The sequence below is a fragment of the Seriola aureovittata genome, chromosome 14 (assembly GCF_021018895.1).
Source record: "Seriola aureovittata isolate HTS-2021-v1 ecotype China chromosome 14, ASM2101889v1, whole genome shotgun sequence".
Lineage (NCBI taxonomy): Eukaryota > Metazoa > Chordata > Actinopteri > Carangiformes > Carangidae > Seriola > Seriola aureovittata.
The window spans coordinates 25,293,575-25,365,663 of record NC_079377.1 but is presented as its reverse complement, the minus strand read 5'-3'; the positions used below and the strand labels follow the sequence as shown (position 1 = coordinate 25,365,663).

General features: G+C 39.9%; 6 protein-coding genes across 7 annotated transcripts; all 6 read right to left on the bottom strand.

The window, feature by feature from the left end:
• Positions 1-12,781: 12,781 nt before the first annotated feature.
• On the bottom strand, positions 12,782-37,459 carry LOC130181460 (TBC1 domain family member 12-like). The gene is made up of 13 exons (XM_056395697.1): positions 35,646-37,459; positions 27,202-27,340; positions 23,066-23,199; positions 22,218-22,300; positions 21,651-21,768; positions 21,457-21,563; positions 20,788-20,871; positions 20,592-20,686; positions 20,078-20,149; positions 19,638-19,766; positions 19,400-19,509; positions 17,970-18,228; positions 12,782-17,666 (listed from the first exon to the last, which is right to left on the bottom strand). The coding sequence occupies exons 1-13, from the start codon at positions 37,109-37,111 to the stop codon at positions 17,595-17,597; spliced, it is 2,868 nt and encodes a 955-aa protein (XP_056251672.1). The 5' UTR covers positions 37,112-37,459; the 3' UTR covers positions 12,782-17,594.
• A 478-nt stretch (positions 37,460-37,937) lies between these two features.
• On the bottom strand, positions 37,938-39,376 carry LOC130181473 (uncharacterized). The gene has a single exon (XM_056395717.1). It carries the CDS (start codon positions 39,172-39,174, stop codon positions 38,482-38,484), a length of 693 nt encoding a protein of 230 aa, XP_056251692.1. The 5' UTR covers positions 39,175-39,376; the 3' UTR covers positions 37,938-38,481.
• A 120-nt stretch (positions 39,377-39,496) lies between these two features.
• Positions 39,497-40,691, bottom strand: LOC130181474 (uncharacterized). Its single transcript, XM_056395719.1, has one exon. The coding sequence runs from the start codon at positions 40,588-40,590 to the stop codon at positions 39,976-39,978; it is 615 nt and encodes a 204-aa protein (XP_056251694.1). The 5' UTR covers positions 40,591-40,691; the 3' UTR covers positions 39,497-39,975.
• Positions 40,692-41,228: 537 nt separating this feature from the next.
• slc22a15 (solute carrier family 22 member 15) lies at positions 41,229-53,247 on the bottom strand. Its single transcript, XM_056395702.1, has 13 exons — positions 53,090-53,247; positions 51,547-51,702; positions 51,294-51,426; positions 51,006-51,170; positions 50,681-50,810; positions 49,518-49,578; positions 48,406-48,572; positions 46,997-47,137; positions 46,703-46,788; positions 46,021-46,129; positions 45,755-45,827; positions 43,527-43,685; positions 41,229-43,344 (listed from the first exon to the last, which is right to left on the bottom strand). The coding sequence occupies exons 1-13, from the start codon at positions 53,171-53,173 to the stop codon at positions 43,300-43,302; spliced, it is 1,509 nt and encodes a 502-aa protein (XP_056251677.1). The 5' UTR covers positions 53,174-53,247; the 3' UTR covers positions 41,229-43,299.
• A 1,387-nt stretch (positions 53,248-54,634) lies between these two features.
• On the bottom strand, positions 54,635-55,637 carry LOC130181470 (uncharacterized). The gene has a single exon (XM_056395707.1). The coding sequence runs from the start codon at positions 55,583-55,585 to the stop codon at positions 54,683-54,685; it is 903 nt and encodes a 300-aa protein (XP_056251682.1). The 5' UTR covers positions 55,586-55,637; the 3' UTR covers positions 54,635-54,682.
• A 1,433-nt stretch (positions 55,638-57,070) lies between these two features.
• kif11 (kinesin family member 11) lies at positions 57,071-69,120 on the bottom strand. 2 transcript variants are annotated; one of them, XM_056395695.1, is made up of 26 exons: positions 68,979-69,120; positions 68,622-68,724; positions 67,366-67,495; positions 66,770-66,867; positions 66,495-66,573; positions 65,779-65,964; positions 65,572-65,696; positions 65,105-65,195; positions 64,868-65,013; positions 64,424-64,520; positions 64,234-64,329; positions 63,994-64,082; positions 63,751-63,838; positions 62,717-62,790; positions 62,518-62,632; positions 62,053-62,124; positions 60,907-61,042; positions 60,461-60,633; positions 60,177-60,302; positions 59,825-59,980; positions 58,913-59,052; positions 58,459-58,738; positions 58,014-58,236; positions 57,746-57,918; positions 57,543-57,653; positions 57,071-57,368 (listed from the first exon to the last, which is right to left on the bottom strand). In XM_056395695.1, the coding sequence occupies exons 2-26, from the start codon at positions 68,687-68,689 to the stop codon at positions 57,255-57,257; spliced, it is 3,186 nt and encodes a 1,061-aa protein (XP_056251670.1). In that variant the 5' UTR covers positions 68,690-68,724; positions 68,979-69,120; the 3' UTR covers positions 57,071-57,254. The 2 variants fall into 2 exon arrangements, with proteins under 2 accessions (XP_056251670.1, XP_056251671.1); XM_056395696.1 differs by having other exon boundaries at positions 57,071-57,365.
• Between the last annotated feature and the right edge of the window lie 2,969 nt (positions 69,121-72,089).

The following is a 72,089-nucleotide window of genomic DNA, read 5'->3' as shown; positions in this document are numbered from 1 at the left end:
TGTGCCATACTATACTTTGTCGTTTTTTTGTCTTTTTATGCCTTACTATACTATGACGTTTTTTTGTCTTTTTGTGCCTTACTATACTATGACGTTTTTTTGTCTTTTTGTGCCTTACTATACTATGGCGTTTTTATGCCTTACTATACAATGTCGTTTTAATGACTTTTTATGCCTTGCTATACTTTGTCATTTTTTTTGTCTTTTTATGCCTTACTATACTATGACATTTTTTTGTTTTTTTGTGCCATACTATACTTTGTAGTTTTTTTTTGTCTTTTTGTGCCTTACTATACTATGACGTTTTTTTTGTTTTTTTGTGCCTTACTATACTTTGTCGTTTTTTTTGTCTTTTTATGGCTTACTATACTATGACTTTTTTTGTCTTTTTGTGCCTTACTATACTATGTTGTTTTTATGCCTTACTATACGATGACATTTTTATGACTTTTTATGCCTTGCTATACTATGTCGTTTTTATCAATTTTTATGCCTTACTATACCATGGCATTTTTATGACTTTCTATGCCTTGCTATACTATGTCGTTTTTATGCCTTCCTATACTATGAAGGTTTTCTTTGTCTTTTTGTGCCTTACTATACTTTGTCGTTTTTTTTGTGTTTTTATGCCTACTATACTATGACGTTTTTTGTTTTTTTTTTGTGCCTTACTATACTTTGTCGTTTTTTTTGTCTTTTTATGCCTTACTATACTATGAGGTTTTTTACTATGACATTTTTATGACTTTTTATGCCTTACAATACTATGACATTTTTATGACTTTTTATGCCTTACTATAATATGACATTTTTTGCCTTACTATACTATGACATTTTTATGACTTTTTATGCCTTACTATACTATGACATTTTTTTTGTCTTTTTATGCCTCACTATACTTTGTCGTTTTTTTTGTCTTTTTATGCCTTACTATACTATGGTGTTTTTATGACTTTCTATGCCTTGCTATACTATGACGTTTTTATGCCTTGCTATACTATGACGTTTTTATGCCTTACTATACTATGTCGTTTTAATGACTTTTTATGCCTTGCTATACTTTGTCTTTTTTTTAAATCTTTTTATGCCTTACTATACTATGACGTTTTTTTTGTCTTTTTATGCCTCACTTTAATTTGTCGTTTTTTTTGTCTTTTTATGCCTTACTATACTATGGCGTTTTTATGACTTTCTATGCATTGCTATACTATGACGTTTTTATGACTTTTTGTGCCTTACTATACTATCTTTTTTTTTTTGTCTTTTTATGCCTTACTATACTATGGCGTTTTTATTACTTTCTATGCCTTATTATACTATGGCGTTTTTATGCCTTACTATACAATGTCGTTTTAATGACTTTTTATGCCTTGCTATACTTTGTCATTTTTTTTTGTCTTTTTATGCCTTACAATACTATGACATTTTTATGACTTTTTATGCCTTACTATAATATGACATTTTTATGACTTTCTATGCCTTACTATACTATGACATTTTTATGACTTTTTATGCCTTACTATACTATGACATTTTTATGACTTTTTATGCCTTACTATAATATGACATTTTTTGCCTTACTATACTATGACATTTTTATGACTTTTTATGCCTTACTATACTATGACATTTTTATGACATTTTATTCCTTACTATAATATGACATTTTTTGCCTTACTATACTATGACATTTTTATGACTTTTTATGCCTTACTATACTATGACATTTTTATGACTTTTTATGCCTTACTATAATATGACATTTTTTGCCTTACTATACTATGTTTTTTTTTTTGTCTTTTTATGCCTTACTATACTATGGCGTTTTTATTACTTCCTATGCCTTATTATACTATGGCGTTTTTATGCCTTACTATACAATGTCATTTTAATGACTTTTTATGCCTTGCTATACTTTGTCATTTTTTTTTGTCTTTTTATGCCTTATAATACTATGACATTTTTATGACTTTTTATGCCTTACTATAATATGACATTTTTTGCCTTACTATACTATGACATTTTTATGACTTTTTATGCCTTACTATACTATGACATTTTTATGACTTTTTATGCCTTACTATAATATGACATTTTTTTGCCTTACTATACTATGTTTTTTTTTTTGTCTTTTTATGCCTTACTATACTATGGCGTTTTTATTACTTCCTATGCCTTATTATACTATGGCGTTTTTATGCCTTACTATACAATGTCGTTTTAATGACTTTTTATGCCTTGCTATACTATGACATTTTTATGACTTTTTATGCCTTACTATAATATGACATGTTTTGCCTTACTATACTATGACATTTTTATGACTTTTTATGCCTTACTATACTATGACATTTTTATGACATTTTATTCCTTACTATAATATGACATTTTTTGCCTTACTATACTATGACATTTTTATGACTTTTTATGCCTTACTATACTATGACATTTTTATGACTTTTTATGCCTTACTATAATATGACATTTTTTGCCTTACTATACTATGTTTTTTTTTTTGTCTTTTTATGCCTTACTATACTATGGCGTTTTAATGACTTTTTATGCCTTGCTATACTTTGTCATTTTTTTTTGTCTTTTTATGCCTTATAATACTATGACATTTTTATGACTTTTTATGCCTTACAATACTATGACATTTTTATGACTTTTTATGCCTTACTATAATATGACATTTTTTGCCTTACTATACTATGACATTTTTATGACTTTTTATGCCTTACTATACTATGACATTTTTATGACATTTTATTCCTTACTATAATATGACATTTTTTGCCTTACTATACTATGACATTTTTATGACTTTTTATGCCTTACTATACTATGACATTTTTATGACTTTTTATGCCTTACTATAATATGACATTTTTTGCCTTACTATACTATGACATTTTTATGACTTTTTATGCCTTACTATACTATGACATTTTTATGACATTTTATTCCTTACTATAATATGACATTTTTTGCCTTGCTATACTATGTCGTTTTTATCAATTTTTATGCCTTACTATACTATGACGTTTTTATGCCTTACTATACAATGTCGTTTTAATGACTTTCTATGCATTGCTATACTATGACGTTTTTATGACTTTTTGTGCCTTACTATACTATGACGTTTTTTTTTGTTTTTTTTGTGCCTTACTATACTATGTTTTTTTTTTTGTCTTTTTATGCCTTACTATACTATGGCGTTTTTATTACTTTCTATGCCTTACTATACTATGGCGTTTTTATGCCTTACTATACAATGTCGTTTTAATGACTTTTTATGCCTTGCTATACTTTGTCATTTTTTTTTGTCTTTTTATGCCTTTTTATGCCTTATAATACTATGACATTTTTATGACTTTTTATTCCTTACAATACTATGACATTTTTATGACCTTTTATGCCTTACTATAATATGACATTTTTTGCCTTACTATACTATGACATTTTTATGACATTTTTATGACTTTCTATGCCTTACTATACGATGACATTTTTATGACATTTTATTCCTTACTATAATATGACATTTTTTGCCTTACTATACTATGACATTTTTATGACTTTTTATGCCTTACTATACTATGACATTTTTATGACTTTTTATGCCTTACTATACTATGACATTTTTATGACTTTTTATGCCTTACTGTAATATGACATTTTTTGCCTTACTATACTATGTTTTTTTTTTTGTCTTTTTATGCCTTACTATACTATGGCGTTTTTATTACTTTCTATGCCTTATTATACTATGACATTTTTATGACATTTTATTCCTTACTATAATATGACATTTTTTGCCTTAATATACTATGACATTTTTATGACTTTTTATGCCTTTCTATACTATGAAATTTTATGCCTTACTATACTATAACATTTTTTTTACTTTTTATGCCTTACTATACTATGACATTTTTATGCCTTTTTATGCCTTACTATACTATGACATTTTTATGACTTTTTATGCCTTACTATACTATGACATTTTTATGACTTTTTATGCCTTACTATACTATGACATTTTCGTGACTTTTTATGCCTCACTATACTATGACATTTTTTTGCCTTACAATACTATGACATTTTTATGACTTTTTATGCCTTACTATACTATGACATTTTCATGACTTTTTATGTCTTATAATACTATGACATTTTTATGACTTTTTATGCCTTACTATAATATGACATTTTTTGCCTTACTATACTATGACATTTTTATGACTTTTTATGCCTTACTATACTATGACATTTTTATGACCTTTTATGCCTTACTATAATATGACATTTTTTGCCTTACTATACTATGTTTTTTTTTTTTTGTCTTTTTATGCCTTACTATACTATGGCGTTTTTATTACTTTCTATGCCTTATTATACTATGACATTTTTATGACATTTTATTCCTTACAATAATATGACATTTTTTACCTTACTATACTATGACATTTTTTGCCTTAATATACTATGACATTTTTATGACTTTTTATGCCTTTCTATACTATGAAATTTTTTGCCTTACTATACTATAACATTTTTTTTACTTTTTATGCCTTACTATACTATGACATTTTTATGCCTTTTTATGCCTTACTATACTATGACATTTTTATGACTTTTTATGCCTTACTATACTCTAACATTTTATGCCTTACTATACTATGACATTTTCGTGACTTTTTATGCCTCACTATACTATGACATTTATTTGCCTTACAATACTATGACATTTTTATGTCTTTTTATGCCTTACTATACTATGGCGTTTTTATTACTTTCTATGCCTTATTATACTATGACATTTTTATGACATTTTATTCCTTACAATAATATGACATTTTTTACCTTACTATACTATGACATTTTTTGCCTTAATATACTATGACATTTTTATGACTTTTTATGCCTTTCTATACTATGAAATTTTTTGCCTTACTATACTATAACATTTTTTTTACTTTTTATGCCTTACTATACTATGACATTTTTATGCCTTTTTATGCCTTACTATACTATGACATTTTTATGACTTTTTATGCCTTACTATACTCTAACATTTTATGCCTTACTATACTATGACATTTTCGTGACTTTTTATGCCTCACTATACTATGACATTTATTTGCCTTACAATACTATGACATTTTTATGACTTTTTATGCCTTACTATACTATGACATTTTCATGACTTTTTATGTCTTATAATACTATGACATTTTTATGACTTTTTATGCCTTACTATAATATGACATTTTTTGCCTTACTATACTATGACATTTTTATGACTTTTTATGCCTTACTATACTATGACATTTTTATGACCTTTTATGCCTTACTATAATATGACATTTTTTGCCTTACTATACTATGTTTTTTTTTTGTCTTTTTATGCCTTACTATACTATGGCGTTTTTATTACTTCCTATGCCTTATTATACTATGGCGTTTTTATGCCTTACTATACAATGTCGTTTTAATGACTTTTTATGCCTTGCTATACTTTGTCATTTTTTTTTGTCTTTTTATGCCTTATAATACTATGACATTTTTATGACTTTTTATGCCTTACAATACTATGACATTTTTATGACTTTTTATGCCTTACTATAATATCACATTTTTATGACTTTTTATGCCTTACAATACTATGACATTTTTATGACTTTTTATGCCTTACTATACTATGACATTTTTATGACTTTTTATGCCTTACTATACTATGAAATTTTTTGCCTTACTATACTATAACATTTTTTTTACTTTTTATGCCTTACTATACTATGACATTTTTATGCCTTTTTATGCCTTACTATACTATGACATTTTTATGACTTTTTATGCCTTACTATAATATGACATTTTTTGCCTTACTATACTATGACATTTTTATGACTTTTTATGCCTTACTATACTATGACATTTTTATGACATTTTATTCCTTACTATAATATGACATTTTTTGGCTTACTATACTATGACATTTTTATGACTTTTTGTGCCTTACAATACTATGACATTTTCGTGACTTTTTATGCCTCACTATACTATGACATTTTTTTGCCTTACAATACTATGACATTTTTATGACTTTTTATGCCTTACTATACTATGACATTTTTATGACTTTTTATGCCTTACTATACTATGACATTTTTATGACTTTTTATGCCTTGCTATAATATGACATTTTTTGCCTTACTATACTATGACATTTTTATGACTTTTTATGCCTTACTATACTATGACATTTTTATGACTTTTTATGCCTTATAATACTATGACATTTTTATGACTTTTTATGCCTTACTATAATATGACATTTTTTGCCTTAATATACTATGACATTTTCATGACTTTTTATGTCTTATAATACTATGACATTTTTATGACTTTTTATGCCTTACTATAATATGACATTTTTTGCCTTACTATACTATGACATTTTTATGAATTTTTAAGCCTTACTATACTATGACATTTTTATGACTTTTTATGCCTTACTATAATATGACATTTTTTGACTTACTATACTATGACATTTTTATGAATTTTTATGCCTTACTATACTATGACATTTTTATGACTTTTTATGCCTTACTATAATATGACATTTTTTGCCTTACTATACTATGACATTTTTATGACTTTTTATGCCTTACTATACTATGACATTTTTATGACTTTTTATGCCTTACAATACAATGACATTTTTATGACTTTTTATGCCTTACTATAATATGACATTTTTTGCCTTACTATACTATGACATTTTCATGACTTTTTATGCCTTACTATAATATGACATTTTTTGCCTTACTATACTATGACATTTTCATGACTTTTTATGCCTTACAATACTATGACATTTTTATGACTTTTTATGCCTTACTATAATATGACATTTTTTGGCTTACTATACTATGACATTTTCATGACTTTTTATTCCTTACAATACTATGAATTTTTATGACTTTTTATGCCTTACTATAATATGACATTTTTTTCTTACTATACTATGACATTTTTATGACTTTTTATGCCTTACTATACTATGAAGTTTTTATGACTTTTTATGCGTTAATATACTATGACATTTTTTGCCTTACTATACTATGACATATGTATGACTTTTTTTACTAGCTGTACTATGAAATTTTTATGCGTTACTATGCTATGACATTTTTTGCCTTAATATTCTATGACATTTTTATGACTTTTTATGTTTTACTATACTATGACATTTTTATGACTTTTTATGCCTTACAATACTATGACATTTTTATGACTTTTTATGCCTTACTATAATATGACATTTTTTGCCTTACTATACTATGACATTTTTATGACTTTTTATGTCTTACTATACTATGACATTTTCATGACTTTTTATGCCTTACAATACTATGACATTTTTATGACTTTTTATGCCTTACTATAATATGACATTTTTTGCCTTACTATACTATGACATTTTTATGACTTTTTATGCCTTACTATACTATGACATTTTTATGACTTTTTATGCCTTACTATAATATGACATTTTTTGCCTTACTATACTATGACATTTTTATGACTTTTTATGCCTTACTATAGTATGACATTTTTATGACATTTTATTCCTTAATATAATATGACATTTTTTGCTTTACTATACTATGACATTTTTATGACTTTTTATGCCTTACTATACTATGACATTTTTATGACTTTTTATGCCTTACAATACTATGACATTTTTATGACTTTTTATGCCTTACTATACTATAACATTTTTTCTACTTTTTATGCCTTACTATACTATGACATTTTTATGCCTTTTTATGCCTTACTATACTATGACATTTTTATGACCTTTTATGCCTTACTATACTCTGACATTTTATGCCTTACTATACTATGACATTTTCGTGACTTTTTATTCCTCACTATACTATGACATTTTTTTGCCTTACAATACTATTACATTTTTATGACTTTTTATGCCTTACTATAATATGGCATTTCTTGCCTTACTATACTATGACATTTTTATGACTTTTTATGCCTTACTATACTATGACATTTTTATGACTTTTTATGCCTTACTATACTATGAAATTTTATGCCTTTTTATGCCTTACTATACTATGACATTTTTATGACTTTTTATGCCTTACTATACTCTGACATTTTATGCCTTACTATACTATGACATTTTCGTGACTTTTTATGCCTCACTATACTATGACATTTTTTTGCCTTACAATACTATTACATTTTTATGACTTTTTATGCCTTACTATAATATGGCATTTCTTGCCTTACTATACTATGACATTTTTATGACTTTTTATGCCTTACTATACTATGACATTTTTATGACTTTTTATGCCTTACTATACTATGACATTTTTATGACTTTTTATGCCTTACTATAATATGACATTTTTTGCCTTACTATACTATGACATTTTTATGACTTTTTATGCCTTACTATACTATGACAATTTTATGACTTTTTATGCCTTATAATACTATGACATTTTTATGACTTTTTATGCCTTACTATAATATGACATTTTTTGCCTTAATATACTATGACATTTTCATGACTTTTTATGTCTTATAATACTATGACATTTTTATGACTTTTTATGCCTTACTATAATATGACATTTTTTGCCTTACTATACTATGACATTTTTATGAATTTTTATGCCTTACTATACTATGACATTTTTATGACTTTTTATGCCTTACTATAATATGACATTTTTTGCCTTACTATACTATGACATTTTTATGACTTTTTATGCCTTACTATAATATGACATTTTTTGCCTTACTATCTTATGACATTTTTATGACTTTTTATGCCTTACTATAATATGACATTTTTATGCCTTACTATACTATGACATTTTTATGAATTTTTATGCCTTACTATACTATGACATTTTTATGACTTTTTATGCCTTACTATAATATGACATTTTTTGCCTTACTATACTATGACATTTTTATGACTTTTTATGCCTTACTATACTATGACATTTTCATGACTTTTTATGCCTTACAATACTATGACATTTTTATGACTTTTTATGCCTTACTATAATATGACATTTTTTGGCTTACTATACTATGACATTTTCATGACTTTTTATTCCTTACAATACTATGAATTTTTTATGACTTTTTATGCCTTACTATAATATGACATTTTTTTCTTACTATACTATGACATTTTTATGACTTTTTATGCCTTACTATACTATGAAGTTTTTATGACTTTTTATGCGTTAATATACTATGACATTTTTTGCCTTACTATACTATGACATATGTATGACTTTTTTTTACTAGCTGTACTATGAAATTTTTATGCATTACTATGCTATGACATTTTTTGCCTTAATATTCTATGATGATTTTATGACTTTTTATGCCTTACTATACTATGACATTTTTATGACTTTTTATGTTTTACTATACTATGACATTTTTATGACTTTTTATGCCTTACAATACTATGACATTTTTATGACTTTTTATGCCTTACTATAATATGACATTTTTTGCCTTACTATACTATGACATTTTTATGACTTTTTATGTCTTACTATACTATGACATTTTTATGATTTTTTATGCCTTACTATAATATGACATTTTTTGCCTTACTATACTATGACATTTTTATGACTTTTTATGCCTTACTATATTATGACATTTTCATGACTTTTTATGCCTTACTATACTATGACATTTTTTGCCTTACTATACTATGATGTTTTTATGACTTTTTATGCCTTACTATACTATGACATTTTTTGCCTTACTATACTATGACATTTTTTGCCTTACTATACTATGATGTTTTTATGACTTTTTATGCCTTACTATGGTATGACATTTTTTGCCTTACTGTACTATGACATTTTTATGACTTTTTATGCCTTACTGCACTATGACATTTTTTGCCTTACTATACTATGATGTTTTTATGACTTTTTATGCCTTACTATACTATGACATTTTTTGCCTTACTATACTATGACATTTTTTGCCTTACTATACTATGATGTTTTTATGACTTTTTATGCCTTACTATGGTATGACATTTTTTGCCTTACTGTACTATGACATTTTTATGACTTTTTATGCCTTACTGCACTATGACATTTTTTGCCTTACTATACTATGAAGATTTTATGACTTTTTATGCCTTGCTATACTATGTCCTTTTTATCAATTTTTATGCCTTACTATACCATGGCATTTTTATGACTTTCTATGCCTTGCTATACTATGTCGTTTTTATGCCTTACTATACTATGACGTTTTTTTTGTCTTTTTGTGCCTTACTATTCTTTGTTGTTTTTATGCCTTACTATACGATGACATTTTTATGACTTTTTATGCCTTGCTATACTATGTCGTTTTTATCAATTTTTATGCCTCACTATACCATGGCATTTTTATGACTTTCTATGCCTTGCTATACTATGACGTTTTTATGCCTTTTTATGCCTTACTATACTATGACATTTTTATGACTTTTTATGCCTTACTATACTCTGACATTTTATGCCTTACTATACTATGACATTTTCGTGACTTTTTATGCCTCACTATACTATGACATTTTTTTGCCTTACAATACTATTACATTTTTATGACTTTTTATGCCTTACTATAATATGGCATTTCTTGCCTTACTATACTATGACATTTTTATGACTTTTTATGCCTTACTATACTATGACATTTTTATGACATTTTTTGGCTTACTATACTATGACATTTTTATGCCATTTTTATGCCTTACTATACTATGACATTTTTATGACTTTTTATGCCTTACTATACTCTGACATTTTATGCCTTACTATACTATGACATTTTCGTGACTTTTTATGCCTTACTATAATATGACATTTTTTGCCTTACTATACTATGACATTTTTATGACTTTTTATGCCTTACTATACTATGACAATTTTATGACTTTTTATGCCTTATAATACTATGACATTTTTATGACTTTTTATGCCTTACTATAATATGACATTTTTTGCCTTAATATACTATGACATTTTTATGAATTTTTATGCCTTACTATACTATGACATTTTTATGACTTTTTATGCCTTACTATAATATGACATTTTTTGCCTTACTATACTATGACATTTTTATGACTTTTTATGCCTTACTATAATATGACATTTTTTGCCTTACTATACTATGACATTTTTATGACTTTTTATGCCTTACTATAATATGACATTTTTATGCCTTACTATACTATGACATTTTTATGACTTTTTATGCCTTACTATAATATGACATTTTTTGCCTTACTATACTATGACGTTTTTTTTGTCTTTTTATGCCTCACTTTAATTTGTCGTTTTTTTTTGTCTTTTTATGCCTTACTATACTATGGCGTTTTTATGACTTTCTATGCATTGCTATACTATGACGTTTTTATGACTTTTTGTGCCTTACTATACTATGGCGTTTTTATGCCTTACTATACAATGTCGTTTTAATGACTTTCTATGCATTGCTATACTATGACGTTTTTTTGTCTTTTTGTGCCTTACTATACTATGACGTTTTTTTGGGGGTTTTTTTGCCTTACTATACTTTGGGTTTTTTTTTGTCTTTTTATGCCTTACCATACTATGACGTTTTTTTTGTTTTTTTGTGCCTTACTATACTTTGTCGTTTTTTTTGTCTTTTTATGCCTTACTATACTATGACGTTTTTTTTGTTTTTTTGTGCCTTACTATACTTTGTCGTTTTTTTTTTTGTTTTTTTGTCTTTTTATGCCTTACTATACTATGACGTTTTTATGACTTTTTATGCCTTACTGTACTATGTCATTTTCATGACATTTTATGCCTTACTATACCATATAAATGCTAAACCAGGCAAAATAAAAAATTTAGGGAAACAGATTCAGTAAAAATAAATGATTTTATTCACAAACAATCAAAGACTACCATTAAAAGCCAACAGTGGAAAACTCATGGGGAAATTAAAACTGCACCAAAACCAAGTTAACCCAAATTAACAACTACTACAAATTAACAATGTTGCTAGGCTTCAACACAAAAGCTCTGAGCAGCTATCTTTGGGAGAACAGTCACACAGCTTGTCAACCGCTGAATGGCCCAATCTAGTCCCTACCAGGCCTCCTCACTCCACCTTTATGCTCCTTATGGCGAAACCAAGGGCAGCCGTGCTGTGCTGTACCTGCTGGAGAAAAGGGGAGGGAAAAGGGAATGCACACACACACACCACAACACTACACGTAATAGACTTAGTATACTATGACCTTTTTATGACTTTTTATGTCTTACTATAGTATGATGTTTTCATAACATACATACATACATACAATGAAGTTTTTTGACATTTTCAGGCCTTACTATAGGCCTATGTTTTTTGACTTTTGTATGCTTTAATATGCTATGAAGTTTTCAGGAGTTACTATACAATGACATATTTTGATGTTTTTATGCCTTACTATACCATGACATTTTTGGCAACAGCGGTGCAAGCCTTATAATTGCATAACCCCGTGATCAGCCTGTGGTAATGACATTTTTCTTCTCTTTGTGAGTCAGGGTTTGATTTCCTGGGCAACAGCCACATGAAATTCATCTTAAAAATCTATTCAAGGACCTGGAAAAAGTTTTCAAGCAGCCCTTGCATTAAGAATTAAAAATTGAACAGGCAAAAGGACAGACAAGGACAGACAAAATTCAGTTTGCTGAGATATTTATTTACACATTTAACTAGTGGCCATTATATGAAAAGAAAAAACATTTTTACAGTTTATTTACATCACCTGTAAGGCATTATAAAAAAATTGTACATTTGAAATTTGACAGGACAAAAAATAACAACACATAAAACAAACAAAGCTAAATGAATTTACATGAAAGTATAAAATACAACTGAAAGATAAAACTTAAATAAAATGAATACATGGAACAAATGGGAAGAAAATGTCACATTAATTTCATCTTCTTCCCTCTGCAGCTGTTTGAATGTTTCATCAATAATGCGGAGTGAGGTGAGACGAGGGAACGTTAAACCAAACCACTGAGGTTTCTGGGTAATTATACTGAATTACTGTCGATACTTCTCCCGTCAAAACCGAGACTATTGCACTTTTATTTTGAAACTGAGGAGTGTGTAGACGACACGCCTCCTTCATCTTCAACACATCTGTGTCTATTTTGGGATTACACGTCATTTTACGTCGTAGAGACAACCGCTGATGTTGATATCATTTTGTCATCTAACATCTTTTCTTTCTTCCATATTTCATTTATAATTTGCTTTGTTGTGTTTTTCATAAATTTATCTAACAGAAAACTTGCGATTAATCGATATGACAACAAACATCCAGATAAATATTGTAAATATTGTTAACATTAATAAAAGAAAATCTGCCGAATTAATCTAAAATTTTCCTTAAATATAAGTAATTCTTTTAAAAAAAAACTTGAACTAAAGAAACCATGTTATGGAACAGACATTAAACTTTATATATTTTTCATTTTGGACAAACAGATACTTTATCTTCAGCTTGATTTTTATTATTAGTTGTTATTAAAAATGGGGAGTTACTTTCGAAACGCTGCAAAATGTTTTCGACACAGAATTTTTATTTATTTATTTTTGGCAAAACATTTGGACGTTGATGTTGTCAGAGAAAAATGTTACTTCAGTTCTGACGGTTTTCATCTTCAACGTTAAGGCTTAAGAATATTTTTCTCAAGAAAACCGTCCTGAAAATTACCGACAGTCCATCAAGTAATAATACACGTTTACAAACGATGCTAAAACTGTGTCAAGATGTTTAACTTGTGTTCACCCCAAACTCACAGATGTGTTGAAAATAAAGTTTTCATCTTGAACAAAACAAAGTCACATTCGTTCCTCTGGTTCGTGTTTGGAGATGAGATTTCTGCTACTGAGACAAAAAAGGATTTAATTAGTCGAAACCTGTTTCTGTTCATGTTGAAACTGTAAGTACATTAATGGGAAATGATTTCATTAACAATTAATAAGCCTGTTTTCCTTCATTACTGCCAGTTCGTTAACGAGTGTAATTAGTGTACCTGTATAAAACAACGGCTCGTGTTCACAAAGTGCTCGTTATCTTCATCTCTCCTCCTCTGATTCGTCACTAACAGGAGTGTGTGGATCCTCTGGAGGTTTAAATAACTGAGTCAGTGACACTTTGAAATTAATGAGAAAGTGCTGTTTGTAGCTGAGTGAGCGACGAGAGCGGAAACAGCTGATTTTCATCTTTAACTTTTAGTTTTTGGGCATTTTAGTTTGAGTTACTGTTCAGTCTGAGCGACATTAACTTCCAGTCTCCATCTTTTAATGTCAAGTGCTTCCTTAACACTTTGGTCAAGTTTTATTCTGAAAACACACCTCCTCAGTTAACTTCCTGGCTAGCTGAGAACAGGTGTGTGTCTGTGTCTTAGTGTAAAGTTTCTGTAGTTTGAGAACAACATCTGAATCTAAACTTCTTCTTTAGGACGTCTCAAAAACACTGAAACCTACATGTTTGTGGACTTGGCCTCGTGCTCTGGTTTGTGTGTTTTTGCTGTAACACTGGTGTGAAGCAGGAACACTCAGCAGAGCAGCAGCAGCCTGGAGGTGTGAACAAGGTTCAACACTGTGTGAAACTCAACAGCAGCAGCGACAGCCTGGACTCGGTTCACTGCAGATTTTCAATTTGCTGCTGCAGACGCTCGCCGTCTTCGCTCTGCGCGGTTTGAAATTCAAAAGATAAAGAAAATCTGCTTCACCGTCCTCTCTACCTCCTCCTCTTCCTCCCGGCTGCTCGTTGTCTGCTGAGTTTCCCGCTCTAACGACTGACAGAAGCTGCAGTCGATGGCGGCTCAGGGAGAAAACTACAGAGCGGCAGCTTGGTCCACGGTTTTGTGTGTGTGTGTGTGTGTGTGTGTGTGTGTGTGAGAGAGAGGTAGGGATGAAATGGAGGTGAATGGTACATTGATAGTGTGTGTAAATCAAAGGAGTGTTAAACACAAAGTGAAGGGGGCGTCGTCTTGTGTCTGAGGTTCAGAAAGAAGAAACGTGCTGCTTTCAATGACATCATTCAGTGTGTAGGGTGAATGTGTCACACTCATTTTCATCATCCATTAATCTGCTAATTGTTTCATTTTCAGTTAATAGACTAATTGTTTCAGCTGTAAAAACAATTAATATGCAACTATTTTGTAAACAATAAATTGTTTTTAAAAACCAGTTCCAAACATTAAATGTGATTTTTCTACCTTCTATGATAAAAAGATGAATATTGTTCAGTTTGTGACTGTTGATCAAACAAAACCACCTGCAAGCAACAATTATATTCATGATCGAGGAATCTGCAGATGGCTTTCGATTATTATTTTCTCAATTAATCATGTAGTCGATAAAATGTCTGAAAAAAGAGAAAATGATCCGTCCATGTGAATCTGAGGCGACGGCTTCTCGTGTCTAAAACACAAACGTTTTCAGTTTACAAAGATAGAAACAAAGAAAATCTTAATTTTTGCTTTAAAAAAGACTCAAACAATCGATCGATTATCAAAATGTTTGAAGCTTATTTTTCTACCGATCCAGTTATAGATTTATCATTTATTATTGCAGCTCTGAGAAACTGATTCTGACACATTTTAGAGCATAATCAGCAGATAATCAATAATGACAGATATCATTAGCTGCAGCTCTAATTGTCATTAGTCCATCAGCAGTAAATCTTCACATTGAAGAAGCTGGAATCAGAAGATGTTTGGGGGTTTTTTCTGAAAAAATGATTAATGGATTATGAAAATAATTGCTGATTCATTCAATCAGTCAATCAGGTAATTGATTAACTGACGATATAATTAACCACGTGACAGTGGGGTCAGTACATCAGGACGTAAACGTGAGGTTAACAGCTGACTCAACAAACAACAACAATGGAGGAAAGCTGAGAAGGAAAATGGCCGCCTGTCGTCACCTCCTCCTTGAGTGTCGACACGGAGCTGCTGTTAAAGTCTCACCGGGGAAAAGTAAAACAAAAACAAAAACAAAATACAAACATTTTTTTACTTGCATTTTCACAGACGACGCAGCGAGCGGGAAAAGTTCTGCTACAAAGACTAAAAAGCCTCATTCTCAAGCCAAAACTAGTGAAAGCTAAATGCAAAGCCGCTGCTGCAGCTCCAGGATCTGCATGATGCCGCGCCTAAAAGTTTCTATCTAATCTGCTTTAATTATCAGTCGTGGTCGTCTGCTTTAGTTCCCGCTAACGACTCACAGAGGAAACAATGAGTCACTTAATGCCCCATTAATGAACTCACTCTGTGTGGTTTGTTTGTTTTTTCAAAGAGTTCCTGATGATGCTGCAGAGATAAAGTGCTGAGGGTGAATCTGGATCCTTCGAACACTGCGACGGCCCCACATCCCTGCGTCCTCACTTCCTGTCGGCTCACTGCGCTTCGACGTGGTTCGTCGTGATCTTTATGGATCATTTTGACCTAAACTTGTGACTGTGTCCCTCCCTCACAGTTTGGTTTTTAACTTTCAAATTATTAAACACAAGTAGAAAAGACTCAAAAACATCAGTCACAAAATATTTAGTCATAGTTTGATTAGGATCAATGATGAGATGTGTAATTTGATTCCTTACTATTGATTAGAAAGACGACTGCTGCACCCAAACTTCCCATGTTCAGAGTTTGGTTTTTTTTTGCAAACAGATTAAATTTGAAGAAGCTACGAGACTAATTAATCATCTACAACCAATAATCAGCATCAGCCATGCCACTGCAGGTTCCCATCGTGTTTAGATCCAGAACGGTTCAAGCTAAAACGCAGCAAATGAATCATAGTGTGAGATCAAAACCACAAGGACCCACGTTAATTAGTAATTAATCCACAGAGGAGGTTTTACCTTTTTTCTTTTTGAAGCCTTTAGAAAATTATTAGCACCGAAAATTAGAACTGGAGTCTTTGAGAACGACACAGGGCGTAACACTCTGTGTTAGTGGTGTTTGTGTCGCAGCGTGGAGTTTGTCCTCCCAGCCGGCAGGGGGCGCAACACATTACACTGAGTCAGTTTTTAATTAGTGACACTACTGTTCTTCTCCAAAACATAATCCATCAGGTTAAATACTGACAGCGGCTGTAGAGGTTTACAACTGACCGACCACTTTGGTTTTTCCCGCTCCCGCTGGTCCCAGCACAGATTCCAGGCGACGCCGGAGCCGTTTCCTCCTCTCGTTGCTGTTCGAGCCTCCGCCTTCACGTCATCTCGGCTTGTGCTCGCTTCAAGCTCCGTAGCGAAGCAGCCCGGAGCGAGACTTTAGCTTCGGGCTACGTAGCTTCAAGCCTCACAGGTTAGCCGCTGACGTTAGCATCAGTGTCAGCGCTGACGGGAGGGGGAGGGGAGGGCGAGCTAGCATCCACCTCTGAAGTTCATGTCCGGCCGGCGCGAGCTCCAACCGTCACAGCTAGCGTTTGAAGATAGATGGCGTTAGCGTCGACGTTAGCTAGTGTTAGCTTCTCAGAGCCGGGCTGGTGTTTTTGTCCGTCTCTTTGTTTCCATCCTTCATCAGAGCAGAAAACACCTGAGAGTAAACAGGAAATGAACCGTTAAAACACAGCGTCAGGAGAGGCAAACTGGGCAAATGCTTGAAGCCCCCCCAAGAGGAAGATGGGTCCCTGATGGCCCCTCATATTGGCACATATTGCAATGACACTACAAACACTGCTTCTGCCCGAAAACCCCCTAATTGGGCTCCTGATGGTGTGTGGTGTAGCTTCTACCCATTGCCTGCATGTGAGGCATTCAGGGAACATCTGTAAATTGTAATGTCTGCCAATAGTCTGCATGTTTGGCTTCAATAAGTCTAGGATCCCCACTGACTGACCTGAGCCCAGCGGCGGTTTCTGCTGATCATGTGTGTGTTGGCCATGGCGGCGAACAGCGTGTGCGACTGCAGGTCCTCCGGCAGGCGGGTGAGGAACTGAGCGATGTGGATGAAGTCCATCTGCAGCAGGACGTCCTCGAACAGGCGCAGGATACCCAGCCCCGTCCGAAACAAGCTCTCCTCCCCGTCCCGACAGAAGACGTCCCACACCCGGCACGCCACGTCGAGGGGGAGGGACTTACTGTAGAGAGTGAAGATCCTGGGCAGACGGGACAAAACACACGTTTACAACATATTTAAATAACTGAATGAAAAACATCCATTAAAGGTGTATCATTATTGATCTGTAATGAACGATCGGGCTTCTGGTTTCACTGAAGCTGTGAGATTTAAAATCGATCGATGTATAAAAACTGCTTTTAATGTGGATTCTCAGTCAGAAATAAATGAAATGCATCACTAAAAATATATTTAATGATAATCACCTATAAATTATATTAAATTTATGTTTATAAATATTATTTTATAAACATTTTATAAGTGAACTTCGGCTCCAGCTAAAGTGGATGTGCTGCAGAAAGATATTTCTGGAACAAATCCTGCAGTTCATCAGTAGAACACACAATAAGTGTCACTTATCTGCTGCTAATTTTTGTTTCTTCTTATATTTACGCATTTAATTGTTCATATTATTATATTATATGTATTTTTTAAAGTACTTGATATTGTCTTTTTGCATTTTCTCTTTCTTTGTTCACTTTGCTGCTGTAACTGCACATCTCCCCACTGTGAGACTAATAAAGGAATATCTGATCTTATCTTAATCCTTCAGAATAACAGATAAATCATAACGTATTACTATAGATTAAGATAAAGCTTTATTAATCCTCTGAGCTTCCCAGAAGTATATAAAGTCATTAAATTTCCCTACATTCACCAACAGCAATGATTAACACATTAATACATCATTAATTATAATTATATGTTATTCAGAAATGGACCACTCTGCATAACGAGTACTTTTACTTTAAGTACTTTAATTATAATGTTGATACTACTAACTGCAGGACTTTTACCTACCGTCTGTTTGACTCTAATAGTGTTTATCATTAACGTTGTCTGTACTCATGTCGGCCTATTTACAGTTTCTTCATGCACATTGATCTTAAACAAGATGGGTCTCGTCTTTTTAGTGATTTAGTTTCTATTTTCCCGCAGTCTTAACATCACTTTAATGGATGAAGATCTGAGTTGTAATAAATGCTCTGATTCTAAAAGAGCAGAGATGTTTCCTTCACGTTTACTAATTATTTCTATTTTGCTCATTTTAAGAAAAACTTTGGTAAGACTTTTCTAATTTCATGCATCATAATATTTAATGGCTCCATCTGATGACATGGACAGTGACAGTGGAGTCTCTGATGACTCACCAGTCGATCAGATAGAGGTCAGGGGTCAGGTTGTTGGTCTGGAAGTGGCTGAAGAGTCGAGGCAGATTCTCCTCAAAGAAAACCTCAAAGGCGGCAAAATACTTCAACATCTGCCACAGACGGAGCGAAGAGAGGAAGAGGAAGAGGAGGAGTAAAGATCAGGTGGGAGAAGTTTCCCAGACTGAACACAGCAGGTGGAGCAACATGAATAACAGCTGTTGTGTGTCTGTGTTTGTACCAGCTCGTGGTCGACTCTGAAGAAGGCCATCTGACAGGGTTTGTTGAGCAGGTTGGCGAAGGTGATGAAGGCTTCGGCCTCCTCCAGGTTGAGGATCAGCACAGCAGCAATGAACGACATTCCCTGGACCTGAAGAAGCAGAAACAACAGACGCCAGATCAGCGTCAGAGACCGTATCAAACCTAAATACTCTTTGAACGTCAGCATCAAATGTCTGGTCAGATTCATAATCTTTGTTAATTAGTTGGTGATTTAAATCATAATTTTCCAGATTTTTAGATTTTTTTATTTAAGCAAAGTTGCATTTAACATTTGAACATTTTGATTTATTTTGGCAAGTAAAAAAAATATTTTTCAAGGTGATTTTTCAGAATAAATGTCATAGTTTGAAATCTAATACAGACTATTATCACTTTTGGAGTGTAAGAAAACAAACTTACATATCCAATGTCAGGTCTGTAGCAGGTGTAAGCCCCCAGTACACTGTGGAGGAGGTCGTGGTAAGGACCACCCTGCAGAGAGAAGGGGGGAGGGGGAGGAGGAGGGGGAGGAGGAGGAGGAGGAGGAAGAGGAGGCGGAAGAGGAGGAGGAGGAAGAGGAGGAGGAGGTACAAAGTTAGAATGAAGCTGGAGGTGCTGTAGATGAAAATGAGATAAAAAACTAAAACAACCAGGATTGACCAAAGACCTGCACAATAATATACGAGGAAAAACACACAACATAGAAACTAATGTGATGCGTTAACGATCTCATGGTCTGAGACAGACATGGAACAGATTCAAGGTTTTCAGATTAGTCTTAAAAAGGAAAGAAAGGGATCAGGAAATATTACCTGCAGCCCGTCTCACCCTGATCTTAACCTTAAACCGAGTTGTAAACTGAACCGTAACAAGAGGTAAGAACCAGTCAAACTGTTCTAACACATCTGTCACACATCTGTCACACATCTGTTACCTTCTGGAAGATGAAGAGAGACGGGAAGGTTCTGGAAATGTCCAGTTTGATGAGGTCCAGACTGGACTCTCTGTCGGCCAAAGACGCTCCTCCATCTAAAGAGGAAAGTTATTTCAGTTCAGCTTCCAGTTTTATTTCCAGCTACAGTTTGACAGTTGAGGCTCGTTCATGTATCAGAGGTGTCAGAGAGTCGTACCGCTCTCATTGTCGTTGACTGAACTGGTTTCACTGTAACTCCTCCACTTCTCTTTGGCTCTGGACAGGAAGATCTCGTACAGCTCTGCACAAACACACAAACACACCGAGACTGAAGAAAACTCAAAAACACTCTGCAACAAAAACGAGCACACGCAGAAAGTTTTAATGGTTTTAAGGTTTTGACACAGAAAAAGATCAGAAGTGCCAGAAACTCTTCCTAAGGATTCTAAATCTTTAAAAACACATATACTGTAAATATAGTTTCATTAAAATAGGCTCGGGACTAAAGCAGCTGTTCACTGCAGTTTTAATGAAACCAGAATCACCTCCTCGTGGTCGTATCCCTCCACCACTCAGACTAGTTCCAGGTTACATCCTGTTTTTCCATTTGTGTGAAATTCTGTCATAATTGCTGCAAGGTCTTGAGTGACCTTTGACCCCCAAAATCTAATCAGTTCATCCTTCAGTCCAAGTGAACATTTGTGCCAAATTTGAAGAAGTTCCCTCGAGGTGTTACTGAGACATCGTGTCCAACAGAATGAGACGGACAGACTGCATTTGTTGGGGACTATTTTCAGCGGCGGATTAATCCACATTCGGTGTTGCAGTGAGTATTTGGGGCAGCAGGACGGTGTGTGAAAGTGTGTGTTGTTGCATCAGTTTGTACCTGGTGTGATGTTGAGCTCGTTGCCGATGGCGAGGCTCCACACTCGTCCTCTGACACTGGGAGGAAGTCCCTGCCACCACAGCTCCCTGACGCGCCTCGTTCCCTTCCTACACACACACACACACAGTGAGTTACATTAACATGCTGCACACACACACACACACACACACACACACACACACGTGGAGACGTACATGGTGTCCCAGTGCGGCAGGATCTCGGTGTTCCAGACGACCATGGCGTTGGAGATGCTGTCCTCCTGTCTGTGTCTCTCCTTCATCTGACGCTTCTTCTTCTGCGCTTCTTTCAGCTCTGAGGGGAGAGACGCAGATTCACACCGACACCTGAATACCTGTCTGAGCCGCAGCCAATCAGATCGAGGCAGAACCACGGCTCCGCAACAGAACCTGAAAAATGTTTCCAACCAGTAGAAACTGTTTCGAGAAAATCTTCTGCCGACGGCTCTTCAGATTCACGCTGTGTGGGCGGGGCCTGTTTTACTGTCTCTGTGAGGACCAGTGTGAGCTTGAAACCAGTTTAAGTATCTCGCTGATGAGGAATGGTTTGAAACACTATTGAATGCTGGGAAATACATTGGAAATACAATTTATTCAGTATAAGATAATTCACAGGTTTTATTTTACTCCTTCTAAGCTCCACGTGATGCGTTTACTGACTGATTATTTATGCTGGAAATGTCAGACAGTGTGTGTGTGTGTGTGTGTGTGTGTGTGTGTGTGTGTGTGTGTGTGTGTGTGTACCTCTCCTCTTGGCTCCTGCCACCATCTCCTCGTACTCCTGCTTGTGTCTCTGAGTTTCCTCCTCAGATTTGGCAGGTAGGTTCCTGAGGGACGGACAGACAGAGAGTCACCTGTCAGGTGTTCAGCCACTGCGTCTCCGTCTCTATCCTGCAACTCTCAACTGATGCTCACTGTTGCTAGGCAACTACTGAGTACCAATGTGAAGATCACCACTCTTAAAACTCAGCGCAGATGTTTCCACCACTGCACAGAGTGTATTCACGACACAGTGTTTATATTTACCCTCTGAGGTTTTTCTTGATTTTTACATCGTTTATTAAATCCACTTTTTAAATGTACTTACATATAACATAACATTTAATACCCCAGTGTTTTATATCAAAATCTTCAGAACAATCTCAGCTCTGTCCACACTGAGCTCCACTGTTGTCTCTAACCCTAACCCCGTCCCTAAAGAGGGGATCTGACCCAAGTCCTTCACATCTCTTGTGAAAAAATACCTTTAGTGAAGTGGCTGAACTGTGTTGGTGCTTGAAATGGGTTCAGTAGCACTGGTTTCCTAAAATATATCGATGCATATGTGAATAGAATAATAGATAAATGTATAATAAATGTCTAAAATGTATTTTGTAGAAAGATGGCATTAGCAATAATAATGACAGTAGCTAAAACCAGGAAGACACATATTTGTTGATATTAGTTTGTATCCTAATTAAAACATTTTATGAGTCCAGGTTCCTGAGTGTCAATAAAATCTAACATGAAAATGAAACCACTATAAATCCTGATTCCTCAGTCTGGACCGATGACAGGTGAGTGTCTCGGGTCCAGGTGAGTGTCTGACTCACGCTGGCCGGTCCTCCAGGATGAGCGCTGTGGTGGAAAGAGGTTCAAACTCCAGGTTCTTCCTCCTGCCTGCAGCCGGGGGGCGCTGAGGACACGAGGACATACCCGGGTCGTTCACCTGCTCCTCCTGTGGACACTAAACAAAGTAGAACAATAACAAAATTAGCATCTAACAGCTAACAGCTCTTAGCCATTAGCAGCATGTCAAAGCCTCTTAATTAGCTGTTTCCTCTGAATATCTGAATGAACCATCAACAGTATTATACAGACATATCTCTGGCAGCACATGTACTGGCAGATATGTTAAAAAGATGATTTTATATTGGATATTAGACTCTAATTTAAAACTAAATTTCATATATTTGACCAAAACAACTCACCAAAGGCTCTTTCTTTGTTCAGTTGCCATGGAAACGTAGATGTTTGAATTTCTTTTGGTGAGGCTGTTTTGAAAAAATGAACTTTCACTCTCGACCTTCAACAACTCTTTTTTAAAAAGTGTACGGGGTCTTAAACTTGGAAATTTTAAACGTCTACAATTCCATGACAACTGGGCAGAGGAAGATCATGTGATATGATCGAAAGCACCAACAGCTACTGAAGGGATCTTGTGATAAGATTTTGTCGAGAGCTGTTAAAATAATTTAATTCTTCATAATGTTCTGTTGCTGTCGTCTTTGTCGATAAAGTTTAGCTATAAATCATGTTTGTCATAACATGTTTACGTTACGTAAATACTGAGAACAGAGATGTTATATACCAAACTACACACACACACTCACACACACACACACACACACACACACACACACACACACACAAACAAACAAAGTGATTGTTCATCAGCTTCAGCTCAGTGGGAAGATGTTGAATCAGATTCTGAATAAATCTGTGTGTGTGTGTGTGTGAGTTTGTGTTTGTGAGTGTGTGTTTGTGTGTGTGAGTGTGTGAGTGTGTGTGTGTGTGAGTGTGTGCACTCACACTTTCACATACAACATTAAAGCTGACAAATATGTAGTGTGAACTTTGTTTCCGAGTGTGTGTGTGTGTGTGTGTGTGTGTGTGTACATGTTCTAGCTGCCTAATGAATGTGAACATTTGTGTGTGTGTGTGTGTGTGTGTGTGTGTGTGTGTGTGTGTGTGTGTGTGTGTGTGTGTGTGTGTCCTGCACAATAAACAGTTCATTCACAGGAACAGGGCAGCTGTGGGTCAACAGGACAACAAGCCTTTTATGAGCCGGTGTGAGAGCGTCACCAGCAGGGGGCGACACAGTCTCCTCTGTGACATCAGCTCCACTACGAGCTGACGGTCACATGTATGAAATCATGTGACTGATCCAGTGATTTCCAAGTTTAACTGCACCATGAAAGCTGCTCTGTGTCATTTATGATCACTGAAGACAAAACAAACTTTAAAAAGACAAAGTTCATTTAACAATAAAAACCATAGAAACGATCCTGGAGGTATTTAACACTGAATACTGCTACTTCCACAGTCAATCCCACATTTAGAATAATGTCAACTATTTGTCAACTGCAAAGAGCTCTGAGATCATGTCTTCAGCCAGAAGGTTAACGCTTATATTTTACTGTAATCTACTTAAACTGAGAAGTTACGGCACCGCGCTTTAGTCTGGATTTCTGCTGCGTTCACTGAATTAAATAAAGACTTTTTAATTCCACATACAATGAATTTCAAACCCGGGCAAAGGATGATGGGAAACAAACACCACAGTCTGTCTGATAATCTTTTTACACCGAAATTAATAAGCGTGTTTTTAAAACCTCGACGTTTTTCGACCCTCCGAGGTCTCAGGTCATTTTCTCTCAGGTAAAAACAGGTAAAAGTTACATGACAACCTTTTCTGTTTGAGGGAGTTAAATGAACGGTAAGACGTGCAGACGCCGTCATGTCAGAGCTGATTAAACCGAAACAAAAACAGAAGCTGGACATGTTACTTCAGCTTTGACCTGCTGCTCCAACAGCCTCCTCTCAACCTGCTGCAGGGATTTACTCCCATTCACACCAGGGGCTTTATGAGCGAGGGGGCAGCACTGATGCTGGCTGATGAGGCCTGGCTTACAGCTCATCCTAGAGGTGCTGGATGGGGGGGCGACAAAGGTCAAGGTATTTTTAGCCATTATTCACGACTTAACACTGCATTTGTGACAAGACTTTACACAAGCTGTTAATATTTCATACGACTCTGGATAAACAGGGATGTAACCTGGAACTAGTCTGAGTGGAGGAGGCAGGTTGATTCATGCACAGTGGGTTTGGATAAGTTTACCACAGGTGTAAAAAAAAACCTCTAATGCAGAAGTGATCGATGTGTCAAAGTCACGGATCCTGATACTGAGGATCACGACACATGATCAGAGGCAGGATCATCACTGGGGCAGTAATCCCTCTGAGCCGATGAGCTAACTGCTGCATTGCTGCACAAACTGAATTTAAAGGAAGCAGATTGAGTGGAGCCCTCCTCCTCCTGCTCCTCCTCCTTCTCCTCTTCCTCCTCCCCCTCCTGCTCCTCCTCCTCCTGCTCCTCCTCCTTCTCCTCCTCCTCCTCCCCCTCCTGCTCCTCCTCCTCCTGCTCCTCTTCCTCTTCCTCCTGCTCCTCTTCCTCCTCCTCCTCAGCTCTGTGTCTGACGTGTCAACTGACTGAAGCCAAACCACATCTGGCCCGCTCCTTCCCTGATGAATCATCTGACTCCAGCTGCTGTCATGTGAGCGGAGCGAGCGAGCGCAGAGGCCAGACGCTTCGCTGTCAGCGACGTCGGCTCTCGTCCTGCGTCCTCTCTGCCTTCACACTGCACAGGGAGGTCAGAGGTCACGGCAGCAGCAAACAGGAGCTGGAGTAAGGACGGTGGAGATTTTGGCACCTTGCTAAAAAGGTACTTCAGCAAGTACAGCTCTGCCTCGAGCAGAGAGACGACTTTCACAGTTGGACTGATGAGAAAATCAAACCTCATCTAATTAAACTCAACCAGAGAGAGGGAAGCTGCTGCTGCAGAGTGTGTGTGTGTGTGTGTGTGTGTGTGTCCTGGATACCACCTGCTCTCGGTGGCTGGAGAGGAACAGCTGTGTGTGTGTGTGTCATTGCTGGCAGGACCTTATACAAAGCAGCAAATGGGGCATAGAGGGGTGAATTATATGTATGTGTGTGTGTGTGTGTGTGTAATCATCTGCAGGCAGTGTGTATGTATGTGTGTGTGGACGTTGCCTAGCGACCACATACACACAGAGTAAATCCATTTTACAGCCTCGGTCCAGCCTCCATGTTGTATGTAAACAGATGCTCATGAGGCCGAACACTCAGACTTCTTCACCCGCTGGATTTTAGCAACAAGTTCCCACAGAAACACAAAGCAGCATCTGGACTCTATAAACAGCTGTTTATAAGAAACGCAACTCAAACGGAAATACCACAAACACTCAACATGATCTTTGACGTGATTTACGAGTCGGAAAATCAGGAAAAATGTCAAAGAGCTTCAGGCTGTCGTCCTCCATCGTCTTGTTTTGTCTGAACCAACAGTAAAAAAAAAAAAAAACAACACTAAGTTATTCTGTTTATTGTTAATGAAACTGGAGAAAAGCAGCAAATAATTAATTGATTATTCTTTCTAAAAAATGTTCAGTTTGGTTTCACATGTGCAACACGTCTGAGCGATGAATCTAATTTTATTTACGATCACGATTTTGTTTTCAGACGATCATGAATACAAGATAATCCAGATCGAACGATTATTAATTTGTGTTTTCAGTTGATTGTGGAAGCACACTAATCTTACTACACAGTTGACCTTATTTATTTTCATTAATTTTTAAATTATATATTTCATTGTATATATTTATTATTTTATTTATTTATCTCATTTTTTTTAAATTTATTATTATTTTTTTTTTCCGTTGAATTGTATTTAAATTGAAGAAAGTTTTTTTAAGTTCCAAAGTCAAAGAGGAATTGTGTGAAATAATCCTGATCTCAATATTGATCAAAATAATAGTGATTAGGATTTTTGCCTTGATGGAGCAGCTTGTGTTTTTTAAACTGTGAAAAAATAAATAAAAAAGAAAAGCTCAGACTGAAAACTCTGGAGAGGAAGATGTGAATGTGTGTGTTTAAAGAACCGACCTGCTCCGTGGACAACGTGGAGGCGGCGTCTTTAGTTGGATCGACCTCTCTGCCTCCTGCTGTCTTCCCGAACAGTCGCCACCCTGTTGCATTGTGGGACGATGCCTTGGGCTCTTTGGATTTCCTAGAAAATAGGCTCCTGGAAGAGAGGCAGAAAGAAAGGGCTCAGCATTTCTGATTATCATCGTGAACATACCGAACCTTTAAAGTCTTTAAATCTAAAACCAGAGGAGCGGGAGAAGGAAAGTGTCGGATGTAAAAAGATCTTTATTGGAGGTTTCAAAGGAAGGTTGTTTCTGTTTTGGTGTTGATGACATGATCGCTGTAGGAAAACATTTCCACAGGACTGAAGCTCCAAACCTGACATCAGTCCAGCCTCAGCTGACTTTCCCCCTGTGGTTAACACAGATATCACAATGTGTTGAACAGAACTGTTTGTGGGCTTTAATCACTAACTGACTGACTCACTAATTTATTATCTATGTGTATTTTAACATTATCTGGTTCTTTCTAAGTCTGAGCAACAAACTGATATGTAACAGGAGCTGTAATAAATTATTACTTTCATTATTAATTCATCTCTATTTTTCCATTAATCATTTAAATAGAAAAGTAGGAAATGCCCCTCGAGATTTTATTGTTAGTATTTATTACTGGTAAAAGGAGTCTTATTGTGACTTATTAATAAATGATGTTTTACACTTTACATTAAAGCTCCTTTTACCAGTTACAAATAATAGGAACTAATTAGTCAGATTATTGAGTCGTAAGAATTAACTTGCTCCTGCCAAATACTGAGCCTGCATCAATGTATGAAAACTGTGTTATAACTTGCTTATAATTGTTTATTTATGATTTATAAAATGTAAACAAGCTAATTAATAAACTAGTTATAAACCATCTATGAATCCTTGATAAGAGTAGTCTTATTGTGTCGGCTCAGTCGTGTTACCTCATGTGGAGATAGAGACTGTAAAGACACTTAAAATTATACAACACTTAAATTATAATCTTTAATGAATTAAAAAAATAAATTAAATAACATTAATTGTGGCACATGCAAAAGTTTGGGCACCCTGCAAACTCCGTACCTCCTAACCCCCCCCCCCCCCCCCCCCCGGCAGATGTGACAGCTTGCTATCACTTTCTGTAGCAGCTGAGAGTCTTTCTGTTCCTGATTGACAAATCTTCACCCACTCTGGATATTTTTAGGCTTCGCTGCACTAACAACATGTTGAAGATCTACCCACAGATTTTCAGTCCGAGCGGCTGAGTCCTGACTGAGAACAGGCAGCACAATTATCTCTTATTTTTCCAGTGGAAAACTGAAATTGCAGAAAAATAATTCAGTTCCTCAAACAAACATATGAAGAAATGCAGAGACAAAGAGTGAAGACGTAGTGCGGTGAATTAATCCTCATCATCATTCTGACCACAGTCGTGCAGCTGCAGCAGTTTTTTATTTATTTTTTTGAAGTGATGCTGGAGGGAAAAAAAAAAAGCTGCCAGATCAACAGTTTTACGTTCGTGTCAGTCGACGAGTCTGAAGAGGAAGAGGGACGAGGAACTGCAGGAATTATGAGAAGGAAGTGGAGCTACGAAGGAGAACAAGAACACACACACACACACACACACACACACACACACACACACACACACACACACACACACACACACACTGTGGGCCAAGTAGACAGCCAAGCAAATATTATTCCTCCGCTCTCTGCAGGCGCAAGTTTCTTCACTCTGAAGTGTTTGTGAGAGAGAGAGCGAGAGAGAGAGAAGGGGAGAGAGGGAGAGAGAGAGGGAGAGAGAGAGAGAGAGAGAGAGAGAGAGAGAGAGAGAGAGAGGGAGAGAGAGAGGGAGAGAGAGAGAGAGAGAGACAGAGAGAGAGAGAGACAGAGAGACAGAGAGAGAGAGAGACAGAGAGAGAGAGGGAGAGAGGGAGAGAGAGAGACAGAGAGAGAGAGAGAGGGAGAGAGAGAGACAGAGAGAGAGAGAGAGAGGGAGAGAGAGAGAGAGAGACAGAGAGACAGAGAGGGAGAGAGAGAGACAGAGAGAGAGAGAGAGGGAGAGAGAGAGAGAAACAGAGAGACAGAGAGACAGAGAGGGAGAGAGAGAGAGAAGGAGAGAGAGAGAGAGACAGAGAGACAGAGAGGGAGAGAGAGAGAGAGAGAGACAGAGAGAGAGAGAGAGAGAGAGAGAGAGAGACTCCAGACTTATGTCAGGAACAGCCCTGTAACTAACGATCATTAACCTAATTGATTAGAGCTGCACAATTGATCAAAATATAATCAAAATTACAATATGGTCATGTGCAATATCCCAATCAGAGGAGCTGTGTGACGCCCGGGGCGACAAATCTTATTCTCCAGACGTGAAGGAACATGTTTGTTTTGTACAAGATCAACAAAAATCACATCATCATCATTTTAAAAGAATTTTCTGTGAAAATTAAATTAAAAAAAAAAAACACGATTTGACGTCTTGACTCATATCACAATCGCAATATCTGCTAAAGTGGATTTGGATTATTGATCAGAAAATACTGAAATGGTGAAAACTAATGATTCAAACTTTGAGTTTCATCTGAACAAGAGCCTAAAACTCCCAGAGCATTCACTTCCGACTAATCGATAAATTGGCATATTGTTTATTAAGATAATATAAATAAATGCTAGATAAATAAGATAATATAGCTATAGCTATCGTTTTGATAATTGATTGATCATTTTTAAGACAAGATTGTAAATGTTCTGCGTGCAGCTTCTCCCATGTGAAGATCTGCGGTTGTGAACTGAAGACGTTGTTTGTTGGACTGAACGAAGCCGACACCGTCACCGTCTCCGTCCTCCATGACAGACTTCATCAGCTACAGCCGTCTCTCTCGGTGATAATCTGGCCGCCGGTCTGAGTTATATAACTGAACACAGACTGACGAGCTGCGACAGACAACGGCGTGTTTATCTACTTTCTCACTTGTGGTGAAACGCACCGGGAATAGAAAAAGAGGAAGTTAAACTTATGTTGGTTTGGTCTGAGACTGCTGCTCTTTCACTTACATTAGTCAGAGTCCACGTTACAGTAGGTTGGAGGTTTTGGTTTTAGCTGTTGCTGGTTTATAGTAGGACGGAGTAACAGGGCCACACGGAGGGAAAAACATCTGATATTACAAGAATAAAATTATGATATTAAAAGAAAAGTTGTAATATTATGAGAATAAAGTGGTAATTTCAGGGTCAGGAAAAGGTTGTGAAGAAACTCTATTGTATTGTTGACAGACAAACAGCAGCTGACTGTCCTTTCACCTGTTTGATTGATTGGTTGCTTGTAATATTCCTAAAAATTATGTTTTTTTTTCTCTTATAATTTTACATTTTCTCATTATATTACAACTTTATTCTCGAAATTTCAGATTTCTTTTTTCCCCTCACTGTGGCTCTAGAGTTTAGAGATCACAGATAAAAGCCTGGAACCTACAGAGGATCAAACACCGAACTTAAAACTATATCAGCTTCTACAAACCACTGATCGCTCCAAACAGACACACCTGAAATCCTCAGGTATCTGCCTTTGAGAAGGAAAATAAAAGAGCTGCTAGCTGTGTTGGTCCGTCAGATACAACAGGTTGTGTTGTCACTTCTCACACTCCGGCTTCACTTTGTGTCGCTCACATCAAACTGCTCCTCAGATCACACGCTGCCTTGTTCTCACACACACACACACACACACACACACACACACACACACACACACACCTGTAGCTACAAATCTAACACTGTAGCTCATGTTTTGTTTAACAGAGCATGACAGAAGCCATAAATGGATGTGTGTGTGTGTGTTTGTGTCAGGGTGTGTGTGTGTGTGTGTGTGTGTGTGTGTCAGGGTGTGTGTGTGTGTTTGTGTCAGGGTGTGTGTGATAGGATCTAACCTAATTCCCAAAGTGCAGTGGACAGGATGTGTGTGTGTGTAAATAATTAAGCACGGGAGCTAATTAAATCCCCCTGCATGAAGCTAAGCTAACGGAAATTAACAAAAAGAATTACGGGGCCGAGGCAGAACAGGTTACAGACGTCGACGTTGAACCACGAACCAAGTGACCGCTGACAGCTTCAGCTATTGCACTAAACTTTCCCAGATGAGAGATTTAATTTAATCCTGATTTGTGTGTAGTTTTGTAGTTTTTATTCCTGTGCTTGCTCCTTTCTGTACCTACGACACAGTTTGAGGCCCATTTGTTGATGTGACATCTAATTTCCCCCCCGAGGACCAGTGAAGTGTTTTCGTCTCTTATCTAATCTCAGATAAATAAATCTCTCCCTCTGTGGCCAAAAACAACTTTAATTGTATTTTTTGGGTTGAATTCTTCTGGTAAAAGTTTAGCTGTTTCCCAAGATACAACAGCAGTGTCGCATTTTTTTAAACTAGAATCACCTCCTCGTTGTTGTATCGCTCCGTAACTCGGACTAAGTTCAGGTCACATCTCTGTTTATCAGTCAGATGAAATATGAACCATGTGTGTGAAATTTTGCTGTGAAGACTTGGACGTCCTTTGACCTTTAGCCATGAAAATCTAATCAGTTCATCCTCGAGTCGAAGTGAACGTTTTTGCTAAATTTGAAGAAGTTCCTTCAAGGCGTTACGGAGATATCGTGTCCACGAGAATGAGACATGCGGAGGAACAAGCTGAAAACAATATGGCTGCCGCTCTGACTGTCGCCGGCGCGGAGGAATAAAAAATAAATGTTAAACTGAAGCCAAAATCTGATTTTGTGGATAAACAGCACAATATTTCCCACCATATTATATTTTTCTTAATATCAAATAAAAGAATGCTGTTGTACATCAACACGTGGCAAATAAAACTTTGTCCTGCTGACCTGAGACATAAAATACAATAATATAGTATAAAAACACAAATAGGAATCTCAGCTGAAACAGGTTTCTTCACCATCATGATGACTGTGTCGTATTGAACTCTGGCTGATTAGAAATGGGGCAGGATGGGTTGATTAGGATGGAGAGCTGTAATTTCCATGATTTCACAGGTGGATAAATTGAACCTTGAAACAAAAAGGTCACAAACTCTAAAGTTGTGTTTTGTAAAGTGGCTCTGGGAGTTGGAGGTTAAAATAAAGTCACATTCCTGCTTGTATTTGCTCTGTGTGGATTTGATCTCCCTCCCCCGTCGTCCTGCCCCTGAACCAAACAGCCAGCGTGGAGGTTTTCCTCTCTCCGTCTGTCTGGGTTTCCTCTGAGACGCCGTGACATTCGGGGGGGGGGGGGGGGGTACCCAGCTGCCGAGGCCCGCGTCCAAACCAAAAACCAGGAACCCGGCCTGACACGAGATTTAACAACCAGAAATGTTCCTGCACCTGCCGGTCAGACGGGATTTTACTGCCTCAGACACCAAACAGAAGCGACCTCTCCCCCTCCGGCTCTGAGCTGCTCCGCTGTCTCTGTCGGATTCTTAAACATTTATTTTTCACTTCCTCGTATGGGAACGCTGTCAGGGTTTATTACATTGTTTTCCAGCTGTTGAACTCAGTCCACGCCACAGAAGCTGACGCTGCTAGCAGGTTGACCACACCCACCTCAAACTGGGACAGAAAACACTTCAGACCTTGATGATGGCTCATTGCAAAAGGTTATTTTAACTCCATTATACATCATCCAATCTGCCTCAAAGGTCAGGTTTGATGGCAGTCCCCGTTCTCTCTCTCCCTCCTGCAGCTTCTGAGGTTTGACCAGTTATCAGTTTGTTATCAGCTGGTCTCTCTCCCTCCTCTCGCCTCCGGGCGGCCGCCAGCGGCACTTTGCTCTTTCCTCAACCAACCTGCTCGGCGCTCCTCTGACTTCTGGAAAGGCTGCAGGCACTTCCTGGTGTCAGTCTGAGCTCTAGAGGTTTTTCTACCACACATACACTTTGATTCTGGTTTAGTGCGAGACATTGCTCTGATACCACCATCTGTGCATTTCTATAACCGATCTGTTGACTCCTCCCTAACATCAAATACTGTGAGTGCAGCATCATGTTTGCACCTGCGAGGGCGGCTGCTCAAACCCGATCTGAAAAAGATCATGTGATCACGAGACATCTCTTTTCAGGAACTGAGAAAACGCCGTCTTTTTTCACACCTGACCTCCCACAGTCACAACACCTCTGCTGCGTGGCGGCGACGGCTGTGCGGAGGTTAAACGGCGTGATGAATCGGCTTCAGAAATAGGACGCAGAAGAGCAGAGGGAGCTGTGAATGTGGGCTAAGCCCTGAGGAAAGAGGCTGTGCCGAGTCAATGCTCACTGAGCCCTGCTGTATCACTTACTGCACGTATACTTAACTGGGGCGTGATTAACATGCAAGCTCTTACGCAGCTATAGGCCCCAGACTGAAGCGCTGCGACCAGGAAAAGGCAGACACGTGTCAAATGGTCAAGTCAGCCGGTTAACATCCTCTTTAATCTCCATAACAACAGACACTGATATCAAATATGATCTTTCAACGATCATGACAACAAGATAATCCAGATAAAACGAGTAATTTATATTAATTTGTGCTGGATTCTGTTTCGCAAAAAAATTTAATCCCCCCCATCCACTTCCTGGTTACGTTTCGGCGCACGTTAGCGGCGTACGCAGGAGTGCGTCATCTTCAGAGACTTTCTAAATAAAGCCAGGAGAGACCACGGTCAGATATCTTTAACTTATATTGTGTATAAACTACGTAAACACAAAGCTGTTTGTTTGATATGTTTTTTATGTTGTTTTGTTTTTCTGTTGAATTGTATTTAAAGTTTAAAGTTCAATAAATGCGTGGTGTTTCCAAAGTCAATGATTAATCCTGTTAAATAATCATGATCTCAATATTGATCTAAATAATCGCGATTATGATTTTTATTATATTCAGTGCATGTCGTCATCTGATGATTCCCAGCGTTGGAGAAACTTCTTTATATCTCCAGAGGGAGGGATTTAGGAAAAACAAAAATGGCGCAGTTAGATTTCTAATTAGCAGCTAAAGGTCAAACAAACATATAACGCCCATGTTTGCAAAAAAGCAAAACTATCTATTGAAGCTTCTGATGAGCACAAATCCACACGTGCGCACACAGAGGAAAAGATGGAAGTCAGTAGTTTAATAACTGATCAAACGGCTGGTTCTGAACCAACTGGTCCTGACGTTTGTCTCGTTTTATTCTTGTGAAATACTGGATTGTTGTAACTCCGGGCTCTTTGGTGACGCTGCTTCGAATTACGGAGTCACGTGCACAAAAAGGTTTGGTAGCACCTGTTTTAGAGTCATCACCAAAACAATATGTGAATTTCCTGCCTTAACCAAATCATGCTTTAAGTATTCTGCTTCTTCGCAGGCGCAGAAACGCAGTCAATACTGTCAATACTGTCCGATCATCTTTCTGATGTTTAATATATGAATCGATTCGACAGAGAACTGAGGGTGGGACTGACCTGTCCTTCAGAGACTACTGACTGTTTATACTCTTGTTTATGGCAGGATGGATGCTGCATGGTGGCAGTGAGTGCAAGGACAGGAAGTCATGACAATAACATTTTTTTGAGTTAAGTATCTGAAATTAAAATGTACAGGTTTCTACGTGTTGAATGCAGTCATCATCCTGCTAGTAGAGTTAGCTAGTTAGCTTCAGCTCAGGCCTGCAACTTCTCTCATGTAATTTCCAACCCTGTCTGCTTTTCGTCACAGTCTCCAACTACATTTCTCCATCGGTTCTGGTTCTGGCACACACACACACACACACACAGCAACAATACCTAGCACAGCAGTCAAAATCTACTGTGAGTTTACTGCAACCACCCTGCATCTCTGCAGTGCTAAAAGAATAGTTTTTCTCTGTTGAACATCATTATTATTAATTGTTAAACTAATAATTTGTGTATTTTAGCTGCTGATCAGTCTTATTTTGGGATTTTAATAAAGGAAATGAAAGCAGTGATTTATCTAAGCTCACCTCTAAAATATAGGTCTGTAAATGTGACATTTTCCTGATTAAAATGTTGATGATAATAAGTTGCATTGCAGCTTATTGTTGTATATTCTCAGACAGAAAGGTGACACTGTGGATGCACAGAGAAGTGGAGGCTGTTGTTGTTTTGTTTTTTCCCTATAAACCAGATCAGCAGTTTGTGGGGAAAGAATTCAAGTCTTTATAAACAGCTGGGGAGTGAGGATTGCAATTTTTTTTTTTTTTTTTATATAAAGTCAAATCTTGACTCACATGAGTACGGGTCCTTGTAAGGTCAAAAAATAAGGAGTATGTTTGTGTTAAAGCTGGTGGTTGTTTGGTTTTACTGGCAGCCACATGCTCTGGGGCTTTTTCATATTTACCACATCACTGGACTGTGTTGACACATTCACCACCTCTGTGTGTGTGTGTGTGTGTGTGTGTGTGTGTGCTTTGGTTTTTTTTACCTGGTGAAGAAATCAGCGATGCCGAACCTCTTTGGCATCAGCTTGGAGTCCGAACCGTCTGTCTGCTCGGTCAGGTCCGGGAGTTTGTCCGGGGCGCTCTGCCTGCGACCCGCTTCCAAAACGTTCCGAAAGTCCTCCTCGTGCCCATCCTCTCCAAAATAAAAGCCCCCGTCCTCGTCCGGGGACAACGGGGTGGCATCGCAGCTGAGGGACACCGCGTGGTTGGGGTTAGTCCACAAACTGTGCGGCCTGACGGGTAAACAGAGGTCGCTGAAGTCCTCCTCGTCCTCCCCGGTGTTGGGCTCTGAGAGCGGGCTGTCACCGTTCAGGTTGGACAGGGTGGACGGGCAGGGCGAGGGGACTTTGGCACTTGACCCCGGGGTGGGGGGATCCTTGGGGGTGGCTGCGGCGGAGGGATCGGGCTCGAGCTCAGCCGCAGCTGGCGCATCCTCCCCGGACCACTGTGACACCAACCTCCCGCTGTAGTCGCTTTGGCTCCGCAGACAAAAACCCGACCCGGACCCGTTTTCTTTCCTCTCCCCCAGGTCGAAATCAATGTCTGTGTCCGAATCGGGACAGTCACGTGTTTCTCCCGCTGCCTCCACTATGTGCAAACCGCCGTTGGCGACTATCGCTTCCTCACAGTCCACGTCGCACGGACCGAGTCTCAGGCCCAGCAGCGGGCTGGAAAACACGGTCGGTTTGTAGTAGGTGATATCCGCCTCGGGACCGTCGCACCCCGGGCTGTCAACACCGTCAACACCCCCGTTGGGCATGTTTCCCCCCGCGGTGCCAGCGCAGTTCCGCTGGTGCTTCCCGGTGCATGGCAGCCGATCGAGGGGGGTAGAAGTCCTGATGCCGCCGGTGACTGCGCCACCGCCCGTCGCCTCTTCACCCACGGGAACGTCCGGGGTTTCCCCTGTGCTCTCCCCCGCAGGATGCTGCCGCATCTGTCGGCCCGTTTCTGCTGAAACCCGACCCCCGAGCACAGCTGGACAGGAAGCAGTTCCTCCTTCCTCTCCTCCTCCTCCTCCTCCTCCTTCTTCTTCTTCTTCTCCTTCCAGCGCGACCATCGTCGGACCGAGTGACTCAGTGAATCCGTTCAGGCCAGTGTGGTCGCCCCGAACCCGCGAAAACACACACCTGTCCGTCAACCGGTCGGGGAGGCACTTCTCCGCCGCCACCAAATCCAACATTATCTCCCTCTCGTGTGGGGGCGGCTGTACTGAGGCGTCTGTGTTTACATTCCTCCCGTTGCCGGTCACGTAAATATGACCCTTCCCGGCTTCCTGACCCCCGCTGACACCGGCTAGCAGCGCTATGCTGCGGTCTTTGAGTGCGATGTAAGATTTGTGACCCGCTTTCCCTCCTCCTCCTCCTCCTTCTCCTCCTTCTCCTCCTTCTCCTCCTTCTTCGTTCTCGTTCAAGTCGACGGCAAACGAGCCTCCTCCGTCCTCCTTCTCCATGACCACTTAGTCCGCCAAGCGAGCCTCGGCCCCCGGCGTAAAATCCTGCGACGAGTGCCCCTGCCTCGTCGGCCGAGCTCCGCAGCAGCAGGTTTTGTTGTTCTGCGAGGAAGGGGCTACCATTTTAGCCAGCAGTACTCCAGCGTTACCTGACGCTCACCGGGTGTACCGTGTTCATTTCCGGTGCCTTAATAAAGAATAATATTTCCTCCGTGTCGCGAAGTTAACGTCGCCGCCGGGCAGAAGATTAATTAAATCCCTTAACGTTCAGCTGCGGCAGCGGCATTCCGGCCACAGACCAGCGCCATCTTGAAAATATCCCAACAATGACGTCACCCCCCCCACCACCACCCTCAGCTCCCTGTGTTTTGATTCGCCAAAGGGTTTACAGTGACGCCTGCTGGCCGTGTCCTAGAACTGCAGCAGGGATTTTCTGACCCCGTTGAACCCCGTAAAGAAAAGATAAGATAAACCTTTATTGATCCCACGCCGGGAAAATTAGGAAAACGAGGTAGAAGAAAACAAACAAGTAAAACAACAGAATAAAGTAGGAAAATAACAACTCAACCTCTGCAGAACAGAGAGGTTCCTTTGTTCCCACTGCCGTCAGGCTATACAACAACTCAGCCAAAGGAAGTGGACTAATTTAATTATTATTGTTTATTTATTATTAACTGTTTTTATTATTCTGTACAATGACCTAATTGACACATGGATTTATTGACTTTATTTATCCCTAGGGGATAAATACTGTGGTTATCCCTAGGGGATAAATAAAGTATCTATCTATCTATCTAAATAGCATTCGCATTAAAACCAATGGAACTTTTTATTTCATAAACTTAAAAAAAGAATTAAGTAGTAACAGTAATAATTGTTGCATGTGCAAAAGAGCACCCTACTTCGTCAGTAACCTACTTATTAACCTACATTTTGCCAACTGTTAAGCATGGGGGGGGGGGGGGGGTGTGTGCAAATACTCTGCTTTGGGTTTGTGTGGCAGCAGTAAAAACAGATGCAAAAACAACCACAAAGACGTGTGAGATGTGATGTTTTCATACGATTCACAAAGAACGAGCTGCTGCCTGATGCAGAGCAAAAACCCTGATGATGTAAAAATGCATATGGTGCCACTTTCTGACAAGGTACCATTTATTTATAAAGGGTGTGTAACCTGTAAATACAGCTACGCAGTTTACAGATCGGTTTGTCAGACATCAACTTGACAGTAAATAACAATAATGGAAGAAGCTTGCTGCTTATAAAAGTACTTGTGTAGATATCTGTTCTTTCATATTTTACCCTTTTTTTTGACTGCGGTGTCTCTTCAACAGATTCAGCACCGTTTCCGTCTGACGTGGACGGATCAGTTACCTGTTGGTCCCTCGTTTACGCCACACTAAGTATCCACAAATCCCAAGGAACGCTATTAATATGATGACCTCCCAGGTTTGAAGTTTTCTCTGGAAGAATGGATTCAGGTGGGGTTTACTTTCTTCCACACGGACTGGGTTCTTCATCTGGCAGGAGAAGGTTTTAACCTTTTTAGTCTCGTCATTCTTGATGTTCTTGTTCTTTCCCCCCGGTATCCACTCTCCTTCTCCCTCCCTCCAGCTGTAGGTGACAGGTTCAGCCCCTGAGGTGTCTCCATCACAGGTCAGGGTGCAGTTGTCCAAGGCAGGGGAACATGTCGGTGGTTTGAGCGCCACCTCAGGCTTTGGCACTTTCTTGATTAGTTCAACACTGTAACTCTGACTCTGGACCTGGTTGTTGATCTCCACCGTGTACAACCCCGCGTAAGTTTTATTCATGTTTTTAATTTCCAAACGTCCAGTGGTTGTGTTCAGGGTTGTGTGACCTTGAAACATGCAGTGATAATCCAACGTATCATTCACCCACTCAACCACCAGGTTACCGTCATGTTTCCACAGGATGCCGGTTATAGCTCCAGAGAACGGCGGGATCAGGCTCAGGGTACCACCGACCTCCGAGTATGACGGTATATTTTGGGCTTCAGCAGAGATCAGCATCGTGAAGAGCAGAAAACACACCTGTTTCTCCATGTCCACAGATCAGTGCAGAAGTGACAGATTATCGACTTTGATATCAGCAGTAAACACCCAGGTCACAGCTCCTCCGTGTTCTTCTTTTGGTCTGAGGTGAATGTGGTTTTCACGGAGCAGCATTTCCTTCCTGTGACATTATTTACTGAGTCCTCTCAGTTTAACCGTGTGAGACAGCAACACTGTCTTTGTACCACTAAAAATCTTCTGTATCCAACTGTTAACTTGGACTATAGCGCCTGTTTAAAGTCACTGTTAATAAACTGATTTCAAAGAGACGCAAACTGACAACAAAACAGGAAACAACCACAGAGACACATGATCTTTTTGTAGTTTTTTTAATTCAGTATGCAGTGAAATGCTGATGATGAATAAGCTGTAACATGTTAAATGGATAGACGACAAAAATAACAGAAAAAATACAGAGCAAGAAAAAGACGACCCTACAGCAGACCGAATCTTTTTGTTGCATCTGCGAGATGTTAAAACAAGGGGTTTGTAACCTGTACGTGGCTCATAACTGATCTATAAAACATTGATCAATGATTTATTACCCATAATCAATCCATTAATTACAGCTTCTAAACACTTCATACATGCTGTCAGCTGCATATGCATCATATATCAAATATCAAACGAGTTAGTAAGGCGATGAATTTAGCTGCAAATTAGTTTGTTTTCAGATTTTACCATTTCCATCTTGACGAGGACAGATCAGTTTCCACTAGTCCCAAAGAGTGTCATCATCACCAACATCTTTCAGACAAGGTGTAAAACTTCAGGCCAGGTTGGAGGTTCAACCTAGAATGGATTTGGTTGGGGTTCACTTTCTTCCACACCGAGTGGGTTCTTCATCTGGCAGGAGAAGGTTTTAACCTTTTTAGTCTCTTCATCATTCTTGATGCTCTTGTTCTTTTCCCCCGGTATCCACTCTCCGTCTCCCTCCCTCCAGCTGTAGGTGACAGGTCCAGCCTCTGAGGTGTCTCCATCACAGGTCATGGTGCAGTTGAGCAAGGCAGGGGAACATATCAGTGGTTTGAACACCACCTCAGGCTTTGGCACTTTCTTGATTAGTTCAACATTGTATTCCTGACTCTGGACCTGGTTGTTGATCTCCACCGTGTACCACCCCGCGTAAATTTTATTCATGTTTTTAATTTCCAAACGTCCAGTGGTTGTGTTCAGGGTTGCCATGCCCCTAAATTTGCCGTAGTAATCCACCTCATTTCCCACCAACTCAACCACCAGGTTACCGTCATGTTTCCACAGGATGCTGGTTATAGCTCCAGAGAACGGCGGCGTCAGGATCAGGGTACCGCCGACCTCCGAGTATGACTCTATAGTTTGGGCTTGAGCAGAGTTCAGCATCACAAACAGCAGAACTGCGAAGAGCGGGAAACACAGCTTTCTCTCCATGTCCACGGATCAGTGCAGGACTGACAGAACAACACAGCAGCCAGAATTAAAAGGTTTTAAATTCCTCATAACATGTTGATATCTTGACACTTCCTCAAATGTTCTTCCTCTTTTCGTCATTGAGAAATTCTTTGTCCCTCGTCAAGACAGAAGTGAGTAACTGAAAGTGTTAAAGAGGAAGGAGTGGCGGTGGGCGGGTTATTTCGATTTGGGTTTACGGTCAGTAAAAACATGAAGTTGGTTTTCATCCCTGGGTGCATTTCCATTAACCTGCTTAATGCCAATTGTGAAATTAAAAACGAATAATCGAAACATGTAAATTAAAACAACAACAAAAAAAAAAAACTCTCAAAAGGCTTTTTTTTTTTAGCAATATTTCTCAAAATTGAGAGAGAAGTGAGAAGTGAGAGTGTTTACAGGCTCCATCAGTGTCACTGGTGCTGGACGGCTCCAGCGGATAAATCCGAGGCTGAGATTGTTGTGGCCGAACGGAGGTCGGAGGCGTGGCATTTGTTTTGGTCTGAGATGCTGCTGGTCAAGTGCGACACACCTTTAAATTTAAACAACCTTTAAATGACGCTTCGTGATGAACAGCAGATATTCAGCGTCACGGTGAACAAAACGAGACGACGTTAAGATACAAGAAAGTTCTCAACCGTTTACTTCCTTCAGCATAAATAGATCATATTACAGTTTAAAGGAACCACACTTAGATATCATTATAATACAGTACAGTACATCTACATAATAGTGCGATTGTAAACACAATACAAAATGACTGCATATAAAACATCTTAGCCAAAGTTTACACCAATAATATCAAATAAGATTTTTTCATTTTAACAATCCACATCCAAAGTGAATCAGCTTCATCAGTGTTAAAGGCACAGAAGTGTTTCCATCTGTCGTCAACCTCATTTAAATCCTTCAGTTCAAGCCTCGTCTCTCAGTGACGGTTTGATTGATTATTGATTCATGATTACTATTTCTGTTGACACATGGTTATTTATTAACGTGTAAACTGACATGTCCTTGTATGTTTTCATGAACCTGACGACGACTTTGTTTCTCACATCAACGATAATAATAGATATGTGCAACCGCTACCACGAAACGCTTGGTTTATTTTTACAGACTCCACCTTCCTCCTGCAGTTACCAGAACCTCTTGCGAAACTTCTTCTTCTTCTTCTTTTTTGTGTCCGAGTCTTTTAATTTACTGACAGATACAGTTTTAATCATACCGCAGTGGCCACCACACACACAAACAAACACTCAAAGACCTTGATATCAGAGAAGATAAATAAGCACAAGTTGGTCCCGTTGTCACCAGCTTCTCTAATCAGCTGGAAACCGACAATATCAGCCTGGTGGAGAAACACGTTATCTCTGTGTTCTGTTCGGGTTGATATCACACCTGATAACAACAACTGAGCTGCACCCTCTTGATACCACATCGAGTCCACGTCACCGTCATTTCGTTCGTGCTGAAGAATTTCCAGCAACTAATACCGGCGTCAGCTCCAACACTCAACAGGTGAGTCCCAGTGTCGAGGTTTGAAGTCGTTCCTGCCCTTTTCTACCCAAATTTTTTTCTTCATGAGCTTTCCTGCGCTGTCCTGTCACATGTCACTGTCTCTGCATTAAAGACGCCATGAAACTGACAACTCAGCTTCCTCAAAAGACTGCATCTCTCAGCCGATTAGCTCGTTAGATTTCCGTCTAACTGTCCGGCTCTCGGCCCCAGAAAAAGGTTGTGATCGTCATGTCGATCACAAAGTGAAAAATCTGATGCGGCGGTTTGTGGTCTAAAATAATGAGTTCTCCATTTTCAAGCGCGGTGGATCACTGGTTCTGTTGGTTATCAGTGAGAGTCCACCAATCAAAAGGTGAATGGAGGTGAACTCTACGAGCTCCCACCGACGCGACCGTACCTTCCTGCTGCACAAGCACTGCGACTAAAGACCCGTGAGGTCATCAGAAATGTTTTCACCCACCCGACCTTTTCTACACGTCCTGATCAAACCATCTGCCTTTTCTACCTGCGACGCACAAACCACAGCTTTACATACAGTTCCTCAACCGTCCACCACAGCAAAGACAACGACAGGCGTCCTGCTGGATCAGCAGGTTAAGGCGTATGGCGTCTAGATTCGGTGTCACAGGTCTGAACGTGTAGCAGGACCTTTTAGAAACATATAAATCCTTTAAATCTGACCTCAACATGGTGATTAAGATTGTAACTTCCCATCTTCCATTAAGTCCTGCTGATGATGATTGTTCCCATGGCTATACTTTGATTTGTTGCTGGTGTTTTTCACACACAACTACCAGCGTCTCCTGAAAGTCACGTAAGTCTCACATCTGTCCCGGCTGCCCGCCACCCATTAAGGCACAAACACCACGATGAAATCCAGGAATATTAATTAAAAGGCAGAGGATTGATTATTTGGTTTTTCTGTAAAATCAGATACAGGAGGAACCGTCGAACCTTCGAACCCTTTTCCTGAAGGTCAGCATCAGCGGCTCCCCGCCATCATTTTTGAAACGTCACAATTCACGGACGTAAGAAGCGAAGCTGGTGATCGGTCCTTCGTGTTAATTAAAAAAGGGACAGTTCGCCGTTTTGAGGCGGCAGGTCCACGAGGAACGAGGTGCGTCTACGCCGCTGCTCTGAGCCGCTCCGGTGATGAAGACGAGGCCGCCGGCTTCACTTGTGGTTCGGTTTCCATTTGTCGTCTTCGTAGAGAAGAGCCTGTGGTCACAAAGACGAGAAGACGTGTTGAACAAAAGAAACCACGGCTGCTGATGAAGACGCTCTTTACTGTGATTTCAAGATCAGGTCGCGTCCTTAATGAAGATAATAAAAGTTTGTGTTTGTGTGTGTGTGTGTGTGTGTGTGTGTGTGTGTGTGTGTGTGTGTGTTCTTGGTGTCACCTTGCTCTCCAGCACTCGGCCGCGGGTCGGGCTGCTCAGCTCCTCCAGAGTTTCTGCTGCAGGTCCGTTGAGGGTCTCGGGCAGCAGGAGACCGAGGCAGCCGGCGGACAGTCCGCTCAGACAGAACACAGTGAAGGGCATGGAGCTGTGGAGAGCCCGCTGCGACACACACACACACACACACAGACACACACACACACACAGACACACACACACACACAGACACACACACACACACAGACACACACACACAGACACACACACACACACAGACACACACACACACACACACACACACACACAGACACACACACACACAGACACACACACACAGACACACACACACAGACAGACACACACACACATACACACACAGACACACACACACACACACACACAGACACAGACACACACACACACACAGACACACACACACACACAGACACACACACAGACAGACACACACACACATACACACACAGACACACACACACACAGACACACACAGACACACAGAGACAGATACACACACACACACACACACACACACACACACAGACACACACACACACACAGACACACACACACACACAGACACAGACGCACACACACACAGACACACACACACAGAGACAGATACACAGACACAGACACACACACACAGACACACAGACACACACACACACACACACAGACAGATACACAGACACAGACACACACACACAGACACACACACACAGACAGATACACAGACACACACACACACACACACACAGACAGACAGACACACACACACAGAGACAGAGACAGATACACAGACACAGACACACACACACAGAGACAGACACACAGACACACACAGACACACACACACACACACACACACACACACACAGAAAAACTGGTTTAAATTTCAGGTGCAACTTCTCTTAACAAAAAATATATAACACACTATTAAAGGTAAGTGAGATCCCCAGTTAAAATCTCTATAAGTATGATAATATTAATAATATTAATAATAACAATAATAATAATAATAATAATAATAATAACTAAGATTGAAATGGCTGCTTCGCCCTCGTCCCTGTGTCATCAGATCAGCTGCTGCCTGAACTGCGTTCTCTCATGTGAAGGTCACCTTGACCGCCACCAGGTGTCACTGTGTGTTGAGGTTTAGCTGCTCGTGTGTGTGTGAACTGAGGTGAGTCAGTTTAACTGTGTCGTCAGGGAGATTCCTGCTGTTCTCATTTTATCATCCGTCACCACGTGTGATTTTAAAAGAAGTCGCGTCTCGTGTCAAAGTGAAATTCCACTTTACAGAACCACGTGTTTCTGCTGCTTCTTTTTTTTTTTTATGATTAATTGATGAATTTCCTCTTTCCTAATCAATGTGGAAGAAATCACTGCGGCTGATGATTTAATGAAGCTAACAGTGACTCCTGCTGAGGTTTGATTAGCCTGCAAAGAGCTCCACAATCAGATGAATGAAACAATCAGAACACATCAAACCAAAGCTAAAGGGAAACAGATGCAGGAAACCAGTTAATTACCACATGCTGCCTCAGTGCCAGTCCGAGCATCCCCATCATTATTAAAAATAAAATACATGATGTGAATCAATGCTTCTGGTCACCAATCACCTTCAAATCCATCCACCTGTGGTTAATACTCTGGTTTCTGCGGCTGAGATAAACGCTGCGTGGTGTGTAGTGTAGCCCCGCCTCCCGCCGACAGACCGCCAAAACAAAACAACGTGTTCGCAAGAAAACGTGATCGGAGCATCACTAATAAATACGTAGTTTCTCCATGTTCTGTTTAAACGGCGGATCTGCCAAAGCTCGTGTCATGATCACAGCGCTTTGAGACTATCTTCCCCTGTCAGAGGGTTTGCAGATTCACCCTGATAACGGAGGATGAAACAGAAGCTTTTGAAGCTTCCAGCGTTTTTCTCTTTGATGGAACAAAAAAACTGGAGTTTAAAAATATTCCCTCCTGATTCCTTCTGGCTGCTGATGAAGGTGGACGGAGGTCAGGGAGAACTGAAAACCCTTTTAAAGTCAGTTACACAGAAACAGAGATGAATCACTTCCTGCTGTCGGCTCACACTGTTGTTAATCAACACACACACACACACACACACACACACACACACACACACACACACACACACACACACACACACACACACACACACACACACACACACACACACACACACACACTCTTACCATGGAAGGAACAAATGGTGCGAGGATTCCTCCAACTCTGCACGACATTGAACACACCCCCAGACCAGCGTTCCTGAAACAGTCAGAGCGACATGAACACGTCATGAAACGCGGCGGCGGCTGTGACTCTGTAGCAGGTCGTCCACTAAATCGGGAGGGTCGGCGGTTCGATTCCCGGTTCCCCCACTCTGCTATTTAATTGCAGCATTATCGTAACAGACTCCTTCAGAACAGGCAGCACTGAAAACGAGCTGCGGTTACTTCACCTGATAACTGTCGGGTAGAGCTCAGAGGTGTAGACGTAGGCGATGTTGAACGCCGCGCTCACCATCAGTTTCCCCAGAAGCGCCAACGACGTGACGCTGAGCAAAGTCCCTGAAGACACACAAACCAAACACACACACACATCAGAACGTGAAGCGTCCTCCTCCCTCCCTCACGACGTCAGATCAGGAAAAGCAGGTTAAAGGTTAAATCCGAACATTCTCGACCATGTTCAGCAGAATCAGTTTGAAACACACTTCCTGCTGCACGTGCTTTTATTGTGGAAATTTAAATCCCAATAATAAATCTCACTGGGCGGCATTAGCCAGCACAGATGAGATATGGTGTCCACGAGAATGAGACAGACAGACGGACAATCTGATAACAACATGGCTGCCGCTCTTAACTGTCCCCGGCGCAGAGGAATAAAAAAAATGAAGGGGTCTGAATACTTTCTGAATGAACTGTAGAAACAACGAGTTACAAACAAGAGTTTAGACCCAGAAGGTTCAAAGTGAACTGAAGGAAGGAAGTGAAAAAACATCACTTTCACTGCTTCAGCCAGAGATCAGCTCTTCCTCCTCCTGGCTTTCACTCCACTTCCTCCCTCCACACGCTTTGAATCCCCGGAGATTTTAACCGCTCCGGGTCTTATGTGTGTCGGCCATTGTTGCTGTTTCTTACCCGTGTTTTCGGGGATGAACGTGGTGCAGAGGCAGGCGGAGCCGGCCAGACACAGGAAGCTGGCCATGCTTTTCCTCCTCCCAGCCCTGCGCAGCAAAACACACGACAACTCAGGACACAGGACGCATCACTGAAATATTTCAGCTTAAAGACTTAGAGCTCAGACGATCTCTCTCTCTCTCTCTCTGTGGTACTGATAAGTAATAACAATAAAATCTTAAGGATACCCATCCCTAGGAGTGAGCAGGTGTGTGTGTGTGTGTGTGTGTGTGTGTGTGTGTGTGTGTGTCTCACCAGTGCTTGTTGATGAAGTATATGCAGAGCGGGTAGGCGGGCAGCTCCACCAGGCCGTACATGGCGACATTCACATAGCGGCTACCTGAGGTCTCACTGGCCCCAAGAGTCAGACCGTAGTACACCAGGCTGCACGCATACCTGCAACACACACACACACACACACACACACACACACACACACACACACACACACACACACACACACACACACACACTTGACTCAGCAGCTCCTCCCTCTTCAATTTTCCCTCCTCTCTCAGTTGTTTTCAGAGTCACAACCTGCAGTGGAATTTCCTGCGGCGCGGCGTTTTTACCCAGAACTCCCCTCAACACCGTCCTCTAGGAAACCCTACAACTCTCCCAAGTGTTTAAATACCTCGAGAGTAATCTGATCAGCCTGAAGTGAAATATCCTCAGTCAACAGAACGAGCTGTTAAACAGACAGAAGTCAAGTGTGTTTTTGATTTGTAGCTGTGATAAAGGAAGTAAACCAGAAGGTGACATCACACTGACCTACATCAAAGAAAGCTTCGTCGTGTTGTAGGAATGCCAGTGTTGAGACACGTGTGTTGCAGGATTACATTATTTCCTCGTGCAAGATGCAACGCGACAAAAACAGAAACTCAGCAGCTCTTTTCTCAGTCTGAAAACACTCGGGTTTAGCAGCAGTGTTCGTGTCATTCGTTCTTTACAACAAGGCGGCGACCACAAGCCACACGCTGCAGTCAAACAAAATGTTTCATCACAGAAACAGAACCACATGATGGAATAAAACATGTTGAAAGGAGTGTGACGACCTCACAGTCTGCACGTTTCTCATTGGAAAGAAAAACGCATCTTCATTTGGTTTTAATGAGAAAATACTGGGAATCAGTTTGTGACCTGTGAGTTATTTGAAGATATAAAACCCACTGAGCCAAAATCATCTGTATTCATATAATCCTCAGCTGCTCCATACGACCGTGTATTAATTACACTCATTTATATATATTAAGACATTTGTGAGAGAGTTTATTCTGCAGGAACCTTGAATGTCTCCATCAAAAACCTCTCTGATATTTGAGATTTAATATAGAATAGAATAGAATAGAATAGACTAGAAGCACACTGTCATACTGTAAAATTTGTTGTGCAGCTCCTGAAACTAGAGCCAGCTCCTCGTGGTCGTATCCCTCCGCCACTCAGACTAGTTCCAGGTCACATCCTGTTTATCCAGAGTCTGAGAAAATACTATAATTGCTGTCTTGAGTAATGGCTAAAAACTGCAACCTTAACCTTTGACCTCCTAAATCTAATCTGTTGGTCCTTGAGTCCTGGTGAGTGTTTGTGCCAAATATGAAGGAGATCCGTTAAGGCCTGTCGCCACACGTCTTTGTTTTGTTCTTCTTCTGTGGTGGGATACTCACCAGACGTACATGAGCACCATGGTCCTCAGCCTGAGGACTGGGTGGATCACCAGCTGCAGGACGCCAGCGCCCCTGTTGTCACGGTTACCGGCTTTGGCGCCGCTGACCCGCTGCAGCCTCAGGCGGTTGGCCGCGTTGCCGTTTCTCAGCGCCATGTAGCGCAGGACCTCGAAATCAAGAGCACAGCGACACAGTCACGGATTAAACCGACGGACCAGCTGTTAACTGGTAACCATGACAACAAGCCGCTTAAAATAAACTCTGTAGAAGGAAGTCGTTTCACTGCTTCCTTTTCTGTCTGTGACGTTAGTTTAGAACATAAAACAGTATTTCAGGAGTTTCAGATCAACACATTTCCCCCACACTGTGTTTTTCATTCTCTAGAGTTATTTCTCGGCCCCCCTCCTTTTTCTGAGCTCATCAGATTTTCCACTGAGGTCAGAGAGAAACCTCGTCTGACCCCGTTCACTCCCGTGCAGATGGAAGTGGCGTGAGGACAAAAGAGAAACTGCCTGATTAACACGACTCCTCCCGTGGAAGATATTGCAAAACAAACCAGCTCACTGCTCGAAAGCCCAAACACAAAGGTTCATTTCTCACTTCACTGGAAGGAAAAATGTGAAGCAGTATAAATATTATTAAATGCAAACGGTCCCAAAGAAAAGACTCTGAGAGGAAGTTAACTGATAAAAATGCAACTGTTCACATGTGGCTCAGTGGCTGAGTGATTTCCTGAGCTGGTGTTATATATATATATATATATTTTTTTTTTACATATCACATAGTTCATATATCTGAGGTTGTCAGGCAACAGAGCCTTTGGAACTTCCTGTCATAGCTTTTCAGAATAACAGCTCACAGAATCAGTAACTTCCTTTAAATTGCTTCTTAAAACTCATTTTGTGTGTTTTTCTACATCTGTTCCTTCTAACTGTCCTTATATATATTGAATTATCTCAGTTGTCTTCCCTCTTATAACCTTATTTGTGTCCTGCTTTAAGAAAATTGTATCTGCAATAAGACACAACTACAGATCAATGACAAACATCCGCACTGAGCAGCTTTACAGACACTAAAACTTTACATTCGTACATTTGTATTAATATATTCACCTCTTCAGCTCGTTCAGTCTGACCCTGAGAATACAGCCAGCGAGGAGACTCAGGGAGAGTGCTGGAGGAGGAAGAGGAAGAGGAAGAGGAAGAGGAAGAGGAAGAGGAAGAGGAAGAGGAAGAAGAAGAAACAGGAGAGGAGAAGTTACTCTAGGAGACAAAATATCATGTTTCTAGATGTCACAATATTTTTCCTTCAGTTCCAGGTAACTATCAGGTTCCATTCATCTCTGCTATGATAATTCATTTAATTATCGGACGTTTGTCACACGCTCCATCACAGTAACCGTGAAGTCTGCATTCACTGTAATCACTGCTCCAGTTCAGACACCAGTCAGGGTCTGAAACAGCTGATTAAATATTGAACTGCTTGGTTTGTGAAGCAGGTAGCTGTGATATTAAACATATTACAATTATAAGATTGTCTAAATGGTAACGTATAGAAAACTTAAAGTCGCTCTACATATGTAAAATACAAATCCTTTCATGTTTTTAATGGGAGGTGTTTTGCAGATAGAAACTTCTAATTTTCTCTCTTGTCATTTTAAAGGTTCTGTCTCTTCAGTTACTGTTTTAAACCAGTGTGTTTACCACTGAATGAAGTTATGATGATGATGTTATAATATTGATTAATTTAGACATGAAAACCTCAAATCAGAAGATTTTTTTACAGGTTTAAAATTATAGTACAGATTAAGTTTTTACTAAAAACACAAATAAAAAAATGAAAGCATTAAGAGAACAGTGAATTCAAACGAGATGAAAACTTAGTTTGGATCTGTGAAGGTTTGGAGGTAGAACATTTTCTTTTTCAACAATAGATTAAAATGTTAAAATAGAGGTTTAAAACTAACCCTGGACAAAATGTAAGAACTTGCAAAGAACAGTTTTATATGAATAACTCTTTGTTTTTGACCAAAACAAAGTCAGATAAAACTTTTTAATTCTATAGCTCCCATGATATTTGCAGAAAAAATGTATTTCTATTCTCTAAAGTTTTACATTATATTGAACGTGGTGCTGATCAAACATTAAATGATATTTAATCCATTCAGTTTGTTCTGTGTGTTTCAGGAGCCTCCTCTCATAAGATACGCTTCTAAAAACCAACAGCATTTATATTTGTTTTGGTTTAATCTGGATGAAGGCGGCGACTCACTCACACTGAGAGCAGGAAGAACAGGACGCCCGACGAGTTGGCCACTGTGGCCAGGCTCCGCCACGGCCGGATGAAGTAACCCAGAGCTCCGAACAGAGCGATACCGACCGCAAACGTCATACTGGTCAACGTCCCTGAAGGAAGGAAGAAAGAAATTAAATCTCTGTCTAATAATACAACTTCATCTTCGTGGTTCTTCTCTCAGTTCAGAGGCTTTAAAAACAGAAAACACTCAGCACTTCACCTGGTAAATATCAAAAACAGTTCACTCACAATAAGGTAAAATCAAAGGCATCGTATAAACTGTCATATGATAAAGAATGCTTTACCCGTCATGGCCCAGTACGACTTGCCCACATACTCCTGGGTGAGGACGAAGCAGACCAGGCCGATGCCGCCGTTCATCAGCCCCACCAGGAGGCGGGACACGGCGAACACCTCGTAGCTGGGCGCTAATGCGGTCACATAACCAAAGATCACCTCAAAGAACAGACCTGGGAGGAGTGAGAGGAAAAGGGGGAGAAACAGGTGAGATGGGGGTGAGGTGTTTGTGGCTCGCTGGTTCAAACTGCCTGACGACTACTTTACTGAGAAAAACCTGCGTGGTTTCCCCTCACCTGTCAGGTAAACAGGTCTCCTGCCGATCTTGTCGGACAGCGGCCCAAAGACGACGTTCCCAACCAGAAGCCCGGCGAAGAACAGCGATCCGGCGAGACTGACCTTATAGGCCTGATGCTTGATGAGGAACCACTGAGGAACAACAGAGACAAACAGAAACCATCTTCCTAAGCCTGATTTATGTATTTAAGGTGCAGTGATGCAAATGAGGCCTCCTGGGTGAGAGTGAAATATGAAGTCTGGCTCCTTCACCTCGGTCACTATGGAGTCGATGTCCTCTGTAAAGGTGACGCGCTGGAGGAGCTCCTGCTGACCGGACGGGACGCCGCCGCTCTTCTCCTGCTCGATCCGATACTCGGGTGTAGATCCAACCAGAACGATCAGCATGGACTGACAGGCCATGTACAACTGAAAACACACAGATCACAACTGTACCAACCTGCTGAGAAGCAGATCTAATAGAAGAAACACTGATTTTAAAAAGTGACAACAGTCTTTTTAAGCTATAAATCTGGTGCAGGTGTTCTGTATCCTCATATTCAAACCTGTAGTTAAAGTAAAAGACAGAAATAAGCTGAGATTGATCTAAAACCTTTATACTTACCACAGTGAAAAGGCCTTTAAATCAGGATTTAGATCAACCAGCAGCGAGCAGCTCCAGATAGGTTTCCCTGCATTATCAGCTGACTGAGCTTTGATCACAGTTTTGTTATTACAAGGTCAATACCAGACTTGCATATTATTCTGCCCTAGATCATGAATAATAAAATAAGACAGAACACCGGGATTGTTTAAAATGTGGTCTGGCACAATAGTTTTTTTTTTTAATCCTGTTATTTAATTTAATAGTTGAAGAAACTTTTCAACTATAAAAAACGAGGAGTTGTAGTATTATACACTGGGTTTCCATGTGTCAGGTTAATACACAACACAACAAATCATTAAGCGGCCTGAAAAAAAAAATGTAAATAAATATCAAAGATATCTAAACCTCATCGTGTTAATAATGTCACCATGGAAACGTTTGTTGTCTGGCTCGGTGAGGTTTAACCCTATTAGCCTGCTAGCTAGCTAGCTAGCTAGCTAGCAGGAGGATTAGCTTAACCGAGCCGGACGCTTCGCCGAACTTCATTTAAAGAGGCGGATGGTTGTGATTACATTTGATACTAGTGACAATACAGGCCAAGATGGAAAATACTTGAAAACATTTAGGAATATGTGATCTGTTGACATAAATTCGGCTTACGTTTGACATGCCTATGAGCCATTTGCTCTTAATAAATGTTAAAAAATTGTCACGGTTCGTACTGTCGATGCAGGTATCCGGAGCGGGGGAGGTCATTTTAGCTAACGAGTGATGCCAGAATAAAGGTCTCGATGTGATTAATTATTGTTAAAACGACCTTTGTATTGTAAGCCGAATTGAAGATTAGGTCATATAGATGTGTAAAATATATTTTTGTGTGGGGTGTCTTATTAAACTTCCCGATAACAAAGCAAATCTATTCTCGTGGATTTTCTGAAGTCTAGTTTATAGTTTTCAACCCCGGAAAAAAAAAACACACTTGCTGCAATAGCTAGTTGTGAGCAAGTGGTACAACTCAAGAGTTAAAATGTTGAAATGTATTTTGTTTTGATGTTTCACAGCCAAACGCTTTAAAATAAACCCCCCGGCAGAGCTTGAAAAGCCACGTAGCGCTACCGCCGAGCTGATTCTAACGTAAATACAGAGGGACTCTCCGCGGGGGTTTTTCTGTTTCTGACGTTTAAAACATGCAGTTTCATCTGTACCGACCTGCGTCAGGACGAGGACGGCCACTGCCCGCTTCTGGTACGGTCCAAACTCGCCGACAACCTGAAAAGCGTCTTCTAAATCCATCCCAGGTAGGATATTTGGTTTGGCATCACCGCCGAAGAAGAACGAAACGTGTGAGAGTGACCTGCCTTCACTTCCGGGTTCGCTTCTGTCATGCGTCCATTTCTTCTCTTCAGTTTTGTGGAAATAATGAAAAAACCTATAGTCTGGATTAAAATGTGAGCATTTTATTCAGAAGGCACGTGACTCACACACACAAAAAAAAAAATAACACAAAGAAAAACAAGCTGGACAATAAATTAAAATCAAAGAGGCTTTCCCTCTCATCTGCATTGTCAAGCAGGGGAGCATTTTACTAAATATATTACAATAAGGCATAAAAGGAAGAGTCAAAACACAAGGCACATCACACAAGACAGTGCATGGAAGAGATGACTGCCTTATAATATGGAATACAACTGATGCAGGTTTAATTACATTCATAAAGCAGATGGTTCAAAAGCTTGGCAATAGCTCTGAACATGCACATTTAGATTGTCACCAGTCAAAAAATATAATAAAAATATTTCAGCCTGTATGATAGGGTGTATAATTACAATGCACATTCGTTTACTCTGCCTCTTCTTGAGCTATGGAACGAAGCTGGAGAAAAACACACAAAGCAGACCCAATGACTTACAATGTTTGAATATTATCTTATAAGCCAGTGGTTCCTGGAAAAAATGTAGATTCACTCCAAAAGAACAGCAATGACATAATATGTGGCTATTTAAGTCAAGGATTTCAAACACTTTCTGCATTAAAACATCTTAAAGCCAAAACCTCATCAGGTGGAAATCCGTGGTCTAACTTGTGTCAGTTCAGGGATCACAATTAAAGGTGACTCATAGTCCATCATTAAGAGCCCGCCAGCTCTTTGAGTCAGCCTCATGCAGCTGCTCGTATGCACTTAAGACAATGTGACCAGCTCATCATCAAATTAATTGATCATCATCAAAGAGCACTGTCAGGATAATCTTATTAAAAAAAAACAGAAATAAAAAATAAATCACATATTACAATTTGGGGACTAATTACACTTTTAGTATATTATAAAATGGATGGATGGCACGTGATTATCCTCATTTTGCAGCAGTAGAATCTCATTAAGTGCATTTAATTAAGTACGGAGTATTTACAAAGTCTGCTTCTTCCGAGAGGCAAACCTTGTACTTTTTACTCCCAACTTATTTGATAACTTTAGTTACTTAAGACTTAATAAGTAAGCTCAACAAAAGCAATTAAAATGTTCTCCACCTTTGCAACATTAATGTGATCTGTATTCCCTTCATACCTATCTCATATCCGTGGTAGGAAAACCTACATACACACCCCCCCCCCCCAAAAAATAAAAAAAAACCACTGTTATGGGAAGAAAATATGAAAATATGTCCACTGCTCTGCTGCTGTTCAAGTCCATGCACACATCTGGATGCTACAAAGATGGGCAGAAAGGATGCTTTCTCATTATGTATGCAGACGTGAAGATAGAAGCATCAGGATCCAGATGTGATCCTGTGTCCGTGGGATCTTCTACGATTCTACTTCTTCCGAGGTGACATCATTTGTACCTGTTTTTTTGAGTGGATCTTCTTCATTCGGGGATGAAGCTGCAGTCCGCCCATTTTCACTTGCAGGAGCAGGAGCGCGTCTTTGATTTATGAAATCTATGATGGGTTTTCGCTTCCAATAACCCACACCTGCCAAAACCCCCACTAGGAGGAAGCCAATCACGCCACCCACGATCTTACCAGGTGAAGGCCCCACTGGTAAGTCCTTTTGGAAGAATGGATTTGGTTGGGGTTCACTTTCTTCCTCACTGACTGGATTCTTCATCTGGCAGGAGAAGGTTTCAACACGTTTAGTCTCGTCTTTCTTGATGTTCTTGTCTATTTCCCCCGGTATCCACTTTCCGTCTCCCTCCCTCCAGCTGTAGGTGACAGGTTCAGCCCCTAAGGTGACTCCATCACAGGTCAGGGTGCAGTTGAGCAAGGCAGAGGAACATGCCAGCGGTTTGAGCGCCACCTCAGGCTTTGGCACTTTCTTGATTACTGAAACATTGTAAACCTGACTCTGGACCTGGTTGTTGATCTCCACCGTGTACAACCCCGCGTAAGTTCTATTCATGTTTTTAATTTCCAAACGTCCAGTGGTTGTGTCCAGGGTTGCCATCCCCTTAAATTTCCCGTAGTAATCCACCTCATTTCCCACCAACTCAACCACAAGGTCGGTGTTATGTTTCCACAGGATGCTGGTTATAGGTCCAGAGAATGGCGGCTTCAGGCTCAACGTCCCGCCGACCATCAAGTTTATCTCTTTAGTTTGGGCTTGAGCAGAGTTCAGCACTGCAAACAGCAGAACTGCGAAGAGCGGGAAACAAACCTTTCTCTCCATGTCCACGAATCGATACAGAACTGACAGAATATCGACTTTCATATCAGCGAAAAACGACGATGATGGCCTCCGGTCAGGTCACACCCAGCTTCCTTCTTTTCTGTCTTCAACGCGGATTAAAATAAAAAAAAGCATTTCCGGTTTGGTGTTCGTGTCAGTGCCTGATGTAAATTGTATTCAAATTTAAATTTTGGTAATAATTTTTATAGAATAAGATTTACCCACCATAACAGCTGCCTTTTATTTCGGCTTTATGTTACAGCGATTATAACTTTATTATTCCTGTATTAAGCAGAAAGACATTAGCATTAGCATTAGCCGGCTGTGTTCAGTTACTGAGCTAACCGGAATAGCTTCCCTCAGCTAGCCACTGTTTTAGGAAATGAGAAATAGAGAGAATATTAATAGTAATAGAAAACTGAGGTATTACACTAATTATTATTATTATTAATAATATTGTTGACGTTTTACTGACAGGCAGTTTTCAGGCAGCACATTGAAACCGAAAGTAAAAAAATGGGTGTTTCCCCATGATCCTTAACATGCCGTTTTGTTAACGTCTTCAAATAGGTTTTATCTTACTCAGTACAGGATGTAGACTAACGTGGTTCACGTCAGCACCCATATAACTGTCAGTTCTGGTACAATTAAAAGAAGGTTTAGAGGGATAAAATAAAAAACACAGCATGGATAAATCCTGAACACACAATGAGTAATATCATAATGATATTGTTATTAATACAAGAAGTGGTGGGATGTAATTAACATTAACTCAAGTTCTGTACTTAAGTACAATTTGCAGATACTAGTATTTAAATTTCATGCTATACTTCAAATATTGTACTTTTTTTAACTCTAGCTGTCCGATTGCTGTAGTTACGTCAGACAGATATTTTACATTTACACTGTTAAAGATTAAACCTTTCGACGAGTTGTTAATGGTTCCACAAAAGACATTTCCCCTCTAAACTTCTCACACGCTTTTATTCAAACCCAGACAAAGTAAAATTATGAAATATTTGTCAGGAAAAGCATTAAAAGATTAGAGGAAGAAGATTAATGAATAAATTTGTGAATCAGAACTTTGTTTTTGCTTCTTTCCTCTCCCATTAATCACGGTTATGATCTGTTGGATTTCCCTTGAAGGGGTCTGACCCCCAGAGAACAAAACGAAACTCCTGGATGCCTGGATCCTCGGCCCAAGTCTGGTCCATACACTCCCACATCTGGGCAGATGAAAGTGTGCCGTTATCCTCCGGTACTGGCCGACAGCTGGAAGATTTTCTGTGCGCGCCAGAATCGGTCCAGATGTGGAAATAGCATCTGACAATCGTGCCATAAAAAAGATATATTGAACTCATGTAACAGTTAAAAAACACTGGAAATGTGGATATTGTGACAGATCCTGTTGCTTCTTCTTTTAACCCTAGTTCCTCATTTATGACAAACATTACAAAACCTGTTCAGGTACATGTCACCATTTCAACTCAGACTTTATCTTCTGGAATTAAAACACAAACAAAAGAATAAAATAAGTAAAAATCTCTTTAATATTACAAGCAACTTGAAAATTTTGAGACAATTATGTTACTAAAACAAGTGACAGTTCATGTGACAGCATTCTAACTTTTTAAAAGACAAAACGATTAACAATATTAGAAAGAGTTGAGCAGTAATAACATTGTTTTAACAGAATATATTTATAACTGCTTTAGTTCTGACAGCGGAGTGGAAGTCTGGATTTCTGAGGTGTTGATGCAGCTTCATTTTCCAACCCTTTTGGCCTGGAGGGGATCTTTGTCTCCTTCTTACCACCTTTCTTCTGCTGGAAAAAGGGGAAATCATAAGATTTTAGGCTCAAATATTATTTGTCATTTGCAGAAGAAAATCTTACAGCTACGCTTCATTTCACTGAATTCATTTGGAAGAACCGATCATCACAATTGACAGATATTCCTGTGAAAAATATCTATTTTCACACCTCTAAGATTCTGCTCACCTTGAAGAAGGGAACACGTTTGCTCTCGTTGAAGACGAGGTTCTCGTCGATGAAGGACGGCTCTGTGGCCAAACTCTCGTTACAGGTGCTCAGCTCGTCTTCTAGGGAGTCCTAAACACAACGAACAGGAACAAGGTGAAAATGAATCTAGAACTGAAATCAAGGTGAAATCAATATTAAATTCCTGTGTACTGTGTACGTACATGGTCAACCTGGCTGTGTTTGTCCTCCTCCTCCTGCTCTTCCTCTTCCTCCTCCTCCATGGCGGCTTGCAGCTCGTCCTGCTGCCTCCTCAGACTCTCCAGCAGCTCGCCACGGCTCCGCGACTTCATCAGCTGCCTTGGGTACACAAACTCCCGACGCTGAGGGGTGGCACCTGAAGGCCACAGCAGAACCGGTTCATGACTTGATACTTTCTCGTATTAAATATGAGACGATATAGAAAAAGAGACACAAGTGAAAATCAGTTACCGGTGGGGACGTCCTGCTGCAGCTCGTCCTGCAGGAAGCCGTGGACCAGCTGTTGACTCGTCTCCACGTGGTCCTGTATCTCAGCACGCTGTTGGTCCAGGGCGGTCCGGTCCATGGCGGTCTGGCTCTGCACGGCCGTCAGAGCCTGCTTCACCCCCTCCTGCCGGCTCGACAGCTCCTCCTTGGCTTTGTGGAGCTGGTCGCTGCAGTGTGTCTCGACGCTCTGGACGAGAGATGTTGGATCATAATACAATCAAGTTACGACAAGCGTCATTCAGCTGGTTGTGTCTTTTTTCCTTTTCACGTCATCTACAGCGACATCTGATGGTCTCGTCTTAAAAAGTCTGACACCTTCACGACTGATCGAACAGCGTCTTCTGCGCCACATTCCTTAAGCAAGTAACATTTCTTAAATAATATTAAATCAGAGGCCATGTTTTTTTACCTGATGCAGGGTCTGAGCTTCAGTGGAAATCTTCCCCATGAGGGAGAGGTGTTCGTGGGTTCGAGACTCTGTGTGTTCCCTAACTCTGGAGCTCCACTGGAGGTCTCGTTCCACCAGACCGGACACGGAGCGGTGGAGGTGGGAGCAGCAGCCCGTCATCTCCTCCAGCGTCCGCCGGCTCTCGTCTGCGTTCAGACGCAGCGAAGAGGCGAGGGAGGAGGAGGTGGAGGAGAGGAGGTCGGCCTGTGTCGAGGCCTGATGCTCCACTGTCCTGCAGCCGCTGCACACAGGAGACACGAGGTGGTGACAACGTGAAACAAATGGATATATAACAATTCAAAACTTAATGCAAATGTTTGAAAGTCGACAGAGAGATTTGTGTTCGCAGCTTTTAAATTAAATCAAAAACCTTCCAACGCTTCTTCATGCGTTTGTCCGTCAGTCTGTGTCTCACCTGCTGATGTTCTCCTGGACGCTCTGGAGAGGTTTCTGCAGAGCTCTGGAGGCCGAGCGCAGGTCAGTGTAGTCCTTCTGCGTCTCCATGGCGAGCAGGTTGAGCTGGTCCTGCAGGCACTGGATGGTCTGCTTCATACCCTGACAGCAGGAAGGACAGCAACGATGTTAGCGTCACTTACACGACTAAAACGTCCGTGTCAAGCCAAACCACAGTTTGTGGGAAAATTAAAACTCGTGCCGGAAGTAAAATAGTATTAAATATAAATAAGAATAAACTTATTAGAAGAGAGAAGAGAAGAGAGTCGGCTCAATAATTTATCTCGTCTCTGTCCAAGTTCTTTAAGTTGTTGCAAAAGAAACGGTGACGATAAGATTTAAAGTCACTCTGGGTCATTTTTTACAATCAAGAAAACGTGGTGGAATAATTAATAATAAAACCAAACAGTTACTAGTTGCTTCAGCTTTTGGACATCGTGTTAAAATGCAATAAAAGACTGATACTAATATTGATCTGAAAAGCTGAGAGTAATGAAAAGTATTAGTTTTATTTCAAATTAATGTGAGGAAACAAAATCATGTAATCATGTGAAGTGAGGCAGCACTGATGGTGGAGCTTTTCTATCCATAAATGTTTGTTGCTTATTTATTTATTAATATAAACATTTTCTCTTGTTTTTGACCCAATGACTGAAGATTATTGATCAGTGAAACTGAACTGTCAATTTCAATTGCTGAACCCTCCAAAATAAAAGCTTAAAAATAGAAGCTGCACATTCTTAAAGGACAACTTGAATAACTAAATCAGTCTGCGTAGTGTGTGTGTGTGTGTGTGTGTGTGTGTGTGTGTGTGTGTGTGTGTGTGTGTGTGTGTGTGTGTGTGTGTGTGTGTGTGTGTGTGTGTGTGTGTTACCGTCTGGTGTCTCTCCTGCGCCTGTCGGATCTCGTCCTCCAGCTTGTCGTGCTCGGCCTGCAGGGCGCTCAGGCGCTGCACGGCGGCCTCCCGCAGCCCCCCCAGCTCCTGAACCAGGCCGCTGAAAAACACACCCACCTCCTTCATCGCCTCCACCTGAGAAGAAGAGTCAGCGAGAACGACGAAGAGGATGTTAGACACCATCAACTGTAATTAAAAAGTATTAATAACACTTTACTGTCAAAGAAAACAAACATGAGGGGGTCTCATTTCTGGAAGGGACGACGTGATCAATACAAAACACTGATGAATGTTATTGGTGTGTAAATAAAGAACACAGTTATGTTCCAACCTTGTCGGCCAGAGCTCGCTGCGTCTCCACCGACGCTCTCAGAGTGTCGTTCAGCTCCTTGACGGCTGATAAACCCATCAGAGTCTGAACGTTTAGCACCTCCTCCATGTCCTGCTGATGCTCCTCCTGCACAGAGGCAAACATTAGAGCGGCCACACACACGGCCGTGTCCCGGTTTAAACGGACGACACAACCTGAGGAAATAAAGTCTGAGGGGAAACTAACTTCAGGATCCATTAAATGATTATTATTGTCTGTTGAACATTAGGTCGCCTGGTCCTCACCAGCAGCTGCAGCAGACTCTCCTTGTCCCGCAGACACAGCGTCTCCTGCTGCTGCACCCTCTCCTGACAGCGCGACACGCCCTCGGCCACCAGACGCCCGACTCCGCCCACGAAGGACTCCACGGTGGTCAGAGCTCCGTTCAGCGCCGCCTCGTTCGTCACCAGCAAACCGTCTGCGCGGGAGAGAGAGCACAGAGGCGGAAATGTAGTTCGTAAATGTTCATGTAATGTGTGAATCTTATTTTTATCACGGCCACAACCGTCTCTTTTTGTGGCGGTTCATCGACCCCAGGACCTGAATCCTAATCATTGTGGCGTCCCCTGACTTTGTATTTGTATGTATTTCTTTCCCTCCGTCGCCACCCTCAGATTTTACATTTCCCTCCGCTACTGTAAAAGCCCGAGAGAAGCTCAACCACCAGTGTCGTGTGTTCTCTTCACATTACCGATGGCCTGCGAGTAGCTGCTCAGCATGTCGCGGTGTTTGATTCCCTGCTGCTGAACGCAGCGCTGCACGCCGCTGAACGCTCCCTCCATACGCTGAGCGAAACTCTGCTGGATCTGCTGGTTGTGCTGCTCCACCTGTGAGGTCATAAAGTGCCGCTTCGTTAGTCCCGATAAAACGTCACAAAAACACCACGTACCAATGTGACGCGAAGTCAAAACTAAATTATACTCGTCGTCATCAAACGTTTTCAATACCCAGACATTTCATCATCATCATCATCATCATCATCGGCTTCACTAGCTCTACTCTTGTTTGTTGTCAGACACACTGATGTCGACGCACGTCTACGAATAAACATACAATCATCTTGCAAACCTAAGATTAGATTCAATATTACAGTAAAACGATTAATCAGTTAATTGAGCTACAGAATAAAATAAATAATCACAAACAGTTCTGAAACTTTCTCACGTTCATATTTGATGCTAAAGACTCAAATATTAATTTGAGTCCCATGATTCATTTCATGTCTTTCTGTGGCAAACAGCAGTGAGTTAAATTTACAGAGAAAAGATTCATAAAATCTTTTTCTTTCAAGATGAAACATATAAAATATTGTTTAGTGGATTTGGTTCGGATTATCTCCAGTTCTCTCTCAGCTGTGCCGGTTAGCTCTGCTTTTTCTGAACAGGAACAAAGACTTGGATGAGTAAGAGGGAGGTAAATAAAGATCCTGTTGCGGGGAAACAAAGAATCTACATGTATGTTGTATTTTGACAAAGTGTGCGTGTCAGATTCAATATACATATATGACAATATGATGTATTAACTCCTACTTTATGGTCACAACAGCTGCTGACACGAGGAATCAGCTCCTTCAACAAACTTACAGATGATATAAAAACATATCAAGACCTTGATTTCCTTTATTTTACTTTCCTGCAGAAATCCTGATTATGTGTAAAACTGTTTTATTTTGTACTGTGTTCCTTCATGTCCCTGTTTCCTGTTGGATTGAATCTTTATATAAATAACCTGACCCCCGGTCGACTGAGGACCCAGACTCTGACTCTTTCTTGATCGTTTTCATGCTATGAAACCCGAGGTGGTGCCGTTATCAGCCAGTGATCATTTAGTGCGTGACCTTTTTCTTCCTGTCCAGCTTGTCGTGGAGACCCGACACGTCGCAGGTGCTGGCATCCACCGTGGTCAGCAGCTGAGAGGAGGAAACACAACAACAACCAATCAGACTCCTGGTACCATCTTTAAACTGATGGAAGAAGTGATGACACTGCTGCTATCTGATCACATCAAGCATTTATATTTAAACAGCTGAAAGCAAACGGGCTGAAAAATGTCTCAAAAGGAGATTTTCCAGCAAAAGAAGAAGTTAAAAGAACTTTATAAGATTCATGAACTTTACTAACAGTTTGGAAAGTACAGGAACAGAAAAGAGGAAGAAGAGGCAACAAGCAAATGAAAACCAAAGAAGATCTAAATACAGTTCCCACATCAGAGCGTTGACACTCTTACAAACGCTTCGTTTGAAAGCTCACGCTGTTACAGAGTGTAAGATGGTAAGAGCGGCGTCGGCGAGGCGTGTCCGTACCTGCCCGGCCGTGTTGTACAGGGTTTCCTGGACTGAGCTGAGCTCCGAGCAGATGAACTCCTCCTGACTCAGCTTCTCTCTGGTCTGCTGCAGGTCTCGGCTCGTCTCCTCCAGCCTGAAACCAAAAACCCAACGCTTTGTTCACGAGTCACCGCTTTGACTTTGTCTCTGACTCCAGAGTCCAGATGAAGACACTCACCTCTGCTGCTTCTCGTCCAGGTCTACGGTGCACTGCTCCAGTCTGCTTTTACTGTCCACAAACAGCTCGCTCACCTGCAGAGAGGGGGGGGGGGGGGGTGAGGACGTCTGCTGCAGGTAGAAACTAGAATCACCTGCTTGTGTTTGTATCCCTCCGCCAACCGGGCGAGTAGCAGGAAATACGGTCTCAGTCTCTCCCTCCTGAGTTAACGTGTGTTAGTGAGGTCGCAGTGCGGCAGAAGCGATGAGGTTCCCTCATGGAGTTCCTGATAAATTGCACTCATTAGAACGTGAGGTCACCATGACCTTTGTCTACCAATCGAGTTCATCCTCGAGTCCAAGTGAACGTTTGTTCCAAATCCAAACAAAATTCCTTAAGGTGGTCTTAAATTATCACATTCCCCGTGACCTTGACCTTTGACCTCTGACCACCAAAACGTAAACCGTTCATCCTTGAGTCCGAGTGAATGTTTGTGCCAAATTTGAAGAAGTTCTGTCACGGCGTTACTGACAGAGAGTAATGTGTGTGAACACGTTTTATCATTCGCTGCATCACGTAAATATAATAAATCTTTTTATTATTTATAATTCAAAGTTACTGCAACATAAAAATGGCATTTATCAAAAACCGAAGCGTCGTGAACGTTAGTGGATGAAACATGCTTCTGATGTAAAAATGAAATCAATAACATGTTTGTTACAGGCCACATGAAGCCTTAAAAACACAGTTTACCGTCACATGACAAAGACAAACAGAAAATCCTCACAGACCAGAAGCTGCAGCCAGAGGATCAATTCATTGATTATTAAAGTAACTGCGATTTCATTTTCAGTCTCTGACCGATCGTTAATCGACTGATCGTTGCAGCTCTGGTGTAAATTTTGGTAACTAACTTGAAATGGTTTTAACTGTCGCAGGTCGCAGTTACTGCAGCATCCCGCAAGACTGATTTCAAAGTAAAACTTCCTGGGTGATAAATCAAACTAGATCCTGAAGGTGTGTGAGGTCAGAGGTCAGAGGTCAGACTGTCCTACCTTCTTCAGCTCCTCCTCCATGGCAGCGATCCGGTCATTGTACTCCACGATCTGCTCCTCGTGAGCCGTGATCTGACTCATCATGCCACTGACACACACACACACACACACACACACACACACACACACACACACACGGTTCTTCTGTTAGAACACACACACATAGAATCTACATCTCATCATGTTGGTGCTGTATCAGATGTTATTAAAGGGAACCAGCCCAGTTCCTTTCATGTGACCTACTCGTAGTTTTCTGCAGACAGGTAAACGCCGTTCTTGTCTCGCGTGGCGGCCAGGTCTCGCTTCAGACGCTCGATCTCCTCCGTGTATTCCTGAACACGCACAAACACGTCGGTTATTATTATTTTTCCCCTTCAGGAGGTTGAAATGTGACGTTTGACTCGTCACATCACACTAATGATGAAACCTCTTCATCCTGAGGAGGAGTGATAACGAAGCCGGTCTCTGGTCGGACTCGTCTACCTTGATGAGCGTCCTCTTGGTGAGCTTCTGGTTGACCTCGGGTTTGTTCATGATGTTCTTGGCTCTGCTGGCGTACTCCAGCGTGCTCAGAGTCTCCTGCTCGGACAGAGACAACGTTACGATAAATAATAATAAAACAAGACACACACACACTTCACCTCTCAGAGCGGCGCGAGCTTGTAGGACGAACCTCCATGTTGCTGGACGACGGCGACACGGTGGCGATGATGGAAGTCCTCGTTCTTCCTCCCAGTGAGTCCTGCAGGATCCTGGTCAGCTTGGACTCTCTGTGGGAAGAGTGCACATTATTAATCAATAATATATAATAATACTAATCTTAATGACAGGTGGAAGACAGGATGACGTTCGACAAACAGCTGACTGCAGACACATAAGATCTTCCCATCCAACTCTCTGCAGGAGGGCGTTTCCCAAAATGTCAAAAATATTCCTTTAATTCATCTACGAATTCAGAAATTAAATCAATTTACTGCCTTTTTTTACTTTCAGGTTCCACGTCCGCAGCCTCTCAGACGTCAGCATCTTTGGGTTTTTTGGAGAGTTGGAACCTGAAGTTGTTTCTTTGAGCTTTAGGGAGTTTTAACGAACATTGTCTCTCGTCTGTGAACTCTACCTGTACGGGACGTGCGGCCTCTTCTCCACCAGAGCGGTGATCACTCTGCCCAACGTCAGCAGAGACTGGTTGATGTTTCCCGCCTCGCGAGCCCGCTTGTCCACCGCGCCCGAGCGCCCGATGTTCTCGCTGCCGGCGAGATCCACCTGGAGAGGAGGGACGTTTGTAGATTTACAAATGGAAAAACAAGGAGACTGAGTGACGTGTTTACTCTTCCAACACATGACGGATTGTTACCAGGTTGAGTTTGCCGATCTTCAAAAGCTCCTCTCCGTCCAGCGTGATCTCCTTCATGTGAATGGTGACGGAGAACACGGAGTGCGAGCGACTGCACAGACACAGAGAAAGGGTGAAATTAAAACGTTGTAAGTGAATCGGCCGTGGTGGTAAATACTGCTGACAACTGGAGCTGCAAGATTAATCAAAATATAATCGAAATCGCAATATATTGAAGGTCAAATGTGTCAGAGAAAGTGTTGTGGAGCTACAGAGACGCTCCGGCCTGTAAATCACATTCTCCAGACGTAAAAGAAACATGATTGTTTGGTACAAGATCCAACAACAATCACATCATTGATTTGTGACAATACGACCAGTCCAGCTGAAATCTTAAACATCTTAAACATGGTGCAGCCTCAGCTGTTCAGAGATCTTCCAGAAACACGTGATCGCTCGTCAGACTCCAGCGTTCCCCGGGTGTGTACCTGGAGTAGGCGTTCATGAGCGTGGAGGCCGTCCTCCTCTTGGCTGCTCCTCTCTCCAGGATCTGATAAACTTCGTCCTTGTTGTGAACCGTCACCTCCTCCAGACCCTTCACCACCACGCCGCGCTGCAACACACAAACACAGCCGTGAGGAGAGAAGACGAAATCGATCGTAACAACAGATGTGCGGTTGATCTGCGACGGTCACCTTGTTGCGCGGGTCGTCGAACAGCTGCAGCCGCTCGCTGACGTCCTCGCTGGGGCTGAGCAGGTCGAACAGCTCCTCGTTGTAGATCTCCAGCAGCGAGACCTTGATGGAGAACTCGGTGCCGTTCTCGGAGAGCTTCTCGAAGATCTGGTGCAGCGTTCTGGGGATGATGCCGGCGAGAGGGTCCTAACAACATGGAGGAGGAGTTACCAGCAATCAGGACATTTAATTCACTCACACTTTGCAAAAATAAAGTCTTTACAATTTACAGAAACAGAAACATCATCATCTGTTGTTGGTCATTGTTGCTTTTTTTTCTTTTTACATGCATCTATTTTTCACCTATTTGTAAGATAATAATTAAATGTTTGATTAAACGTCTTTGTTCAGCCTTATTCTCCTTTGTTTAACTGTTTTTTTATCTAATAATAATAATAATAATAATCTTAATTCCTATTTAATACAAGATATGCAGCTAAAAAAGTGCTTTACAATAAAAAATTAAAAAGTACATTAAAACAAGGATGAACAGAAGAATAAAAAGACAGTAGACGATAAAAATATGCAAAAGAAAACAAAAACAGAAACCAGTAATAATAATAAAATACTACAGATTGAATTAAAAGTTAAAAGAGTAAATTAAATAAAAAGGTTTTCAGCTGTCTTTAAAAATGTTCACATTATTGATCTTGGCCAATAAAACGGAGTAAACTCACCTCCTCCCAGGTGAACTGCTCGTCCGGACTCCGCTCTCCCTCCATGGTGAAAGTCTTTCCTGTTCCTGTCTGACCGTAACTGAACAGGACGGAGAGGAAACGCTCTCATGTGACAAAATAAAGTCTTTTGTTTCATTGAAGCATCAACTTTTCTATCAATAAAACAAACAATCAGCTTATTGGTTTATTGCTGTAACTATTTCCACCAGCAGTTCAGGACAGAAGTGAAGATTATTTCATCTGTTCACTGGAACGTTAAAACTCTGCAGACTCACGCGAACACAGTGCAGTTGTATCCCATGATGACTTCATCCAGAATGGGACAAACGACGCTCCTGTACACGTCGATCTGCTTCGCAGCCGGACCGAACACCTGAGGAGAGAATAACTCAGTTAACAGATCAATTAAAAAAAACACAATGGCTCCATTTAAGCCTCCGGTGGATTTTAATCATCTGTATACCGACGTTAAACCAGCTGTCAACAGGTTTATGTCAGTAACTTCACTGCAGCTACAGTTAATCTATCAACAGGAATTTAATCGACTGCAACTGGTTTAATGATCAAATACTTGTTTTGGACAATTTTTAAAGCATAATACCAAACTTTTACTTTTCTTTGTTGTATATAATAATAGTAAACTGAACATTTTGGACATTACAACAGTCATCTTCCACTAGTTTCTCACGTTTTATAGACAAAACAATTATTCAATCAATCAAGAAACTAATTATTATTTGCAGTCCTAAACCAAACAAGCAGCAGCTGTAGAAACCGTCTGTTCTACTAAATAAATCCCCCGTTTTCCCTCCAATTCTGTAAAACAGCTCGGAGGCAAAACTGTTCCACATCCACGTCTTCATCCACTCACCATGTCAAACGTGTAGGTTTTCCGTGACGCCTTGTCGTTCATCCCTCCCGTCTTCACGACCACCTCCCTCCTGCTCTGATCGCAGTCGATGACACCAAAGGACGACTTCCGCTCCACTGTGTTAAAAGGCCTGGAAGAAAAACGCAGCAGAGACACGTTTGACTTCTCTGAACAACATCACCTAAAGGTCAAAGGTCTTAGATATTGATAAGATATCTGGTTTATGTTCAGAGAGAAAGAAGCAAATCTTCACTGAATCCAGAGACTGTTAAAATGACTGAAATATTTTTCCAACTGCACAAAGGAGTCTTTGAAGACACTGGGGAGAAAACATTCACAACGGTAGGAAGTTGTTAAATGACCCTGTGGGATTTTTATCTTTCACAACACAGATGCTCCGATTGAAGCGCCAGTGTAATTACAGCACATGACACTAAATCCAGTGAAACATTTCTTCATTTCTCCTCAAAATAAGGAATTAGATGCATTTTCTTATGAGATTTCAGGCAAACAAAACACAGAACATGGTGGTTATTCACAGGGTTTCTGAAGCTTCACAAACCTAAATTTTAAACTATTAAAAAACCTTTTTAATACCACACATAATGCAATTTAATACAGGTTTCACAAACATATTAACCAACGCATGAACAATACCAGTAGGGACGATGAAACCTTGACTTATTAAGGTATATTTATATCACATTTTTGTAACAGTAATCCCTAATAGTAGCATTAATTAATCAATAACCATGTAGACTTAGATAAACAGCAGAAATAGGTGGATTAACTAATTAAGATTTGATATAATGTCAGACGTTAGTACATTACTTGTGATTTTCAAGTTAAAGAAATTATTTACTACCCACAGCGAGATTTTTAAAAAGATATGTGAAGACCTGTGTTAATAAAATTTAATGCTTTTTAAATAAATTTTAAGAACAGAAAACTAAAGCCTTTAACAGCAGCTGATCCCCTGTAGACAGTATTAATAACAACCATATGCCGCTTTCAGAAGATCCATTTATCTTTTTTTACAATCAGTTCCCTGGATGAAATAAACTAATAAACATGTAAATGAAACGTAAGCTTTAGAAAATTGTTAATATTTGTCGGATTACAACACAGTTTGACATATCTAGAGCTTCTCTGACAGGGTGGGACATAAGTTAATGTTGACAAAACCTTAACCACCAGCAAGAGATAAACAAAAGACAAACATGCATGAAACATGAATCTGTTTTCTGTCCATTTACCTGCATCTGACAACGACCTGGATGTTCCTCCCCTTCTCATCCCGTTTCACTCCGCTGTGTGAAGCCATGTTTGCAGAAAGATCTTCTCCTCTGCTGAGTCAATCTGCAAAACACCGACGGGTTAACACGCTTTAAATGAGCACGTAAACGCAACATCAGCTCCCAGACGGTGTTAACGAACATGAAGCCGAATATTCCGGGTCACAGCCGCTGATAAACACACCGACATTTTGGCCAGTTACCATTTAAAGACGTAATGAGACAGAATGTGTTTCCCTGCCGTGAACTAACGACAAATTAGCTTAATAGCTTGCCGCTAGCCATATTACAATTGGCGTTAATCCAAAAATAACTTACCGAATGACGCTGTGGACTGTTGCTCCTCTCCTTCAATAACGTATCTGTTTTCTGTTTCCAAAAGAAAACGATTTATAACTTGTATATTTATCGTCTAATGTCTCCTGCAGCAGCGCAGTCCCAACTTCTCTGGCGCTCTTAAGCCTCCAACCAGAAACATTTGAAACAGTACTTTAAAATTTTGACGAGCCAATAGCGGGAGAGTAACGGCCAAACAAACAACGCCATTGGTTTAGGGTGTACACGTGACGGGAGTTAGCGCGGGGCATCACGGGAGGTTAAAATAGTATAAATGGCTAACTGTTAGCAGCAGGTGGAGACATTGTTCCGTAAACGATTTCATGATTTTCACTCAATATTTATCAAGTGCTGATGAACCGTGTTCAGGTAAAAACGTTACTAATATACTATAAAATATATTTAAGCGGGAAACTGCGTGTTTATATTTCATACATACAGTAAACCAGCGGTATTGATTAGTATTGATTTAAAGTCTCTTATTTCAGAAGTCAACTGGATCTTAATAGGATTCACTATCTGGTTTATTTATGTTTTAATGTAATTATTCTTACCTCAGGTGTTTCTAGAAGCAGAAATCAGGTAGAAGTGTTTACTACTGTATTTTTTGAATAAAAGTATTGATTTCAAAGCAAGAAAATATAATCAAAGTACCAAAGGTGTTATTATGCAGATTGGCTTACTTCAGAATAACGTCATCAGATTATAATGAATAAATATGTAAGCAACGCTTTGCTACAGCTAAATAAATCTAGCCCATACTTGGGCTACATACTTGTTTTCCTCTGGCCCAGTATAGGCCTGAATCTGGTCCATGTAAAGCATGACTGTCACATACTACTTCCACATCTGGGCCAGACTCGGGCCGAGGACCCAGGCATATGTTTCATTTTGCTCTCTGTACTGCTTAATCTATAATAATAATACATCACAGTTTATTTGTTGATTATATTCTTCATTAATAATCTGAACCTGCAGAGTAACAAGTAACTACAGCTGTCAAATAAATGTACCATATTTACCCCTGAACTGTTGTTGAGTTCAGTTATAAAGTGCCGGAAAATTTAGATACTCTAGTAAGTACAAATATACTTGAGTAAATGTATTTAGTTACCACCACTGCAGTATATTTACGTAAGAGAGGCTTTGTGTGACAGATATTGCCGGGATTAGTCAAAATGTGACATTAGTGATTTCAGTCAATGATAAAGTTTAATTTTCCTGCATGAAATCAAGTTTATCTGTTTTTACTTTTGCAAGACGAGGCTGTGAATCTAAAGAGAAAATCAACTTATGTAAAATTATGTAACAAGAATATGGAAAGAGTCAGTGGTAAAGAAAACAGTTTATATCACAAGTGCAGATATTCCTAGAAAATAACATCATTTTAAGAGTCCACTGGGACTGAAATGAAAGAGCAGACAGAGCGACTGCATTCTGGTGAAGCCTCATGGGAGCTGTAGTTGTTCCATGCTGGTTCTTTCTGATGAGGAACCGTTTATAAAGAGTTTAAAGCTGTAAGAAATGGATTTCTCTTTGGTTAACAACATCATTTACTAATTCTTGATGAATCAGTTATAAGATATTTATTTTATAAGAAAAACATCTTTTGTGTTGCCAGGTTGTGGAAAATCCTCCTCCTGCAGACACTTTATAAACTGTTTATCTACAATTACAGCTGCAGACTTGATGAACTGTGGGACGATATATATCTTTAACTGTATCATCACTGAATAGAAACAGACATGTTGTTTATTTAAACATCACATTAACGGACTCTTTATTCAAACAACAAAACTGGAAGTTCTTCACATGAAAATATCATAAAAACGGTTTTCACCATCAATATTTCATCTTTAATTTTTCCCTGTGGATCCCAGAAGGACGGGGATCCAAATACATAAATAAATACATTTGTAAATACAAACAAAATGGCACGAATTTCCTTTAATATGAGCCGATGTTAGTTCACAGTCACAGACACACAAAGGACCTGAAACTGTGAGATGATTGAACACAGACACAGACATTTCAGTTGTATCATCTCTCTCCCCGAAACAAACAAAAACACTTTTCAAAACAGTATTTCAGTCAAATTAAATAATGAATAAATAACAACAAAATAATAAAGTATCTCATACATTCACTTTGTCTGTTTCAGGTTTATCAAGTGACCAGTGGCGAGCAGCAATCCATCTGGACCGTCCGCCCACTCAGCCCCCTGAAGAGGACGAGGGGGTTGCCCTTTTTGCTCTGGCAAACCCTTAAACACACACACACACATACACACACACACACACACACACACACACACTTTATATCTGACATCTACATGAGTTAAAATACCTCGTTGAAGCAGTGAACAGTTTTCATCATCAGTCTCAGTCTCAGTTTCCTCAAAATCAAAAGTTCTAAAGAAAACATCCGACCATTTACTTTCACACTAAATGAGTGTCCAGCCTCTTTTTATGCAAATTGTGGAAAAATCAGAAATTAAGAAAGAAAAGTTGAATTTTTACTTGGCTGAGGAGGAAAAGATGGTAAAAACATGATAAAAACAAAGCGCAGTAACTAGGTAATAAAACAGATGCATGTGACGTGATGAGGAGACTGGAACCTTAATTAGTTAATTAGTATTAATACATGAAACAAACAGAAATGACTTTCCATTGTTTGACCGGAGCTCTTTCAATGACCTCATCTCACTGTGTCCTCTTCTTCTTCTGCAGTGGTTTATCTCACTGCTCTTAACTCCTAATATGTACACAACAGCAGTGGATGGAAACTGGTGGTTTTCCTGGTTTAAAATTTGCACCAAATTTGGATGAAAACTCGACTCCTGATATTGATGTTGAAGCAAATCTATTATCAGGCAACTTAGAGTGAAAATCGCACAATTTCAGCCTGAAACCAAAAGGCAGTGTAGTGTCGTCCTGAAGTGACTCGGCCAACTGTCTGCTGTTATTCAAATTCTAATATATAATAGTAATAAACTTTATTTATATAATTCTTTTCTGAACAAAGTTACAAAGTGATTTAGAGAAAGAAAAGGGGGAATTAAAAATAAAAACAATCACAATATAAAACAGAAGC

Bases quoted from the DNA above. Each gene is read 5' to 3' on its own strand.
- LOC130181460 (XM_056395697.1), bottom strand. From the start codon at position 37,111: ATGGAGAAGGAGGACGGAGGAGGCTCGTTTGCCGTCGACTTGAACGAG. The intron at 19,510-19,637 runs GTACAAACACAG...CGTCTGTGGCAG, and splicing joins TCAGAGTCGACCACGAGCTG to ATGTTGAAGTATTTTGCCGC. The intron at 18,229-19,399 runs GTGAGTCATCAG...CCGTCTGCCCAG, and splicing joins GACCTCTATCTGATCGACTG to GATCTTCACTCTCTACAGTA.
- LOC130181474 (XM_056395719.1), bottom strand. From the start codon at position 40,590: ATGGAGAGAAAGCTGTGTTTCCCGCTCTTCGCAGTTCTGCTGTTTGTG.
- slc22a15 (XM_056395702.1), bottom strand. From the start codon at position 53,173: ATGGATTTAGAAGACGCTTTTCAGGTTGTCGGCGAGTTTGGACCGTAC. The intron at 51,427-51,546 runs GTGAAGGAGCCA...GTTGTTCCTCAG, and splicing joins TCGACTCCATAGTGACCGAG to TGGTTCCTCATCAAGCATCA. The intron at 43,345-43,526 runs GTGACACCAAGA...TTGTGACCACAG, and splicing joins GCCGAGTGCTGGAGAGCAAG to GCTCTTCTCTACGAAGACGA.
- kif11 (XM_056395695.1), bottom strand. From the start codon at position 68,689: ATGGCTTCACACAGCGGAGTGAAACGGGATGAGAAGGGGAGGAACATC. The intron at 65,697-65,778 runs GTGACCGTCGCA...TGTGTGTTGCAG, and splicing joins TCGACGACCCGCGCAACAAG to CGCGGCGTGGTGGTGAAGGG. The intron at 64,083-64,233 runs GTAGACGAGTCC...GTGCGTGTTCAG, and splicing joins CCAAGAGGACGCTCATCAAG to GAATACACGGAGGAGATCGA.
- LOC130181473 (XM_056395717.1), bottom strand. From the start codon at position 39,174: ATGGAGAAACAGGTGTGTTTTCTGCTCTTCACGATGCTGATCTCTGCT.
- LOC130181470 (XM_056395707.1), bottom strand. From the start codon at position 55,585: ATGAAAGTCGATATTCTGTCAGTTCTGTATCGATTCGTGGACATGGAG.